Source organism: Rhinoderma darwinii, chromosome 1 (genome assembly GCF_050947455.1).
Source record: "Rhinoderma darwinii isolate aRhiDar2 chromosome 1, aRhiDar2.hap1, whole genome shotgun sequence".
Taxonomy (NCBI): domain Eukaryota; kingdom Metazoa; phylum Chordata; class Amphibia; order Anura; family Rhinodermatidae; genus Rhinoderma; species Rhinoderma darwinii.
The window spans coordinates 100,109,158-100,181,246 of NC_134687.1; positions in this window are offsets into that span (position 1 = coordinate 100,109,158).

The following is a 72,089-nucleotide window of genomic DNA, read 5'->3' on the forward strand; positions in this document are numbered from 1 at the left end:
AACCGAAAAGAGAACTAGGAATTACTATGAAACACTATAAATAATAGGAAATTACAAAACGTATTAAATACTAGAAAAAATACCTGCCACTGCCCGGGTAAAATGTGTCGGTCTGTCTGTTTGTGTGTTCATTGGATTTGTTCAAAGGAGTCTAATCCATGCCCTCATATTTTCTTGGTTTCTGGGGAAATCGCTAGTAGCCCTATATACCCCGGCAATTACACACTGTTTATTTCAATTTTAATTTCCAAAATACCTAACTGCTAAACTGGTAGGAAATGGAGTCATAAGACTGTGACTGAGCCTGTTGATTAACAACATTGGCAGTTTTATTACTCGTTGAAAGATTTCAACAGCTCGGGCAGCTGCCTTGCGCTTTGTCACAGGAGTCTTTAGTCTAAGTGCATGGTTTTGTTTTGGAGGCAAGACTGAAAGGGTTTAAATTTATGAGAATGCTCAAATAGAGTATAGGTACAGTCCGTTTACAGGCGAGTAACACGTAGAGTAAAGAAAAATAGCTTGGTTGTTATGGAAACCTGGTCTAAAACTGTGTGTATGTGAGTGAGGTTAAGAATGAAGAACCTGCGAGCTTCTATTGACTAATACAAGTCATCTGATGCGATATGAAAGTCCGTGATGTGGAAGCCAGTGGTGTCATATATGCTTTTGTGAATATGTTGAGAACGGTAGGTCCTAGAAATCTGAAACCCGTTCAAACCTTCGGAAGTGCGTGATTTACTTATGTGCCAAATTTGGTGCAGATTAGTCCAGTCGTTTGGCCGTGAATAAAAAAACATGCAACATACAACTGAGATCGGACAACAGAAAACAGAAATTCATTTTTATATATATACTAGAAAAAGTACCCGGCGCTGCCCGGGTATAATGTGTCGGTCTGTCTGTTTGTGTGTTCATTGGATTTGTTACAAGGGTGCCCAGGAGTCTAATCCATGCCCTCATATTTTCTTGGTTTCTGTGGAAATCGCTAGTAGCCCTATATACCACAGCAGTTACAAACTGTATATTTCAACTTTAACTTCCTAAATACCTAACAGCTAAACTGGTTGGCAATTGAGTCATAAGACTGTGACAGAGCCTGTTGATTAACGACATTGGCAGTTTTATTACCAGTTGGCCATAGACTATGGTTGGATCATAATTGAAAACTGCACAATTTAACATGATGTGCTCTATCAGCTTGCTGACTGGCCTTGGTTTGGGCAGGAGTCTCTGCGCTTCTGAGAGTCACCTACCTGATCTGTTGCTGAGAAAGCCCGAGTTTGCTGAGGAGTTTCAGTAGCTCAAGTAGCAGTATGACACATTTGATCAGCTTACAGTTGGGCAAGAGGAGTCTGTGCAGCTAGTAATTCAGCTTTCCTCCTGGCCACCAGTAATCAAATTGGTTGCTATGGGTAACCGCTCCCCTGTACCTTCCCAACTAGGATTATCTTGTAAAGTGCATTACCTGCTACTGCCAGATAAAAACATCTTTACTTTAAAAGTGAATGTCTGTATTCGCTTTTATAGTATTGGATCGTGATCATGTAATAATGGCTGATAACAGAGAACAGCAAGGTCCGGACATTTACGAAAACCTTCCTGAGCACCCGATGTACCTATGTGCCAAATTTGGGGTCAAATAGTTCAGGTGTTTGGATGCCTATAGAGGACGACAAACAGACATTTGCTTTAATGGCTGATAACAGAGAACAACGGCAAGGTTGGGACATTTACGAAAACCTTCCTGAACACCCGATGTACCTGTGCCAAATTTGGCGTCAAATGGTTCAGGCATTTGGGTGCCTATAGAGGACAGACAAACAGACATTGACTTTTATAATATAGAATAGCAGAGTTCCCCAGCTTCACACTGGTCCATTTCTTTGTTGTTTGTTTTTAAAAACGTAATTTCCTACTGATATGAAGCCAACATATCCAATAAAGTCCATGTGCAGGGTTTCTTTTTGGAGGCATGACTGGTCTGAAAGGGGTTCAATTTATGAGAATGCTCAAATTAAGTATAGGTACAGTCCGTTTACAGCGAGTAACAGGTCGAGTAAAGAAAAATCGCTGGGCTGTTCTGGAAACCTGGTCTAAAACTGTATGTATGTGAATGAGGCTAAGAATGAAGGACCTTTGAGCTCCTATTGGCTAATACAGGTCATGTGATATGGAGGAAGGTCCTCGATGTGGAAGCAAGTGGTGTCACATTTGCTTTGGTGAATATGTTAAAAACGGTAGGTCCTAGAGAGCTGAAATCAGGTCTAAACCTTCGGAAACGCGTGATTTACTTATGGGCCAAATTTGGTGCAGAGTGGTCCAGTTGTTTGGCCGTGCATAAAGCACATGCAACATACAACAGACAACAGAAATTCATATATATATGTTCCAAATTATTATGCAAATGTTATTTTTCGCTGATTTTCCTAAATAGTCGATGCAAATGACAGTCAGTGTAATCTTCAAGCCATCAACCTTTGGCGTATAATGCAAATTTTATTGAACAAATCTCCTAATGATAACAGATTTTTTTTTAAAGTAAAAAACTCAAAATGCAATGTTTCAAATTATTATGCACAACAGAGATCAAAACATTTTAAAGGTTGTAAAGAGAACTAAAATGGTAATCAGTCATAAACTCTACGTACTTTGCAGAGATCATTTTCACACTGTCAGGGACCCTAAAGGGGCCTACCTGCTCCCATGATTCCAGCCCAAACATGACTCCGCCACCTCCTTGCTGACGTCGCAGCCTTGTTGGGACATCGTGGCCATTCACCAACCATCCACTACTCCATCCATCTGGACCATCCAGGGTTGCACGGCACTCATCAGTAAACAACACGGTTTGAAAATTAGTCTTCATGTATTTCTGAGCCCACTGCAACCGTTTCTGCTTGTGAGCATTGTTTAGGGGTGGCCGAATAATAGCTTTATGCACACTTGCAAACCTCTGGAGGATCCTACACCTTGAGGTTCGTGGGACTCCAGAGGCACCAGCAGCTTTGCAATGGCGTTTTAGCAGCTGCTCTCCTAATCCTATTAATTTGTCTGGCAGAAACCTTCCTCATTATGCCTTTATCTGAACGAACCCGTCTGTGCCCTGAATCAGCCACAAATCTTTTCACAGTACGATGATCACGCTTAAGTTTTCTTGAAGTATCCAATGTTTTCATACCTTGTCCAAGGTATTGCACTATTTCACGCTTTTCGGCAGAAGAGAGATCCTTTTTCTTTCCCATATTGCTTGAAACCTGTGGCCTGCGTAATAATGTTGAACTTCCTTCTTAAGTAGTTTTCCTTTGATTGGGCACACCTGGCAAACTAATTATCACAGGTGTCTGAGATTGATTGCAATGATCCAAAGAGCCCTAAAACACAATACCATCCATGAGTTTAATTGAAAAACGAATAATTAAATGTTTATGACACTTAACCCCTTCCCGACATACGCCGTATATATACGGCGCACGCCGGGTGGGGGAATATGGAGCGGGCTCACGGGCTGAGTCCGCTCCATAGAGACATAGGCGACCCCCTGTAACGTCTCAATGCCCCCCCGCGGCAAGATCGGGGGGAGCCGTTTCGGCAGGGCTTCATAGGAGACTGTCAGAATCACGATATACTGCAATACATTAGTATTGCAGTATATCATGCAAGCGATCTAACGATCGCTGGTTGAAGTCCCCTAGGGGGACTAATAAAAAATGTAAAAACGAGTTAAATAAAGTTTTTTTTTTGTGTAAAAAAAAATGTAAATTAAAAGTTCAAAAAACCCCCCTTTTCCCATTTTCCCCCTAGAGCATAGTAAAAAATTAAATAAATAAATAAACATAATTGGTATCGCCGCTTCTGTAAAAGTCTGAACTATCAAAATATATCATTATTTAACCCGCACGGTGAACGCCGTAAAAAAAAAAACATTGTAAAAGCCAGAATCTCTATTTTTTGTTCACCTGATCTCCCACAAAAAATGAAATAAAAAGTGATTAAACCACTACATTTACACCAAAATGGTATTATTAAAAACTACAGCTTATCCCGCAAAAAAATAAGCCCTCATACCACTTAATCGACGGAAAAATAAAAAAGTTACGGCTCTCGGAATTTGGCGAAACAAAATAAATTTTATTTTTTACACTTAAGTTTTTACTTGTAAAAGTAGTAAAATATAGAAAAAACTATACATATTTGGTATCGGCGTAATCGTATTGACCCATAGAATAAAATTAACAGGTTGTTTTAATTGCACAGTGAATTCCGTAATTATAGCGCGCAAAAAACCATGGAGGAATCGCTGTTTTTTTCATTTTCTACCCCACAAATATTTTTTTTCCTGTTTCCTAGTACATTATATGGCAAAGTAAATGGTGCTACAAAATACTACAACTCGTCCCGCAAAAATCAAGCCCTCATAGTACTATATCGACGGAAAAATAAAGGCGTTATGGCCTTTGGAAGGTGGGGAGGAAAAAACTAAAATGAAAATCTGAAAGAGGGCTGCGGCGGGAAAGGGTTAAATCCAGTGTGCATAATAATTTGGAACACGGTGTATATACAGTATATATATATATATACATATATAAACAAGGGATAAACAAGCAGCACCGTTTGTCAAAATACGTACAGCCAGGGTGCAACAGTCTCGCTTGGACACATGACCACTGTCCCTAATACCAAGTAATTTCTCCAAAACACGAGACAGCACACCTTGATAGTGAAAAATCATGTGCTGAATAAATCCACTTTTTTCACTATATATATATATATATGTGTATGTATATACAAAAAAATATCCTGCAGTGATCAAGATAAGAAAAACTGTGATTTATTAAGCCAACATGGCAAGTGCGACGTTTCCGTCCAACATTAGGACCTTTTTGAAGCACAGTGATACATACATAGACAGTGGCTTATATAGCGTGTAGCCAATACAGATAATCAATCTCATTAAGATAATATGGGAATATATTATCGCATGTTAAAAAAACATTTTTAAGGTATCAAAAAAAAAATATTGATATAAGATGTGAGAAGTGACATATAAAAAAATAGCCGAGACCTAACATTTATGATTCTCAATTACATTCCATTGCCCTATAAAGGTGGTGATAGACACATATTGTTACACAAATGAGAGTTTAAGTGGATTTTTTTTATTGAACTCTTTGAGGCCTGATGGTCTAAATGTTGAATTCAATGTAGCCAGGGCCATTTTCTGACGGTTCTCTCCTCCTGATGTATTTTGACTTCTAGCTATGTTCTCCTTTATTAATGTAGTTTGTGATACATTTAAATTGATACTGTTTCATTATTTATTTTAATTGTTATGAAATTTTCCCGTTTTAGATTACAATGGAACTGCAGGACCACTCCAGACCGAATATATTAACCATGATTTAGATTAAATAAAAGATGAAGCTGAAATTGGATTCACCATGTCCTGTGATCAGTACACAAGATACTATTTTTTTATTATTATTTTTTTGTTTATGACATTTAGTGGGGTTACAGTAAAAATGCATACATCACCTTATGGATGTCTTCTATTGAGCTATTATATTACTTGTCCTTATTGGCCCGTTACGCGATTATTGGTTTTTGACCGGGTATACAAAAGTGTTTTGCGGTTTTTCCACTAACCTGGATGGTGGTTACCATTGACCGCCTAATGTGATCATGGGTCCTCCTCCCTCATGTGGACCTTATGCTCTTATATTTATATGGTTATATAATATTAGAAGAGATTCATATATTCCCTATGCTATAGGATAATGTCACCTACAATGATCACTATGATGTGATTTTTACGTTTCCCTACGCATGTCTTTATATTCCGATATATTTTCCCCTGAAATACTGATCGTGGACATCGTGATTTTGCTGACTCTCAATTAACTTGCTGTTATTTGGGACGACTAGTTTCTATATCTTATAGTTAGTGATTCCGGATAAGCGCTATTGATAGTATGCTATACACACAACGTGATCTCTTCAATATTTGCTCACGATGACTTGTTTACCAAGCGGTTGGTAACCAAGCAACTTGATTGATACGTCACTTCCGGTGTCGGCTTGACTGACGCACGCGCGTTTGACTTCTGCGAACGCCGAAAATGGATGACAGCGACTGAATTAACATCATCGTCTTACATTAATTAAGCGTCCTGCTCCTGATTGGTTAGTGGTCGTGCAGTCTTTAGTCTTAACACAGCTGTTGATTATTGTATTTTTTTGTAATTATGTCAATTTTTCTTTGTTATTTTGTGTAGTGTAATGTGCTATTTTTTTATATGTCACTTCTCACATCTTGTATCAATTTTTATTTTTTTGATACCTTAAAAATGTTTTTTAACATGTGATAATATATTTACACACTTGCCTTATTATCTTAATGAGATTAATTATCTGTATTGGATACACGCTATATAAGCCACTGTCTATGTATGTATCACTACGCTTGAAAAAGGTCCTAATGTTGGACGGAAACGTTGCACTTGCAGTTTCCAATGGGGTTACTTGTTGGGTGTTTCCACTGTTTTGTTTCCTCAGGGGCGAGATGCGACATGTCCTCTGCAAATCATTCCTGCTAAATTTGAGCTTCAAAAGCCGAATGGCGCTATTTCCTTTCTAAGCCCTGCCGTATGTCCAAACAGCCGTTTATGACATCATGTGGGGTATTATTTTACTCGGCAGAAATTGCTTTACAAATGTTGCAGTGCTTTTTCTTCTTTAGTCCTTGTGGAAATTAGCTAAACCTACATTTTTTTAGAAAACAAATGTAGATTTTAATTTTCACGGCCTACTTCCAATAATTTCTGCAATAAACCTGTGGGGTCAAAATGCTCACTATACCCCTAGATAATTTCCTTGAGGGGTGTAGTTTCCCAGATGGGGTCATTTTGAGGGATTTCCACTGTTTTGGCACTGCAAGAGGACTTCAAACCTGACATGTTGCCTAAAATATATTCTAATAAAAAGGAGGCCCGGAATCCACTAGGTGCTTCTTTGCTTCTGAGGCCTGTTCTTTAGTCCATAAGCACACTAGAAAAAAGTATTTAACATCAATGAAAACTTAAACTGCCAGTCAAAATTCGTGATTTATCTCATAAACTGCAAATGTGGAGTTCAGTACGTGGGAAGAACAATCCAACCCTTACACTGTCGATTAAACAAACATAGATCCAATTGCAAAAAGAAATTTTTACTTCACAGTATATCCAGACATTGCACACTAGTACATGATAGTGATTTTAACTGCTTCACTATCACCCCGATCAATCACATCAAAGAAAACCAAAAAGACCGTTATAATATTCTTTGCAGAAGAGAAATCTTCTGGATGTATAAACTCAAGTGAATACCCCCAGTGAATAAATACACACTTCAAAGATACTCCATTTCTAATAGACTTTTGTATATATTTTTGTATATATTTTTTGTATATATATATTGTATATATTTTTACATGTTTCTAAATCACTTCTTCCATGATTATGTTTAGGATGCTTATTCTTAAAAATGTAAAATTATTTCTATCTTTTCGCATAATTTTGAATATTAACGTAAAACGGGTCTGTTCTCTGATAGGGAACAACTCACACACTTCATTACCGCACCTTGCTCATATGACTCACACCTAGGAGCGTCATATCACCATGACGATGACACACACCACTGACAGCTTGGAATGAACGATGTTTTAACTGAAAGTACAAAATAATAATAAAAAACTTCATACTATCACTAACAAATAAAAACACACTGCGGAGACATTCCACTTGAAATATATTTATGGATTTTTGTATTTTTTTATACATATTCTCATTAATGTTTTCTAACCATTGTTTTATCCATTATTATTTTTATATTATTATTCTGTAAAAAATGCTTATCCATATTTTAACCTACGATCCTTATCTTTTATATACCTTTAATATGAATGAAAAACTGTTGTTTTTAAATGAATAATTTTTATACCTCACTGCCGTACCTTGCTCACACAATTGACCTTCTGACCTATGACCTAACCCGGTAGTGATTTCTAGGCCAGCTATAAATGCACAGTCATCATGAATAGACCTAACACTTGTACCTAACCTGACGAAGAGGCCGGTACGGCCTTGAAACACATTGTTGTTGTTGTTGTACAAATAAAAGCAATTTTCAGTACAGCTGCGCCCTCGGATATTCCATTTTTTATCCCCCTATCTCCTGGATAAGCACACTAGGGACACATGTGGGATATTTCCTAAAACTGAAGAATCTGGGCAATAAATATTGAGTTGCGTTTCTCTGGTAAAACTTTCTGGGTTACAAAAAAAGGAATTAAAAATGAATTTCTGCAAAAAAAAATTACATTTGTAAATTTCACCATGACGGGACAAAACAGTGGAAACCCACCACAAGTGACCCCATTATGGAAATTACACCCCTTGAGGTAATTATCTAGGGGTATAGTGAGCATTTTGATCCCACAGTTTTTTGCAGAAATTATTTCATTTTCGCTTTCGATCGCTGCATCTAAGGGGTTAATGGCAGGAATCAGAGCTAGCTAGCTGCAGTGATGGTTGATCTTCTGGAAGTTTCTCCTACTTGCACACAGAATCTTTGGTGCTCTGCCAGAATGACTAATTGGTTCTTGGTCAACATTTTTTTTTCCAAGGCCCTTCTCCCCTGAACACTTAGTTTGGTGGGCAGCCAGCTCTAGGAAGGGTCCTGGTTGTTCCAAAATTCTTCCATTTATGAATTATGGAGGCCACCGAGATGGGAACTTTCAGTACAGCAGAATTTTTGTTCTTTCCTCCTCATGGCTTGCTTTTTGCTCTGATATGCATTGTCAGTTCTGAGACCTTATATACATGGGTGTGTCTTTCCAAATCATGTCCAATCAAATGAACATACATACAGTGACTAGCAGAGGAAAGATGCACTCACTCTGACTACTACTCTGACTACTACTCAGACCTTCAGCCAAATTAAGCACATTATTACTTATGAGGTGTGACTTAAAAAGCAATTGAGAAATGATGACTGCTCCATTGCACAATTATGTGCAGATATACTATTAAAATTATGATATTTGTACAACAATTGGCAGAAATTTATTACACACTAATTATGGAATATTATATGAAACCATATATGCTACATATGAAATGTGTGTAAATTATGTGTCATACTTGATAGAACTACAGTGGTAGTGGGCTGACAATTTTTTTCTCCCAATTTGTAATTCACATTGAATTCCACACCTAAAATATCTACCTTAATGAATATACTGTAGATTACATGAATCTTTCTAAACAGAAATCCTATTATGTAAATTATTTATTTTATGTTAATGAACAGTTACAAATCATGTGATGTATACCATGTCATTTAACTTGATAGGGTATAATATCTCTAGTTTATAGTATTCAACATCTTGTGCTTCATTGTTATTCCGGTCAGATACCAGAACCGTGCTGTTAGAGTAAAGTTCTAGCAGACACAGGGCGGCTTGATAATATTGCACGGGAAATTGATGTGCTAATCTGCCCTGTCTTGTTATACACCTCTGAGGAAACGTCCTATACAAACTAAGGACGCAGAAACGCGTTAGTTGTTTAAATTCGTTCAGTGTGAACGCATAATCTTATTCTGGGTCTACAATCGCTGTCAAGTGTGAATGCACTCTATTGCCATAGGTGCTGCACTGTTATCTATGAGTGTGATTGCACACTACCCTTACGTGCTGGTGCTCATTTCAGTGTGCTATAGGTGTTGCTTTTTCACCATTGAGTGTGAATTCACACTCAGGTGTTCAAATTCGTTCAGTGTGAATTCACACTCAGGTGTTCAAATTCGTTCAGTGTGAATTCACACTCTTGCTTTGGGTGTACAGTCTCTGTTAAGTGTGAACACACATTATTGCTATAGGTGCTGCGCTGTTATCTATGAGTGTGAATGCGCACTAACCCTACGTGCTGCGGCTCATTTCAGTGTGAATGCACACTGTGTCTTAGGTGTTGCTTTTTCGCTATTGAGTGTGAATGCACACTCTGCTAGGTATCAGATCTTTATTCAGTGTGAATGCACACTTTGCTATTTAGTCCAGGTAGGGACCTGTGTTATATTTTTAACTAGATATCTGGGGTAATGCTACAAAAATGTAACCTTAGGTGGATTATTACTCATTATTGGTACCCTTATCTAGTCTTTACCTACCTGGTTAGCCTGGTATCTTTAAGAATATTGGCTAGTCTAGGCCATTTTAAGGAGTTAACATTAAAATGGTCTTTTAATCTTTCTTTTCCAGGCGGATTTATCTACTTTAGTTATTTGAACGCAAAAATTCCAAACTCTATTTCTTTATATATTCATTGTTATTCCTTGTCAGTAGCTGATTTGTAAGGAACAGATTGTTCAATGCTGATGATCTCAAAGACCAATTTAACCATTGCTAACGAAGCAAATGAATGAATCCAGATTATCCACTTGAGAATAGTTCTTACGTTCAACTTGCATTTCACACACTTTTAAAAAAAAAAAAACAGTATCATCAAGATACCTTAAAACATTATGGTCTATACTTTCACTGCAGGGATACTATTTGAAAAAAACACAAAAGAAGAAAATACAAAATAAATAAAAAATAAATAAATAAATAAAAATAAATATATATATATATATAAATATATACTTTACTTTGTTAGGCCCCCGGCTGCTACAGAAACCATCGGCACCCCGCAATCGCATTGGGGGTGTGCCAGTGGGGTGGGAGAGGGAACCCCCTTCCTCTAAATCCACTAAGGGGTTAAAAGGGCAGGATCGATTTCGATCCTGCCCGCTTGTGCTTTTACTGCTCCCGGTGGCGCAGATTTATTTGGATGCAGTGCCGTAAAAATTCATAAGCATCAGAATAAAGCTCGTTAGTGACTGCTGTGAAAAGGTGTATTGGCGGTCACTAACAGGTTAAAACATGAATATGCACTCACCACCTTGCCACATACATACCCAGAGCACCCTGTTTAATATATACAATGTCATTTTACTTTATAGGGTATACTATTTCTAGTTTATAGCATACACCACATTGTGCTTCATTGTCATTCCCTGTGAATAGCTGTTTTGTAAGTAATAGATTTTTCAATGCTAATGAGCTCAATGACCAATTTAGCCATTGCTAATGAAGCAACGTAATTAATCTAGGTTATCCACTTGAGAATAGCTCTTGAATGCCACTTCAATTTCACCACGTTTACTAGAAAAACTCATCAAGATGCCTAAAAACATTATGAGGGGAATTTATTTAAAGGTTTACTCAGCTTTAGGAGAGTTAAAAAGTTGCATATAACGGCACCCGCCTGTTTTGTGCAATAATTTATGACTTTTTACAGTTTACCGCAGACTTTGCCACTTTTAAAAAGGGGGCAGGGCTTTATGAAAGGGGTAGGGCCACAGCCCAACACATTTACTATAATTTACCCCAGAAATTGGCATGAGTTCACTTTTTGGTGCACGGACAGCACAATATGCAACTAATTTATTAAAAGAAGTGCATCTCTTAATAAATTAGTCACATCTTACCCCTGTGGGCTTTAGACTAAAATTTATGGACTGTATACAATGTACTGCAGAGAAATTATTTGAAAGAGATACAAGATGTAAGATAGATAGATATATTTCTTTATATATAAAACTTTTAAACAGCTGTCAAATCATTTTCTGGTTTATGAAAGTCTTGTTTATAATGTGCTGTATATTCTATAAAAAAAATTCAGCTAATCAGATCCTACCCTCTATATGTGTGTCGTAAAAAAAATGCAAAGCAGAGGGATGTGTGTCTGTTCAATGACCGCCAATTCAATCAGCCTCAATGTTCGCAAAAAATAAAATAAGAATTAAAACTACATCAATAGTAATAAATGGGTGGATTTTACCAGACTTATGTGTGGATTCAGCATGTATTTTTCACCATGATTGATGACAGTAGGTTCAGAGGCTTTGTTACTGATAATCCCTGGTAGTATTATGTAAAGGGTCTGTGTAGTGTAGGGACAGGGCCTTATAGGCTAATCTGTAATTTAGGGTCAGTAACAAGACTGAATATCTGCCTAAAAGTAGGGTGAGATAGGGACAGTTTCTACTGTTTCTTCAATTACAGACCTGCTGTGAAAAAGCTTCTGAAGCTTCTGTCATCAATCATGGTGAAAGATACAAGCTGAATGCACGCATGAGTCTGGTAAGATCCACCTTTATCACTATTGATTTTATTTTAATTCTTATTTTATTTTTTGCAAACGACGAGGCTGATTGAATTGGTGGTCATTGAACAGACACACATCCCTCTGCTTTGCATTTTTGTACGACACACATATAGAGGGTAGGATCTGTTATCTTTGGAGAGAGGGTTGCGTGTGTGCGGCTCTCTCCATTCTGTTAAGTGGGAGTTCCGGAAACAGCCCGAGCAAGCCCCGCTAAGTAACTCCCATTGACCAGAATGGAGAGAGCAGCACACACGCATGACCCTCTCTTCGCTAGACCCTGCCTGGAGTCTGCAGCTGCCGCAGCAGGCAAAACGGGGGTTGAGAGACTCCCGTTCTTGATATACAGTGAAGGAAATAAGTATTTGATCCCTTGCTGATTTTGTAAGTTTGCCCACTGTCAAAGACATGAACAGTCCAGAATTTTTAGGGTAGGTTAATTTTACCAGTGAGAGATAGATTATATAAAAAAAAAAAAAGAAAATCACATTGTGAAAATTATATATATTTATTTGCATTGTGCACAGAGAAATAAATATTTGATCCCTTTGGCAAACAAGACTTAATACTTGGTGGCAAAACCCTTGTTGGCAAGTACAGCAGTCAGACGTTTTTTTGTAGTTGATGATGAGGTTTGCACACATGTTAGATGGAATTTTGGCCCACTCCTCTTTGCAGATCATCTGTAAATCATTAATATTTCGAGGCTGTCGCTCGGCAACTCGGATCTTCAGTTCCCTCCATTAGTTTTCGATGGAATTAAGGTCTGGAGACTGGCTAGGCCACTCCATGACCTTAATGTGCTTCTTTTTGAGCCACTCCTTTGTTGCCTTGGCTGTATGTTTTGGGTCATTGTCGTGCTGGAAGACCCAGTCACGAGCCATTTTTAATGTCCTGGTGGAGGGAAGGAGGTTGTCACTCAGGATTTGACGGTACATGGCTCCATCCATTCTCCCATTGATGCGGTGAAGTAGTCCTGTGCCCTTAGCAGACAAACACCCCCAAAACATAATGTTTCCACCTCCATGCTTGACAGTGGGGACGGTGTTCTTTGGGTCATAGGCAGCATTTCTCTTCCTCCAAAAACGGTGAGTTGAGTTAATGCCAAAGAGCTCAATTTTAGTCTCATCTGACCACAGCACCTTCTCCCAATCACTCTCAGAATCATACAGATGTTCATTTGCAAACTTCAGATGGGCCTGTACATGTGCCTTCTTGAGCAGGGGGACCTTGCAGGCACTGCAGGATTTTAATGAATTACGGCTCAATGTGTTACCAATGGTTTTCTTGGTGACTGTGGTCCCAGCTGCCTTGAGATCATTAACAAGTTCCCCCCGTGTAGTTTTGGCTGAGCTCTCTCCTTCTCACCCAGCGTCTTACTTATGGTTTTGTAGCCCATTCTAGCCTTGTGCAGGTCTATGATCTTGTCCCTGACATCCTTAGAAAGCTCTTTGGTCTTGCCCATGTTGTAGAGGTTAGAGTCAGACTGATTAATTGAGTCTGTGGACAGGAGACTTTTATACTGGTGACCATTTAAGACAGCTGTCTTTAATGCAGGCGCCAAGTTGATTTGGAGCGTGTAACTGGTCTGGAGGAGGCTGAACTCTTAATGGTTGGTAGGGGATCAAATACTTATTTCTCTGTGCACAATGCAAATAAATATATATAATTTTGACTATGTGATTTTCTTTTTTTTTTTTTCTATAATCTATCTCTCACTGGTAAAAGTAACCTAGCCTAAAAATTCTAGACTGTTCATGACTTTGACAGTGGGCAAACTTACAAAATCAGCAAGGGATCAAATACTTATTTCCTCCACTGTATATACGGATCCCAGAGCTGAGAACAGCATCTATCAGACATTTATGGCAAATCCTATGGATTAGCCATACATGTTTAAGATGGGAAAACCCCTTTAATAAGCCAATATGCAGTTGATATGAGGTTGTTATTGAGTAAATCAGAAAAAAAAAACATTCAGATTAGTACATCCTTGTGCACTCAGAGAACTAAATAGAGATATATAATAAGAATTATAAGATCTGATGAATACAGCAACTACTGTTTTAATCAGATTGAACTGTTTTTACATATTCTTTAATAGTTCAATCTTGCTGTGTCCACCCTATTTATTCACAGGAAATCGCAACGTCTGAGAATTGGCTCAAGGACCGTATCCAGAGAGTTGTGGTCAATGATTCTTACTCTGAATGGTCCCCAGTTATAAGTAGTGTACCCCAGGGTTCAGTGCTGGGACCACTATTATTCAACTTATTTATTAATGATATAGAGGATGGGATTAATAGCACTATTTCTATTTTTGCAGATGACACCAAGCTATGCAATATAGTTCAGACTATGGAAGATGTTTGTGAATTGCAGGCAGATTTAAACAAACTAAGTGTTTGGGCGTCCACTTGGCAAATGAAGTTTAATGTAGATAAATGTAAAGTTATGCATCTGGGTACGAAAAACCTGCAAGCATCATATGTCCTAGGGGGAGCTACACTGGGGGAGTCAATTGTTGAGAAGGATCTGGGTGTACTTGTAAATCATAAACTAAATTTCAGCATGCAGTGTCAATCAGCTGCTTCAAAGGCCAGCAAAATATTGTCGTGTATAAAAAGAGGCATGGACTCGCGGGACAGGGATGTAATATTACCACTTTACAAAGCATTAGTGAGGCCTCATCTAGAATATGCAGTCCAGTTCTGGGCTCCAGTTCATAGAAAGGATGCCCTGGAGTTGGAAAAAATACAAAGAAGAGCAACGAAGCTAATAAGGGGCATGGAGAATCTAAGTTATGAGGAAAGATTAAAAGAACTAAACCTATTTAGCCTTGAGAAAAGACGACTAAGGGGGGACATGATTAACTTATATAAATATATGAATGGCGCATACAAAAAATATGGTGAAATCCTGTTCCATGTAAAACCCCCTCAAAAAACAGGGGGGCACTCCCTCCGTCTGGAGAAAAAAAGGTTCAACCTGCAGAGGCGACAAGGCTTCTTTACTGTGAGAACTGTGAATCTATGGAATAGCCTACCGCAGGAGCTGGTCGCAGCAGGGACAGTAGATGGCTTTAAAAAAGGCTTAGATAATTTCCTAGAACAAAAAAATATTAACTGCTATGTGTAGAAATTTTTTACTTCCCCTTTCCCATCCCACTTCCCCTTTCCCATCCCTTGGTTGAACTTGATGGACATGTGTCTTTTTTCAACCGTACAAACTATGTAACTATGTAACTATGTAACTATACTGACAACAAACAAGTACGAACAAATAAGCTAATATTATAAAAAAAAGACAATACTCAATGTGGCAAAAATATTAAATGTTAAGGCAACCCAGAGTGCCACAATTGTTGGTTAACTACTTGTGTATAGATCCAATAAGCCTTCCTCTTTTTAATTATTTGTGTCACATCACCAGTTCATCTGAGGCGATTTCTTTGCTCAATCATCTGAAACTACAGTTGAGATGCAGTATGATAGAGTTTATGGAAATATTAGGGGGCTGGTTGACCTCTGTTTAGATCTGTATTCCTTAATATGCTGGGAGGTTTCTGAATAACACTTCATCAAATATACCACAATATATGAATCACATATACAATATCCTTTGAAGAGATTTGACATATTGAGTGGCCAAATCTCAAGCAAGGTTGATAGGTCAGATATGGTGGCAAAGCAGAACTTAAAAATTGCCATTAAAGAGGCTCTGTCACCAGATTTTCAAACACCTATCTCCTATTGCAGCAGATCGGCGCTGCAATGTAGATAACAGTAACGTTTTGTTTTTTTTTAAAAACGAGCATTTTTGACCAAGTTATGACCATTTTTATATTTATGCAAATGAGCATTTCTTAAGTACAACTGGGCGTGTTTAAAGTTATGTCCAAGTGGGCATGTATTGTGTGTGTACATCTGGGCGTTTTTACTTGTTTTACTGGCTGGGCGTTGTGAATGGAAGTGTATGATGCTGACGAATCAGCATCATCCACTTCTCTTCATTACCACCCAGCTTCTGGCAGTGCACAGACACACAGCGTGTCCTCGCGAGATCACGCTGTGACGTCACTCACTTACTCCCACAGGAGGAACGAGCGAGGACACACTGTGTGTCTGTGCACTGCCAGAAGCTGGGTGGTAATGAAGAGAAGTGGATGATGCTGATTTGTCAGCATCATACACTTCCATTCACAACGCCCAGCTAATAAAACAAGTAAAAACGCCCAGATGTACACACACAATACACGCCCACTTGGACATAACTTTAAACACGCCCAGTTGTACTTAAGAAAGGCTCATTTGCATAAATATAAAAATGGTCATAACTTGGTCAAAAATGCTCGTTTTTGAAAAAAAACAAAACGTTACTGTTATCTACATTGCAGCGCCGATCTGCTGCAATAGGAGATAGGGGTTTGAAAATCTGGTGACAGAGCCTCTTTAAAGTTAATTTAAAAAAACTGGGAGGCATACAATGCACCATTATTGCTGATTTCTTTATCGTAACTGAATTAACTGTTAATTTGTTCACTATTTGTGCTTGAATTATGTTATAAATATCTTTACCTTTATAAATAAAACAATATTATGTACCATTTATCACTCTTTTATCAGTGCATGATAAAGTTTACATTTATAGTTTAGAAGCAGCCACTGCTGCAGTGCACACACTATCTGTATAACAAAATAAAGAAATAAATAATAGTGGGTTAATAGAGAAGTATTCATCCAAATTTTTTTTTGTGAAAGACATGTAAAATATAAAGGAAAGTAGAAAATAACTCATTAATGTGATTAATGTGGAACTCCTGGCAAAATAGTGAAAATTAAGCTTTTTGCAATGATGCTTTACATTTCCTTAACCCCTTCAGGACCGAACCTGTTTTGGCCTTGTGGACGCAGCCAATTTTTTCAAATCTGACATGTGTCACTTTATGTGGTAATAGCTTGGGATTGCTTTTACCTATCCAAGTGATTCTGAGATTGTGTTCTCGTGACATACTGTACTTTATGTTAGTGGAAAAAGTTGATCAATTTGTTCAGTATTTGTTTGTGAAAAACACCAAGCTTTAGAGAAATTGTGCAAAAATTATCATTTACATGTATCTGCTTGTAGAACAGATAGCAATACCACACAAAATTGTTACTAATTAACATTTCCCATATGTCTACTGTCACGGTATGTGGACCCACTAGGCCGCACCGCCGTAGCAGGGAGGCAGCTGGCCAAACAACAGGGAACCCCAGAAATACAAAGTCCAGCAAAGGGAACATGGATAGTCCAGACAATGGCCGCAGCTCTGGCACGGATGGAGGTGGGTGCAGCAGGTAACGCCAGACGTGGCGGATGGCAGCAGGTGCCACAAGTTGCGCCAAACGTGGCGAATCCCTCTGAACGTGGCAGATGACAGCAGGTGCCGCAGGTTACGCCAGACGTGGCGAATCCCTCTGGACGAGGCAGATGACCCAGGACGTGGCTAGGCAACAGCAGGTGTAGTAGACATGACTCCAACTAGTAGGCACAAGGAACAAGAACACAGCACTGGATACAGGAACAGGCAACAGGGCACGGGTAACAACTGGAATGGGACACACTAAGGGACCATTTGCAAGACAGACTTGGGAATACTAACAATGCTCAGGCAAGGATCAGAAGGGCTGGGGCCTTCTTATAGACCAGGAAATCATGTGGTTGATAATGATGATTGTTTTACAGGTATGTGCGCTGGCCCTTTAAGAGCGGGCACGAGCGTGCGCGCGCACCCTACGGGATACAGCAGACCGGAGCGGAAGTGAGCGTTGGCGTCTCCAGGAAGGAGATGAGGACCAGCGCTCACGGATACATGGCTGCGTTGGGAGGTGAGTAAGCTAAGTTATGTTGGCATTGTTTTTTGAAGATCCTTTTTTTTTCTAGGACGTTACCAGGCTTAGAACTTTAGCAGCAATTTCTCACATTCTCAAAAAAATTTCCAAAACCTATTTTTATAGGTACCAGTTCAGTACTGAAGTGGCTTTGAGGGCCTTATGTATAAGAAACCCCCATAAGTCACCAAATTTTAAAAACTGCACCCCTCAAAGTATTCAATACAGCATTTAGAAAGTTTCTTAACCCTTTAGGTGTTTCACAGGAATTAAAGCAAACTAGAGGGGAAATTTACAAATTTCTTTTTTTTGTCGGATAATCCATTTTAATCCATTTTGTTCTGTAACACAAAAGGTTTTACCAGAGAAATTCAACTCAATATTTATTGCCCAGATACTGCAGTTTTTAGAAATATCCGACATGTGGCCCTAGTGTGGTAATAGACTGAAACACAGACCTCAGAAGCAAAGGAGCACCTAGAGTATTTTGGGGCCTCCTTTTTATTAGACTATATTTTAGGCATCATGTCAGGTTTGTAGTGCCAAAACAGTGGAAACTCCCCCATAAAGACACTATTTGGCAAACTACACCCCTCAAGGAATTTATCAAGAGGTATAGTGAGCATTTTAACCCCACAGTTTTTTTTGCTGAATTTAGTGGAATTAGTCTGTAAAAATGAAAATCGAAACTTTTTCCAATAAAACGTAGAAATTATTAATTTTTACAAGGAATAAAGAAGAAAAAGCACCCCAAGATTTGTAAAGCAATTTCTCCTGATTATGACAATACCCCATATGTGGTAATAAACGGCTGTTTGGACACACGGCAGGGCACAGAAGGGAAGAAGCATTATTTGGCTTTTGGAGCTCAAGTTTACTCAATTGGTTTTCACGTGTCATGTCTCATTTGCAAAGCCCCTGAGGGACCAAAACAGTGGACACACCCCAGAAGTGACTCCATTTGGGAAACTACAGCCCTAAAAAGAATTTGTCTAGGGGTGTAGTGAGCATTTTGATCCCATAGGTTTTTTGCTGAATTTAGTGTAATTAGGCCATTAAAACTTCGATGGTTTTTTATTCTTTTTTTTTTACGGCGTTCACCGTGCATTATAAATGACATATTTAATTTATCCTGGGGGTCGATGCGATTACGGCGATATTATATGTATATAGGTCTTTTATGTTTTACGGTGTCTGCACGATAAAATCACGGTTTTAAAAAAATTATTTTGTTTTTGTGTCGCCATATTCTAAGAGTCACAATTTTTTTATTTTTTCAATCAGGAAAGCTTTGTGAGGGCTTGTTTTTTGCGGAACAAACTGTAGTTTTTATTGGTACAATTTTTGGGTACATGCGACTTTTTGATCCCTATTTATGCAATTATTTGGGAGCTGAAGTGACTAAAAATAGCAATTCCGGTATTGTTTTTTTTAATTTACTTATGGCAGTCACCGTGCGGCATAAATTACATTATATTTTTATAGTTCAGGCCGTTACGGACGCGGCGATACCAATTATGCATAGTTAATTTTTTTTTTTAATTTTTTCTAATAATAAAGGACTTTATAAGGGAAATAAGGCGATTTTTAAATTTTATTATTTTGACATTTTACTTTTGTCAATTTTTTTGTAACTTTTTTTAACTTTTTTTTTTTTTTTAGTCCCACTAAGAACTTGAAGATCCAATTGTTGGATCGTTGTTATAATACCCTGCAATACTTATGTATAGCAGGGTATTATGCAGTGGCGTAACTACCGCCGTAGCAGCAGTAGCGGCTGCTACGGGGCCCGCGGCATGAGGGGGCCCGTGTCGCCCGCCGGCACGGGCCCCCACCATGGCCGGAGGCTCCGCTAGCAGCCGCTATGGCTGCTACAGCGGGACGCCACTGAACACTACGGCAGAGCAGGGAGGTATCTCCCCGCTCTGCCATTAACTCGTTCCCGACCGCTGGCTGTATTTTTACGGCCAGCGGTCAGGGTCCTTAAAACCCGAGCCATAGACTTTCTACGGCTCGGGTTTTAACTTGCTGCCCGCGCGATCGGGCAGCTGAATGTCGGGTCTCCGGCTGTCAGTGACTGCCGGGGACCCTGAGGAGAGGATAGAAGCAGCTTTCGCTGCTTCTATCTTCTCTGATCACTTGTACACAGCGCTGAATGCGCGCTGTGTACAGGAATAGAGACAGCAGCAGCGCCGCTGTCTCTATTCCTCCCGGTGATCATGTGACTGGTCACATGATTGTGGGTCACATGATCGCCGGGTGCCGTTAGTGGCAGACTGCTGCTGGGTCTTACTAGACCCAGCACAGCCTTATTAGTGACAATGGTCACTATGAGAGGGCTGATTTCCCCTGTAACTGGGGCTGCTGTGCAGCTCCAGTTACAGTGGAAAAACATGGTGTAAAAGAAAGAAAAAATATATGTAAAGTTCCCCAAAGGTCTTTTTTGACCTTTGGGGGACAGAGCATAGTAATAAAAAAATAATAAAGTAAAGTGCAAAAAAAATTAAATAATAAATACACATAAAATACCCACCCCCAAAAAAACAGTTCCCCCCCCCGCCAATCATTGTAACGCTAGCGCTGACCCAATTACCCTAATATAGACATGTAATATATTAACATTTACAGTAGACAATGACGATCACAAATAAAAGGTCTATTTTAGGGTAAAACGATGTTATTACCAAAAAAAAATTGCTGAAACATAAAAAAGCTTATTTTTTTACTATTATTTTCAAACTTTATGAATAAAAATTCTAAAATAGCAAAAAAGGTGTGTATAAAAACGATAAAAAATGAAACCTGCATTGTCTACGGAAAAACCGTCACAAAAATCACGTCGTTAGCACAACAAATAAAAAAGTTAGAGCCATTTAACTAACACGTGCTAAAAATTGCTAAACGGTGTCTGCTCCTGAAAGAGCAAAATAGAGCAAAAGACATGTATCCCCTCTCCACAGGATCTCCACAGGACATGTATCCCCTCTCCACAGGATCTCCACAGGACATGTATCCCCTCTCCACAGGACATGTATCCCCTCTCCACAGGATCTCCACAGGACAGGGGATACATGTGTGATCGCTGGCAGCGATAGGGAGAACGGGGGACTGAAAGTCCCTGAAGTTCTCCATCACAAACCTCGGACTTCCGGGGTCCGTGTCGGCAGCTCCGTAGAAATGAATGGAGCGCCGGTCGTGCTTCTGCGCATGCGTGACCAGCGCTCCTTTCATTTTTATTGAGCTGCGCAGACGCCGGAAGTCAGAGGTTTGTCATGGAGAAGTTCAGGGGACTTTCAGTCCCCCGTTCTCCCTATCGCTGCCAGCGATCACTCATGTATCCCCTATCCTGTGGAGATCCTGTGGAGAGGGGATACATGTATTTTGTAGGACACACTATAGGTCGCATTTGGGGGGGGGCGCTGTATGGCGTTCCCTACAGGGGGGGATGGTTGTATGGCGTTCCCTACAGGGGGGAGCTGTATGGCGTTCCCTACAGGGGGGGGGGCTGTATGGCGTTCTCTACAGGGGGGGCTGTATGGCGTTCCCTACAGGGGGGGTGGTTGTATGGCGTTCCCTACAGGGGGGGAGCTGTATGGCGTTCCCTACAGGGGGGCGCTGTATGGCGTTCCCTATAGGGGGGGAGCTGTATGGCGTTCCCTACAGGGGGGGCTGTATGGCGTTCTCTACAGGGGGGGCTGTATGGCGTTCTCTACAGGGGGGGCTGTATGGCGTTCTCTACAGGGGGGGGCTGTATGGCGTTCTCTGCAGGGGGGCTGTATGGCGTTATCTACAGGGGGGCTGTATGGCGTTCTCTACAGGGGGATGTATGGCGCTATCTACAGAGGGGGGGCTGTATGGCGTTATCTACAGGGGGGGGCTGTAAAAAAGGCACTATCTACAAGGGGGGGGGGTTGTGTGACACCCAGGGGCGGGGGGGCCCCAGTCAAAAGTTTGCTATGGCGCCCAGTCTTTCCTAGTTACGCCCCTGGTATTATGCCTGTCAGTTTCACACTGACAGGAGACATATTAGGTCCTGCCTCTATCAGGACCTAATCGCCTTCCAGTTGCCATAGCAATCGCCCCCCGCAACAATCGCGTAGCAGGGTGCCGATGTTGCTATAACAACTTAAATGCGGCAGTCGATATTGACTGCCGCATTTAAGGGGTTAATCGGTTCGGATCACCGCTGTGATCCAACCCGATGTTTTTCCCCAGTACTATGGCTGCTAGTAGCAGCCTGTACTGGGTGATTCCGGGCTGTGGGGACCGCCTGTGTGCTCTGTTAGGAGCACACTTAGATTAACGGGCTGCAGGCACAAGAACCAGCCCGTTAATCTACGTGAGGTGGTCGGGAAGGGGTTAAAGTTTTATAGAGATTACCTAGTATCCTCTTTTAGTGGTTGGCAGTTGTAGTATTTCCTAAGCTGCCTGCCAGTTCTGCTTGAATGCCAAGTTTTCATGGCCAGAACAGAATTTATCTGTGGTCTAGTAGAAGACAGGGGTATTTCCAGAATGACCACATTCAGGTGAGAAAAACTTTTTGGGAAATGGTGTGATCTAAAGCAAAATTTGCAGTCTGGAGGCCAATGACCCCCAAGCAGCTGATCAGGTCTACTCTGTTGGCTGTTCAGTAGTGGCTAAAAGAGAAGCTAATAGTGGTTTTCCTTACTGTTAGCTTCAGACTTGTTCATATGCTTGGATGCATTCCATTCTCGGTATAAATGGTATAATGGGAGCCCTTGATCAATTGCCCAAACTATATAATGGACATGTCACTAATGTAAAGTAACTTTTTCAAATTTACTTATCTGTATTGAATATTTGATGAACCTAATGAGGTTTACAAAACTGTTTATTATGTCCAAGTAAAATCATATATTTGGAAAACTTTTATATGTGCCTTTGCAATTTTTAAAAACCATATATACATAGATAAAATGAATTATTATAATTTGTGCACCTCAACCATCTTCTTTTTCAAATTGTACAAACAGAGTAAATTAATAGCATATTCATGAATCATTCATAAAAAATTAGTCTGCACAATTATTCTTGCCAGCATTTCTGTAATTTACTGAAAAAAAGTAAGTAAAAAATAGACTTACTCTTTATACAACTCAATCAATTATACCATTGAGTATATATTAAGATTATGATTATTATGACATTTGAGCATTGTGGAACCAGGAAGAACTTCTCAATAAGTAATGAACCCAAGTGTTGAGTGCACAATTCTAATATGTTTGCATAGTTTCATCCCAAATAAAAAAAACATCCAATACCTAATAGCCCTTTTGATAGTTTATAGATTTCCTTACTTGGAAAAGGTGTTAATAATTTACAACTTTGTTAATAGCATTGTAAACACTCTATATAGAATGTGTTTCTTATATTTTATACAGTATATATGATCGATTTTTGTGTTTTCCTCAGATTTGTTCACAGAAATTATTAATAGAAAAAACATAATTAATTTACATTTGCCAAAAACGCAAGGAATGTACGAATGAATTAAATATATTGGAAACCCGTTGCTTAGCAAGCTATGAAAACAAAGGAAAATAAACTGTAAAATAAGCTGTGGCTTAGGGGTTATAATGTTGTGTTCTTGCTATGACTAAGAACAGAGAAAGCACATAAATTCTGTAAAGCCATGGCCCAGCAAAATAAAGAATTTCTCATGATGATGGCAAAGCAAATATCAAGTTATTCTCAGATAATAATAATAATAATAACAACATACTTTAACATCGGGGTGTTGTAGGTTAGTAGTCCTGGAGGCAATTTTCCTTTTTGTCCTTCCATAGTCTGGCACTAAAACAAGTTATAATTATGCCTAGAAATATACCCAAAAAGAACACAAACATATAAAAAAACCACTTTAACAAAATGAATGCACAGTCACACTGTTGGAGAAGGAACCAGATGATTCACACTCATACTGAGCAGATACATACTGTATATTTATCTGAAGTAAACAGAAAAATAAATGTGTAGAGAACTTATTAATGAAAAGATAAAGTAAAAATACTACAAACAAAAATTAACAAAATAGTGAAAAGAAGAATCTTTGATTGTTGGTACGGAGCTGGTTCTTTTTTTTTTTAAATCAGATAGCTTTTATTGAGAAACACAAAACTTGTTTTTCACATGCATACAAAGGCGACATGATACAAAAACATGTACAAAATAAGTATTCCACCCCACCCCACCCCCTTTGCCCGGGTCTTTGTGCAACAGTACATCTCAAAAAAGGATGGTGATGTTACATCTTCACTGACAAAGGAGACTTATAGTAAAGGCCTCAGGATTCTTCTGCATTACCAAGTCAGAGTTACAATTGGTGTGATAAGCTTGATACCACTTCCATCAATTACATCTCCTTGACTACCTCATAATTTCCTAGCTCATCAGCATTCAAGGAAATCTTGTTCTAAGTAGCGCCTGGGATGCTATCCCTGATGGAGCTGGTCCTTAATCATCTCCTTGTTCTTTAATTTTTTTCTGTTGGACTCTTATTTTCTATAATATTTTTGAATTGATAGCTACAGTATTTTCAGATGATTATCTGTAAACCTTTTAAAACCAAAAGAGATGTAGTACATTATTGCTACAGCTTTGTATATTACTCTCTCTACTGCTTTGTATGGAGATTCAAATGTCACCAATGGTGTAAATACTGGGTATTATACCTTCCAATGATGATTTTCCTAAAAATATAAACCAATGCAGCGGACCGAGAATAAGTTCATGAGCCCCTTATCAACTACTATAGCCATGATACATTTGGTTTTTACCGGCAGATGTAGGCATTTTGGGGGACTTGTTGAAGTTTCCGGTGCTATAGAGGGTGGGGATAGGCTGCAGAAACAAGAAGCCAAAGATGTCTGGGCAGAAAACTTGGGATAAGTCATAATGGAGGTCCTTTACTGGATGAAGTATAAATGGTAAGCAAATGACTCCAATTAGAGAAAAGGTCACCTGTGAGCCACTGGATATAATTTTTCTGTCTGTGTCTGCATCTGATTAGTATTGTATTCTCTTGTATAGCCTGCAGCATAATAATACTCTGCAGGCCACCAGTCTAGAACTGGTATCTGGCCACTATATGGTCATTGTATGGTGGTATTATTAGTTATATTGATCTTTTTATAGCAGCAGTCCCTGACTTGTCCCTGACTGAGAGAGCATGAGAAGTTTACTGAATGTATGATTAGGTGTTTTTTTCTAACACTTTTATTTTTTATATATTTAATGATAATTGGTCAGTGTTAACAAAGTTTAAGATCAATGATAAAACTATAGTTTATCATTTGACTAATTAAAGAGGTGTGAGCACTCAACCACTCCGTTTCTGTGTGTCTTTTTCCGGAAATCAATGTATTGGAGTACGGGCTCAATAGAAAGTTTGAGCCTGAACTCCGATACATCGGCTTTCCGGAAAAAGCCGAACAGAAACTAAGCAGCTGAGCACATCTGCCGCTTTGCTTTAGTGATTGGTGGGGGTCTCAGTGCTCCCCCACAAATCAAAACTTCTGACATGTCACTATGGCATGTCAAAAGTTTGTTGAACATTTAGTTACCCTTTAAGAAGAAGAATCAGGGACATTTCGAATGAAAGGGACACACCAGTGACAAAACATTTCTATGAATGTCATAAGGGAGATACTAACTGACTTTAATTTCAAGTGATTGAGTATGTGCATCTGTCAAAAAGAAGGGTCAGTTGGAACAACAACAAAAAAAGGAAGCCCAATGGATTTTCACACTAAGGATATTTAAAGGGAGTCTGTCAGTTATCATGGCCATATTCCCAGCCATCAAGTCCCGCTACCGTCGAGGACCTACCAGTCCTCGGTGTCTGCTCTGCCAGTCCGACGTATCGCCGTTCCTCCTGGCCTTCCAACACATAGACTACTCTGCGGTCACTTTCCTCCTGATTCTCTAAAGCTTCCTAGTGCATGTGCATGCTGATACCTCCTCCCTTAAAGGACCAGCGCGTTTTCCTGGATTTATAAGGTACCATCTGTCTCTGCTCTGGGCATGAGCTATAGGTTCTGTAGCCTAGCTTACTGGTTCTATAACTACTTTTGAATTATCTGTTCTTGACCCTGTATGAATTTGATCTTGTCTTTACTGCCGTCTGGCCTGACTTTTGCCTGGTTACCATGACAATCGTCTGTTACCTGCTCTGACCTCTCACTCTGCTTACCATGAGGGACCATCTGCCAACTGCCCTGATTTTCGCTAGTATGGATCCTGCAGCTAGTCCTCTGTTTTTCATACCTCGTTTTTTTACGTCAGCTGTTGCCAATGGGGACTACTCTTGGGGTGGAGACCTGGAGATTTTAGCAGGCAAGTCCACATCTCCATACAGAGGTTAATGGGTAAAAATCTAGCAATCTCTTTATACTTTGCTCCCCAGTTTAGCCCCATGTCAAATCTATTTGCAACACAAAGCGGCCATACCATCCTCTGTGGACTTAGTGAAAGTTACCTATTTCTGTGAGCCCAGAGACAATAGTGACAGAAACCCTGATTCCATCACTGTATTACTGTATTCACTCGCTGTAATGAGCTAACCCAGCATTGTAACTATAAAAAGGGGGCATGCTCTATATCTAGCGGAAAGAAGATTTCTACACAAACATTGAATGTAATTTTGTACTGTAAGAACAGTGAGACTATGGATCTCTCTTGCAGAGAAAGTTGTTATGGTAAGTTCACTGATGGAGTTCAAAAGGGGCCTGAATGCTTTCGTGAGTGAATTAATATTCGAAGTTATGTTTACTAGATTACTAGAAATGGGTGGTTGATCCAGGGATTTATTCTAGTTTCCATATTTGAGTCAGGCAGAATTTTTTTCCCCTAAGATGAGGAGAATTGGCTTTTGCCTCATGGGAATTTTTGCCTTTCCACTGGATCAAGATTGCAGAATAATAGGCTGAACTGGATGGATTTATGTTGTCTTTTTCAGCCTTACAAACTATAATACGGTTAAATTTGATGTCCCACATTTTTCTGCATTCGCTAAATATCAATCCTAGATCCGACCTGCTTGATTAGGGGTAGTAGATTGCATTTTGAGGAACGTGTATCACTTTCATTCATTTTCTGATCCCTTTGGCACTGCCCTAATGGTCTAATGGTCAGACGGCCCTGAAGACTTGTAAATTACCAGGTGTTGCTGGTACTAATTGTCACATTACTAAGTATGGTTGCTCTATCATTCTACTACACAAGAAAACAGGGACTAAACACATTGTAACCGGAAGTAAGTATAAATGTTTTATACATTAGTAATTTGTAGGGGAAGCAAATGTATTTACTAGGGAAACAAATCCATTTTTAGGTTATTTTCTTTTGGGATAATCAGAACTAAAACCAGTTACAGCCTGGTATCATGAAATCAGAACCAAAGCAAGAAGGTGTTTGCTTATCACTATACAAAATGCTAGCTGCTAGCATTTTTTTACAGACTTCTAATAAACATTTAACAATTCCATATGATTTATTAATTTCCATCAGACAAGTCTTACTTTATCCTATGGGACAACTGGACAATTTGGTATATTGGAAAATGATTCCACGGAGCTGAATGATCATTGAAAACTGCAAAGCAAGTTTATATTTTAGAATGCAGACCAAATCACAATAAACCAGTGGTTAATTTATATATATATATATATATATATATATATATATATATATATATAGCAAAAGAAACTTCGCAGCACTCCAAGTTGAAAAAATGGTGGTTTATTCAATCCAAGTATAACAGTAAAGTTTCAATCCTACAATAGGATCTTTCTCAAGCCTAGTGACACATCTAATACTCCAAACATATATAGGGTAGAGACCACTTAACATAATTAGTCTCATTATAATATAATAAAGTGCTAAGTGTATAAAAACATGATTAATAAATGGTTTAAGGTATCAAAATAAACAATAGAATGATACATAAAGTGTACATGTGCATATAAAGTAACGTGAATCACAATAAATAATACAACCCTCGTTAAAAACAACTGATTAAGACATAATCATTTATGCCACAGTAGTGTTGAAATATATCGTCATACGACCACTCACCAATCAAAACTTCAGGAGTATCATTGGTATATAGAACCATAGAAATACATCGTACTGTTCAGCTGTATGACTCGTGGCAATCCGGATGTAGTACATCAGTGTAATGTCCAGAGACGGAACTATGTCGTTGCTAAGCAGCAGGACGCACAAGGAGCGTAATGATGATGTACTGCGTTCCAATGCGTTCCACTGGTATAGCCATGTGAGCGGCGACATCTTTGGTTGCCAAGCAACCAATACACAGATCATTGATAACAGAGACCGGTGGCTATATCGTATATAACCACCTTCAAATAACAAAGCTATATCCAGTCAAAAAGGTCCAAAGTGCAAAAAAAGCATATAAGTAATATGTAATTAAGTGCTCCTGCTAGTAAGTAATGGAGATATCATAAGACAATAAAGAGTGGCGTTTAAACCATTTTTCATCTTTATGGCAACAGTTTGTTGTTGTTGATCCACACGTGGGTACAAAGATCTCTGTCCACAATTACGTGTTCAGAACGACCTTACTCCCAGGGTTTTCAGAACCCACTGGCATCGTTTTCACGTGCACAGGATATCCCGATAACCACTCACGTGTAACGGACCAATGGTACCACATTAGCGACATTATATCGTAATAACATTAAAAGAAAAATAATTAATACAATAATATCTCGACATCACCTAAATCCAGAAAAGGTGACTAGAAAAAACTAATTTAAGATAATATATATATTTTATTATATCTTAGGACCAAAGGAGACGTGATATAGCCATGAAAAAAATCTGTTTCGCATTATTTTTATTGTTGGAAATAAATATCAGAGATCCTGAAGTTCTGTTGGGAGTGGTATTCTGATCTAAAGAAATACAAAGAAATGTGAGAAACACAATATTCATCAAAAATGTTTAGAAAAAATTAGGAAAATTAAAAAATGAACTTAAATATGTCATTAATAATTACAGAGAAGAGAACATCAGAGAACCCAAAGGATAAAGCGGAGACATGAATGTATCACATTGCAATCCTATCTATACCAAATTCTATATTGAGGCCAAATGGTCTCAGTGTATTCAATAAGAATATCCATCTCAATTCTTTTTTGTGTAGAACCATATGTCGGTCACCACCATATTGTAATGGCGGGATGTGATCCAAGATCATAATTGTTAGATCCCTTTCATTATGGCCATGTTCTGAGAAATGCTTAGCAACAGGCAAATCAAGTTTCTTTTTACGAATCGAGAAGCGATGATTATTTAAACGGGTTTTGAAGGCACAGGTAGTCTCCCCCACATATAAAAGGCCGCAGGGACACCATAGGACATAGATGACCCAGTCAGAGTCACACGTAAAATTGTATCTGATCTTATACTGTTGTCCAGTTAATGGATGTTTGAAAGTATTGCCCCTACACATCAAGGAGCAATTAACGCATCTATGGCACGGAACATTACCAGGTTTTAGAGGCTTAAGAATGGATTGTGACCCTTTTTTTTGTCCTGACACCCTAGTTTTTACCAATCTATCACGAAGATTTTGTGAACGTCTATAGGACATTAAAGGATTGTTATTCAATTCATCAATGTGACCAAAACTATTCCTAATTATTGGCCAATGTCTGTTCATAATCCTAGAAAGGTCTCCACTTACATCATTATAAGTCGAGATAAAAGGGATACGTTTTTGTTTTCTATGTGTCAAGGATTTAGCAGACTGAAACAAACTATCTCTTGCAGTATTATGAATCTTGTTCTTATGTGTCAACAATAGTGATTTAGGGTAACCCCTCTGTAAAAAAATTCCTAGTCATGATGTCTAAGGATATGTCCAAATCTTCCTGTTTGTCAGTGTTCCGCTTAGCCCTGATCATTTGGCTATACAGTAAAGATTTGACCATATTCTTTGGATGACAGCTGACATTTCGTCCAAGGATCGGGACGTTTTTGCTTGGCACCCGACCGATGATTGCTTTGTGAGTGCTGCTGCTTTCTCCTCTCTCTCTCTCTATATCTATATCTATATCTATATCTATATATATATATATATATATATATATATATATATATATATATATATATATTAGTCACCAATCTGGGTGAAAAGCACACAATGAGTGATTTTGAATAGTTGATGTGTTATTGAGCAGGTGATTCTACAGTGAAATGTTAGGTTGGTCAAAAGAGATCTTTTAATGTTCTTCAAGCTAAAGAGTCAAATAATTAATTCACAGACATATTCCCATCACATAATCCTATAGTTAAATTAATAGTACCTACATTTGGGATGAGAAGATAAAATACTATTTTTACGGTCAGATCTGCTTTATGGACTGTCTAGCAATGGTACTCTGACACACTGACCGAATGCTCTATTATTACTATTATTATGCTGCAACACCTTTTTATTATATTTATGGGGGAAAAAATGGGTGGTTAGTAAAAATATGCAGCAAAAATATGATAAAAGCAACAAATAAAACAAAATCAACAGCACTTTTATCAGCTGTAAAAATCCATAGGTAACCTGGACATTTTAAGAATAAAAGTGTGTCTAACACAGAGCTTTAGATGCAGTAGTGTTATCCTGCCAATTGTGAAAATAACAGCCGGTTCTCAGAACCGTGAGAAGCGGTATCCAACACGGTCCCCCTACACTCAATTGTATCCTTAGGACACGTATACAATTGAGCAAAGTATAACACTTGCGAGGCAAGGCAACTATCAATTCCCTGCCCTGCTATTTGGCGCTTTAGCAGTGATGATAGTATAATGACTTCACCTGGATAAGGCCAAATATTCGTCGTTCCTCTGGATTCATCACTAGAGGTTGACGTGGGAACGGAGGCAGGTGAGTATGCACGTTTTGTCAGAGGGCCTTTTGTGTGGCACTATCTAGAGGGTCTGTGTGGCAATATCTAAAGATGGCACTGTGTGTAGCACTTTATACATGGGGCACGGTGTGTGGCACTATCTGCAAATGGCACTGTGTGTGGCACTATCTATAGGGGGCACTGGGTGTGGCACTTTCTAAAGGGGGCACTGGGTGTGGCACTATCTACAGTTGGCAATATGTGGCACTATATATTTGGCACTGTGTGTGGCATTATCTACTGGGGGCACTGTGTGTGGAACTGTCTACAGGGGGCAATGTGTGTGGCACTATCTAAAGTGGCCACATTGAATGGCAGTATATTCAGGGGCACATCATTTGTGTGGTGCTATATTTCACAGTGTGTGACAATTGTATTTAGGGGCACAGAATGTGGCGGTATATTCTGGGGCACAGTCTATAGTGCTATTATATTCAGGGGCACAGTGTGTGTGACCATGAGGATTTTGTCTTACTTTATAGGTGCAGCTGTGTTGGAAAAGTAAGGAGTTACAGAGATCTGAGTGGCAAACTCTTCAGAAATGAGTCATAGTTGTGAGAAATCTCTATGGCGGTCTGGACAGAATGGAGAAGAAAAGATACAAAGAACAACTAGAATCTGTGAAGATGACACCGGTGAGTCGCTAAATATAAATGATTATTCTCCCTCTGACTGATCATTACTGTACTCACTTATGTAATATGCAGCATGTTGATGGGTGGTAGCATTATTTTTTTGCGAAACACCAACTCCCAGCTTATCCTTACTATTATTCATGCCATATTGGAAGCAGTACTATTACTCTGTACAGGCTTATGTGGCAGAACCTAACCCAACATTGCAAATGATGTCTATACTAAGCTGTATTTGTGCTGATATTGTATGTATGTACTAAGCTTAGTTATTGTATTATAGTTATGTACTGAGTTTGATTCTGGTGCTCTATTTATGTACTGAGCTTGGTTTTGGTGCTGTGTTAATCTACTGAGTTTGGTTCTCTTACTGTATGTATGTACTGAGCTCGGTTTTGGTTTTGTAAATATGTACTGAGCTTGGTTCTGGTGCTGTTTTTATGTACTGATCTTGGTTCTGGTGTTGTATATATGAAATGAACTTGGTTCTTGTCCTGTGTTTATATACTGAGCTTGGTTGTGTTGCTGTATATATGTACTGAGCTTGGTTTTTCCACCTTATGTATTAAGCTTGAATCTAATATTGTATTTCTGTACTAAACTTTTGTGTTTGGGGGTTGTGGCAAATAACCGGGAGATTTGCTGTGGAGTTCTGTGCATGCCGCACTGTCCTCCACCCTTCTCACAGAACACAGCCTAACTTAATGGCCTGAGCACACTTAGTGTGCTGAATGTGCACATATAGGTCTATACATAATGGGTGAGTTTAATATAACAAGAGTTGGTAGGTAGGTAGGTAGGTAGGTAGGTAGGTGGGTACAGTATGCTTATGTAATTATATACAATACCGTTCAAAAGTTTGGCGTCACCCAGACAATTTTGTGTTTTCCATGAAAACTCACACTTATATTTATCAAATGAGTTGCAAAATGACTAGAAAATATAGTCAAGACATTGACAAGGTTAGAAATAATGATTTTTATTTGAAATAATAATTTTCTCCTTCAACCTTTGCTTTCGTCAAAGAATGCTCAATTTGCAGCAATTACAGCATTGCAGACCTTTGGCATTCTAGCTGTTAATTTGCTGAGGTAATCTGGAGAAATTTCACCCCATGCTTCCAGAAGCCCCTCCCACAAGTTGGATTGGCTTGATGGGCACTTCTTGTGTACCATACGGTCAAGCTGCTCCCACAGCTGCTGTATGGGGTTGAGATCTGGTGACTGCGCTGGCCACTCCATTACAGATAGAATACCAGCTGCCTGCTTCTTTCCTAAATAGTTCTTGCATAATTTGGAGGTGTGATATGGGTCATTGTCCTGTTGTAGGATGAAATTGGCTCCAATCAAGCGCTGTCCACAGGGTATGGCGTTGCAAAATGGAGTGATGGCCTTCCTTTTTCAAAATCCCTTTTACCTTTTACAAATCTCCCATTTTACCAGCACCAAAGAAAAACCCCAGACCATCACATTACCTCCACCATGCTTGACAGAGGGCGTCAGGCACTCTTCCAGCATCTTTTCAGTTGTTCTGTGTCTCACAAATGTTCTTCTGTGTGATCCAAACACCTCAAACTTCGATTAGTCTGTCCATAACACTTTTTTCTAATCTTCCTCTGTCCAATGTCTGTGTGCTTTTGCCCATATTAATCTTTTCCTTTTATTAGCCAGTCACAGATATGGCTTTTTCTTTGCCACTCTGCCCTGAAGGCCAGCATCCCGGAGTCGCCTCTTCACTGTACACGTTGACACTGGCGTTTTGTGGGTACTACTTAATGAAGCTGCCAGTTGAGGACCTGTGAGGTGTCTATTTCTCAAACTAGAGACTCTAATGTACTTGTCTTGTTGCTCAGTTGTGCAGCGGGGCCTCCCACTTCTCTTTCTACTCTGGTTAGAGCCTGTTTGTGCTGTCCTCTGAAGGGAGTAGTACACACCGTTGTAGGAACTCTTCAGTTTCTTGGCAATTTCTCGCATGGAATAGCCTTAATTTCTAAGAACAAGAATAGACTGTCGAGTTTCCCATGAAAGCTCTCTTTTTCTAGCCATTTTGAGAGTTTAATCGAACCCACAAATGTAATGCTCCAGATTCTCAACTAGCTCAAAGGAAGGTCAGTTTTATAGCTCCTCTAAACAGCAAAACTATTTACAGCTGTGCTAACATATTTGCACAAGAGTTTTCAAGTGTTTTCTAATCATCCATTAGCCTTCTAACACAGTTAGCAAACACAATGTACCATTAGAACACTGGAGTGATGGTTGCTGGAAATGGGCCTCTATACACCTATGTAGATATTGCATTAAAAACCAGACGTTTGCAGCTAGAAAAATCATTTAGCACATTAACAATGTATAGAGTGTATTTCTGATTAATTTAATGTTATCTTCATTGAAAAAAACTGTGCTTTTCTTGCAAAAATAAGGAAATTTTAAAGTGACCCTAAACTTTTGAACAGTAGTGTATATAGTGTGGCAATTTAGTTAAACATTTTGGACAGGGAGCCACACAAGCTTGGAAAGATTCTAGAATATTACTGATATATGCAAAAATTGGAATATTGTAATTGGTTTATTTGATTATTAGAGCGTTAATCATTTTCCATAGCACAATACACCACGAGCCCACCCCCTGCACCCGTATATCTTTATTGACAAATGAGAGAACCTGTTAAAAATATTAATCCCATTCCTGTTTAGATGCACAATACTAACTAAAACATAAGTTCATGATGTGCAGAGTTCATATATGTCAGTTATTTATCTGAACTCAAGTGACCAAAACTGTTGTTTTAACACTATGTATTAGAGTTTTTTTTTTACTTTCAGACAATTATTTTTTTGCAGAAATTGTGCGAAACTGAATTTTTTGGCGATTACAGGCTGTAACAAATTTTTTAAATGTATTAGCAAAAATATATATTACACACCTTAAACAGCTACTATACTACCAAAATCAATCAGAAAGCAAAAAACATGTAACTTATCAAAATGGAACAAATTTTCGCTCTACCTCTTTTATGCAACTTTGCATCAGTGATTTTAAGGAAAAAAATAATTCTGAAAAACTGAACTTTGTGACTAAAATGCTTACTCAGACAGACTGATTTTACAGAAAACTATATATATATATATATATATATATATATATATATATATATACTACAAAAAGACGTGAGGAGTTCATACATACTACGCAAGTCTAAGTTCACTGGAACATTTGGCATGTGTTTACAAATCTACCAAAAATGCAGGTATATAATATATTTTTATATGCGCCTTTAATTAAATCATGGATCATGACATGTTATGTATTAGCAAAAACTTTGTCTTTTTGGAAAGTAGGCACCATGTACATGTAAAAGTATACAACAACAACAATAACAACAACAACAACAACAACAACTGTTTACAGTCAGAAGTTTCTTTGCAAACTTGTGCATTTTTCTGTCCAAAGCTTTACACACATACTGGCAGATTGACTTAGGCTGGTATATGATACCCTGAAGTAAGATGCAACAGATTTATTAAGTGGCGCATGCTGCTTAATAAATCCGTTTTGTCATCTCACTGTAACTGCAGCCACAATGACCATTCGCCGCCCATTCCCACCCTCCATTTGGACAAAAATCATGCTCACCTCACCACTCCTCAGTGCCTCTCCCCTCTGGGAGGGCCTTAAATGTGATGCAGCACTCAAGATTATCAGTGCTGCATTGCATACCATGTTCTGACGCTGCCTAGCGTTAGTACATTATATGAGCCATATTATACTGAGGGGACTCACAGGGGAGAAGAAAGGAGGGACGGTGAGGAGAGCATAATTTTGTAATTTTTTAAAAATATTTTTTTTTTTATATAATTAATTGTCCGACGGTAGTTGGAGGGGTACTCTGATCGGGGGGGGGGGGAGCAAAGTATTGGATCCAACAAGGGTATCCATCTAGCTATGGCTCCCTTTTGTGACTTCACACCCCCTTTTCACAAAAATGGAGAGGGTGGCGTAAAAAGGTCAAAAGTCCCAATTTGCACCTCAAATTTAGACTTTTGGGTGTAGAAAAGTGGCGTAGAAAGGTTTAGAAATTCCCCCATAATTACTATTCATAAAAGTTCAAACGACTACATCTACACATTGTGTTTACAATGTCTATCATTCTAAACCATTCTAAAATCGGAATCTCTTGTTTCCCATCTACCATATGAACTCTCTTAATCCTACTCCAAAAATGTGAATCCCTAATCCTAATCTATAATATTAACCACTAATCAGGTGCATTTTTGGCTTTTGCACACAGTTGTATATGAAATCTAAGTGCTCATACTGTAGTTTTTACCTTTAATGTTACATGGAAGACTCCAGTATCCTGTAATTCATGTTAAGTTATGTAGATAATAAGGCTCCTAATGGAGGTACCAAATGGTAGAGAAATTAGTTCAATCCGTCACAAATGTATTGGCCATTTTTTTACAATTTGTCTCTAGCGATTACTGTTACCACTATAATTAAGGCATGTGATGGGTATTGGTGTAGAAGTGTCATAGCAAGTAATGCTAATTGCTCATCTTCTAACTGTTTGTATGTAAAAGAGTTCTGCCTTAAATCGGCAGACAATACTCAACAAAGAAAATAAGAGGAACACAAGTGAAGTTTTAGTTGGGAAATAGAACTTTTTTCAGTGACTATGTAACTATTAGTAATTAAAATGATTCCAAATATACCCTTCACTCAGTTTCCCTAAAATAAAGAAGTATTTTCATAGATATATAAGAAAAAGGCAATATAAAAGTTTTCACATAAGGATTTAGGCAGGAGAGGATCCAGGATTGAACTCTAGGGGAGTGGCGGAAAGAAGCAACACAGAACGCACACACAGCAAATTGGTCATGCCCCTCACTACTTAAATATGTAAGCTACTCCATCAATGCAAGAAGAAGATAAAAGTGGTACAGAGAAACACCTGATCAACACAGGCAAAGACAGGCTGCTTTAGTCAGGGACAAGTGTTTGTTATCACAGTACAAAGACTAATATAACCAATAATATTAACATACAGGTACCATATAATGGTCAGATATCAGTTCTACACAGGTGGTCTGCAGAGTATCATCGTACTGCAGACTATACAAGAAAATGCAGTATTGATCAGACGCAGGCAAAATAAGCAACAATTAAATCCAGTGACTTACAGGTGACGCCTTCTCTGATTGGAGTTGTTCACTTTCCTTTTCTACTTCACTCGGCCCAGACCACTGTGACCACTGCATAGTTTGCTACCTAGACATCTTTGAAATGTTGCTCCTACAGTCCATCCCACCCTCTTTAGCACAATTCAATGTAGTATCCTGATGGTTTTATCCATCTCTACTAAATAACTTATCACTGACTCTCTTGTGGATAATAATTTCTAAGACTTTGCTTTTATTAGATATACAATAAAATACATATTTTTCGCTAGGCATTATTTCCATTTCCACCTTAAAGACCGGTTTGAGACCAGGGCAATTGTCACTGGTAGAAATTATATTAAATACAAATGTTGGGAAGTAGAATAATGAATAGCCACATAAACATACATGAATATGGTATGGATATTACTGATTGAATTGAATGTCAGCAAAACATCATATCTATTATGATGGAATCTGGGGGTTGTATTGTAACACAATGTGACATTCCAATGGAACACGATAGGGCACAATACTTGTAAGATAGACACATATTTGACATGAGACCTATATTGGCAGGCAATATACTACATTAATTTTCTTTAAATGGGCTAGAGTTGACACTCCCTAGTCTCTCTATATATAACACTCCCTAGTATCTCTCTCTCTCTCTCTATATATATATATATATATATATATATATATATATATATATATATATATATATATATATATATATATATATATATATATATATATATACATAATGTTGGTAGAATGGAATATTTGGTGGTCTAGTGGGATAATGTAAGATTATTTCCCACTAGAGTGATAAATGGATGCTACAAAATGGGAAAAAATATCCGTTAGAATTAGCTACAATAAGGGAAAAACATGCTGCACTGTCAGCAATGGGAGAGTAAATACACTAGCCAATTGTTTGGTAAGTCCAAAGCAGCAGCCGGACCCCATGTAACGCGCGCCATGTCTGTGATCCCATTGGTTCACGTAGAATGATCTGAGGAAGTCCCAGTTTGAGACATCAGGGTGAGGGTGGAGCTTAGCCCTTAAATGCTCGGCGTTTTGGCCGATGCGTGCAATTCTCATTGTGGCCGATAGGGTTTGAATATCATAACTCCGGCGCTCAAATCAGTTTGTGTGACATTACATTAACAGTCTCCTGAGGTGCCTGTAGGTTATACTAGCTATGCAGGATACAAAGCAGCTGTATCTCAAAAAGTATTTAGAAAGTTTCACAAAACACACTAATAGACATTTTTATTTAAAAAAAAACAACTATTTCAAACGTGTACATAGCCTTTAAATATTTTATTAAAATGTATGTTTTTATGTTACTATCAATATGTAAAGTAAATAAATAAATCTTAATCTTATCTCTGATACTGAGCACTCACAATAGCGTGACATTTCCTGGTCTGTAAAGATCACTTTTCAGCATGTAGGGCAGAGTGCCAAATGGGTATCAGAGGTGCCTGGTATGATAGAATTGCATTACGTATTTTAACCTCCTTAGTAAGTGGTTATTTCCCCTGATGAACCAAAGAGAGCGAAAATGTGCTGGGCTGCCAAATTACTAAATTTCTATGGTAAACCAGGTGTAGGTTCCGGAGTGAAGCCTTTCTTTTCAGAGTTATCACCCCTCGTTTATCTTACATCAGGGGGGTTTTAGGGGTTTCTAGGTGAGTTTGGTATTTACTTTACAATGAGGCTACTTTACTATGTTTTTTAGTAAATTCTTGTATTAGCTTTCTATATTGCTTGAATTGGATGGATAAATTAATTGCTATCACCTTCTCATCTATAAACCTTTTTCTTTCACATCTATTTTGCTAGTTATTTTGCGTATTGTTTATGACTCTTATACGATCATATTTTTGAATGATTAAATAAATGCTACATTTTAGTATTCAGTTACTTTTCAGTGACTGAATTGTTATACTGTACTAGAAAATGAGGGTCAGGGTGATGTTTAAAAGGCAGTATTACAAAGAAATATTCAAGAACCCATTGCTAATGAGCAACTAATACCTTTTTTCCAACATGCTATAATATATATATTTTCAAATTTTCTTTTATTTCATTAATTAAAACCGTGTATTCTCTCACCAGGTAATGGTTTAAAGAAATTGGATAATTTTCCTTGCTATTTTGAATACATTGAAATTTATCAGTCAATGGACTTAAATAACACTCCTCAACTACACTCCTCAACATTAAATTTGCAACACCAAGAAGGAAAATTTTGGAATTCTAAAAATAACAGGATTGATAGACATGTTAATGATATGCAAGTGATACAAAAATGGAAGCAAAATATTCCAAACATCTTGATTTATTCAGTATGAAGTATGAACGTCACTCGCAGAAATACACATACTTACACGCCTTGGCATGCTATCAACGAGGTTATTAATGTTTGTCTGAGGAATGTTATGCCACGCTGAATGCACTTGAGCACGTAAATAATTGATTGGCTTCTGGCAGCTCTCTTTGCAATTGCCGACCAATGACATCCCAGATGGGCTCGATGATAGACAAGTCTGGAGATGCTGCAGGCCATGGTAGCATGTTTAGGCCACGCAGGCTGCTCACAGTAGCACAAGCAACATGCGGCCTGGCGTTGTCCTTTTGAAAAATGGCTTTTGGGGTACTTTGGAGAAATGGGCGTACCACTGGTTCCACGACCAAATCAATGTAACGCCGAGCTGTTAGTGTACCTGAAATGAAGACTAGAGGGGGCCGGCTATCATACATTATGCCACCCATACCATAATCCCAGGAGTAGAACGGGTGTGATGGTCCCTTGTGAAGGCCTCTACATGGCGTTGCTCAAGTGGTCTCCAGACCAATCTGTGGCTAACATTGCATCCGAGACAAAAGCGTGACTCATTGCTGAAGAGGAAAGACCTCCATTTCAGCCTCCCTTGCCGTCTTGCTGTGCACCCTGATAGCTGTCACCAAATAAAACGTCCTTCCTCCCACTTTCTTGGTGGCCAGGATCTCCCTTACTTCAAACGTCCCTGACAAACCGCCAGGAGCCACTGCGGAACTTGGAGTCCTGGAGTAGCGGTTCAGGACCATGGGCTTCAGTAGGGAGACATGGAAGGAGTTAGGGATCTTGAGGGTAGGAGGCAGCCGAAGCTTGTTAGACACAGGGTGTATCTGTAGCAGGATCTCGAAGGGTCCGAGGAACCTGGAAGCAAACTTGCAGGACGGCACCCTCAGCCGGATGTTCCTGGAAGACAGCCAGACATTCGTACCTGGAAAAAACTGAGGAGGCTCTCGTCTTCTAGTGTCTGCCTTTCTCTTCATGCAGTCCACCACCAGCAGAACAGAAGATCGGGTCTGTTGTCATATCTGCAGAAAGTCCCTGTAGGTAGAGTCAGCTGCAGGCACCTGGGACATAGTAGAGACAGGAAGAGGTATTCGAGGATGTTGGCCGTAGACAATGAAGAACGGACTGGAGGTGCTGGACTCACTAGTATGGTTATTATAGGAGAACTCAGCCAACGGGAGCAGCTGCACCCAGTCATCATGCCGCCTGGAGACAAAGTGTCGCAGATAGTTCTCCATAATCTGCTTAACCCTCTCGACTTGACCATTGGACTGGGGATGATAGGCCGAGGAGAAGTCCAACTTTACACCGAGGAGACCGCAGAGTGCTCTCCAGAACTTCCAGGTGAACTGGACACCTCGATCCGAGACAATTTGCAGGGGCGAGCCGTGCTGACGGAAGATATGTTGAGCAAAGAGGTCGGCCACTCGAGCAGCAGAAGGCAGGCCAGTCAGGGGAACAAAATGAGCCATTTTAGAAAATCGATCCACCACCACCCAGATCACACTGTATCCCGCAGAGAGAGAAAGATCTGTAACAAAGTCCATAGCAACATGCTGCCAGGGGGCATCAGGCACAGGCAGTGGCTGGAGCAGACCGGCTGGTCTGGAGTGGGCAACTTTGTTTGCTGCGCATATCGTACAGGAGGAGACAAAGTCCATGACGTCTTTGGGCAGCATGGGCCACCAGAACTGACGGACAATTAGGTCTCGGGTCTTACGGGCACCTGCCAGCTTGGAACTGTGACCCCAGCAAAGGATTCTTCCTCTGTCTGCCAGACGTACAAAAGTCCTTCCCGGAGGAATGTCTCTAACTTGCAGAGGGTTAACAGAGAAGATGCAGCAAGGATCAATAATATTCTGTGGGGACTCCACAGTGTCCTCAGTTTCAAATGACCTAGACAAGGCATCGGCCCCCAGATTCTTGTCGGCAGGTCGGTAGTGGAATCGAACCGGAACCGAGCAAAGAACAACGACCACCTGGCTTGACGAGGATTCAGCCGTTGAGCCGTTTGTACACCGTGTTCCAAATTATTATGCATATTGGATCATAAACATTGAATTATTCGTTTTTCAATTAAACTCATGGATGGTATTGTGTCTTAGGGCTCTTTGGATCATTGTAATCAATCTCAGACACCTGTGATAATTCGTTTTCCAGGTGTGCCCAATCAAAGGAAAACTACTTAAGAAGGACGTTCCACATTATTACGCAGGCCACAGGTTTCAAGCAATATGGAAAAGAAAAAGGATCTCTCTGCTGCCGAAAAGCGTGAAATAGTGCAACACCTTGGACAAGGTATGAAAACATTGGATATTTTAAGAAAACGTAGGCGTGATCATCGTACTGTGAAAAGATTTGTGGCTGATTCAGAGTACAGATGGGTTAGTTCAGATAAAGGCATAATGAGGAAGGTTTCTGCCAGATAAATTAATAGGATTAGGAGAGCAGCTGCTAAAATGCCATTGCAAAGCAGCAAACAGGTATTTGAAGCCGCTGGTGCCTCTGGAGTCCCGCGAACCTCAAGATGTAGGATCCTCCAGAGGTTTGCAAGTGTGCCTAAAGCTATTATTCGGCCACCCCTAAACAATACTCACATGCAGAAACGGTTGCAGTGGACTCAGAAATACATGAAGACTAATTTTCAAACCGTGTTGTTTACTAATGAGTGCCGTGCAACCCTGGATGGTCCAGATGGATGGCGTAGTGCATGGTTGGTGAATGGCCACCATGTCCCAACAAGGCTGTGACCTCAGCAAGCAGGTGGCGGAGTAATGTTTTGGGCTGGAATCATGGGGAGAGAGCTGGTAGGCCCCTTTAGGGTCCCTGACGGTGTGAAAATGACCTCTGCAAAGTACGTAGAGTTTATTACTGACCACTTTCTTCTGTGGTACAAAAAGAAGAACCGTGCCTTCCGTAGCAAAATTATCTTCATGCATGACAATGCACCATCTCATGCTGCAAAGAATACCTCTGTGTCATTGGCTGCTATGGGCATAAAAGGAGAGAAACTCAGGGTGTGGCCCCCATGTTCCCCTGACCTCAACCCTATTGAGAACCTTTGGAGCATTCTCAAGCAAAATATCTAGGAGGGTGGGAGGCAGTTCACATCAAAACAAAAACTGTCCAAATACTCACAAATTCAATGGATGCAAGAATTGTGAAGGTGATATCAAAGAAGGGGTCCTATGTTAACATGTAACTTGGCCTGTTACGTTTTTTTGATTGAAAGAGCTTTTGATTTCTGTAAATATGACCTCCTGATGCTGCAAATTCAACAAATTACCATTTTAGTTCTCTTTACAACCTTTAAAATGTTTTGATCTCTGTTGTGCATAATAATTTGAAACAGTGCATTTTGAGTTTTTTACTTCTAAAAAAAAAATCCGTTATTATTAGGAGATTTGTTCAATAAAATTTGCATTATACTCCAACGGTTGATGGCTTGAAGTTTATACTCATTTGCATCGACTATTTAGGAAAATCAGCGAAAAATAACATTTGCATAATAATTTGCGCTCTGCAGGAGAAAACTGCTTAGAAGCAGTCTTGCCTTTTGAACCTCTCTGGAACAAAAGTGAACCGGTACCAACAGAGTAAGCGTCCACCTCTAATGAAAACTGTAGGGTTACATCATGGTGATGAAGAAAAGAGGCTGACGTGAAGGCCTTTTTTAAGGTTTTAAATGCGGCTTCTGCTTCTGGAGTCCACACCTTGGCATTCATGCCCTTTTTAGTGAGGGTAGAGATGGGGGCTGTCAATGAAGAGAAGTTGGGAATGAACTGCTGGTAGAAATTGGTGAATCCCACAAAGCGTTGTATGGCCCTTAATCCTTGGGGGCTTGGCCATTGCAGAACAGCCTTTACCTTCTTAGGGTCCATTTTGAGACCCTGATCGGAGGTGATATAGCCCAGGAAGGGTAGAGACTTCTTTTCAAACACGTACTTCTCCAGCTTGGTATAAAGATGATTCTCCCTTAATCGAAGCAACACATGACTCTGATGAGTTACAAAATCTGGGGAAAAAATCAAAATGTCATCGAGATACACCACAACACAGACATAGAGGAGATCACGAAAAATGTCATTGACAAATTCTTGAAACACTGTGGGGGCGTTACATAGGCCGAAGGGCATGACCAGATATTCGTAGTGTCCATCACATGTATTAAATACAGTCTTCCACTCATCACCCTGACGAATTCGGATTAAATTGTAGGCCCCCGCAGGTCTAGTTTAGTAAAAAAAAATTGCCCCCCGTATGAGATCAAACAACTCTGAAATTAAAGGCAATGGGTACCTGTTCTTCCCCCTGATCTAGTTGAGGCCCCTGTAGTCAATGCAGGGTCGGAGGGATCCATCCTTCTTCTTGACAAAAAAGAACCCGGCTCCGGCCGGGGATGAGGATTTACTTATGAAGCCCCTCTCCAGATTCTCCTTAATGTAGGCAGACATAGACTGGGTCTCATGCAAGTAGAGTATACTCTACCACGAGGAGGGGACGAATCAGGAACCAAGTCGATAGGGCAATCATATGCTCACTGTGGTGGCAATGTCTCTGCTTCCTTCTTGTTGAAGACATCTGAGAACAGAGAGTAACAAGGAGGCAACCTTGCCAGTGACTGATGCGGAGGAGACTGAGGCGGATGGATATGCACCAGACAGCGGTCGAGACACTTGGGACCCCACTGGAGAACCTCTCCAGAGTTCCAATACAGGACTGGGGCATGTAGACTGAGCCAAGGCAAACCCAGCAGCACGGGTTTTACGGCCTTGGGCAGGACAAACAGGGAGATGAGTTTAGAGGGAAGAACTCCCACTTGGAGTCTTAACGGCTTGGTCACAGACAAAACTGGGTCAGGCAAAGGCAGTCCATCTACCGAGGCAACGATCAATGGCTTTTCCAGCAGAACAGTGGGCAACTGAAGAAGATCCACAAGGTCTTGGCAGATGAAATTGGCAGCAGAGCCAGAGTCCAGGTAGGCAGAGCCCAGATTGGGCCTCTAGCCAGCGACGATGGTCACAGGAATGAACAGTTTTCAGGAGAGTTCTCTATTAAATGCAGTATCGCCCAGGGTTGTCTCTCCAACCAATCTTAGGCTTTGGAGTTTTTTGGCTTCTGGGGACACATACGCACGACATGGCCAGCAAGGCCGCAATATAAACAGAATCCAGAGGTGCGTCTGCACTGTTTCTCTTGAACGTACAGTTTGAGCCGATCCACCTGCATCGGAACTTTGGATGGAGCAGTAGAAGAAGGCAAGAGGGGTTGCTGGAAGTTGGGCGCCAGTCTAGGAAGCCGCCTCTCCTGTCGAACTTCTTGAGATCTCTCTCTGAGCCTTATGTCCACTCGAGTAGCAAGTAGAATCAGGTCGTCCAAGGCAGGTGGTAGATCTCGAGCAGCAAGTTCGTCCTTGATCTCAGGCGATAGGCCATGCCAGAAGGATGCTACCAAGGCCTCATTGTTCCAGGACAGTTCTCCTGCCAGGGTCCGGAACTGGATGGTGTATTCGCCCACGGAGGCGTCCTCCTGGTGAAGGTTAAAGATAGTAGTGGCTGCCTTGATTACAGTACGGAATAACCACACAAACCCCTGGAAGTCTCAGATCTTGGGTCCCTGTCGTTCCCAGATTGGGTTCGGCCACGCCAGAGCCTTTCCGGCAATTAGAGACTTAATGAAGGCGATCCTGGCTCCATCCGAAGGAAATGCTCGGGCGTGCAGAGTGAAGTGGATATGGCATTGGTTCAGAAACCCCCTGCACGTACTTGCGTCTCCATGGAACCGAGGTGGCAATGGCAGCAAGAACCGAGGATTCGAACCAGCGCTGAAAGTTGGTGCAGCAGGAGGGTCAATTGGAGGAGCTTGAATAGGAGCAGAGAAGGAAGCAGCTAGCGCCCCTACCTGCTGTGCATGGAGTCTAATGCCACAAGAAGTTGATCCTGTCGTGCTCGCAGATCCTGGAGGTCCGCCTGCATGGCTTGGGAGGGTGACATGCCCTTGAATTGACCAGCGGGGTCCATGGCCTGAGCGTACTGTCACAGGTGTGGACCCACTGGGCCGTTCCGCATAGCGGGATAGTGGCTGGCCAAACAGGTACAGTACAAAGTCTATAGTCCAGAAAGGGTACCTGAGGCAATGCAGACAGTAGCGGTGATTCAGGCTGAAGATAAGGCTCCAGCAGTAGACGGACACCCGGCGGGGTGTGATGCAGTAGATGCAGCGGAAGACAATACTTGACTTTGACTCTAGACTACACTGAGGCACGGTAGCACGGTAGCACAGGGTACAGGCAGCAGGAACGGGTAACACTGGGAACTGGAAAACACTAGGAGACCATTTGCAAGACAAACTTTAGGTACACAACAACGCTCAGGCACTGATCAAGAGGGCAGATCCCTTTTTATAGTCCAGCAGCACTCTGGACTTGATTGCAGATTTCCTGAAATTTGAGCGCGCACTGGCCCTTTAAGGCTGTGCACGCACGCCCTGCAGGAGACAGTCTCAGATCCAGGAAATGAGTGCCGGCGTCTCACAGGAGGAAGACGCTGCAGGAAACTCATGTGTCCATGGCCGCGGCCATCGGAAGGTAAGTCAGAACGATGGGCAACGGCCATAGGCGTTACAATAGCCTTTGAGAGCCGTGGCGTGTGGTCAATGGAACACCTATAGCTGGATGTCTGGCTCGTAGCCCAATGTTGTGCAAACGCCTTCTGATGATTTGTGTTGACAATGGTTGTGGTCCTAGGCTTGGGTTGTGACGTCTAATTTCACTTCCTCCACTAAGTTCACTACGTAGCATTCTTCCAATCATACGATCTGTTCGTGCAGCGGCTCTGCTGTCATTCCTGTTCGGTGTAGTTCTCCCAACCTTCGGGACACAATGTTGAATAGTGCTGATATCTCGGCCTAGGCGCGTAGTGATCCGCTGGAGCGATAAACCATGGTTTCTCAGTTCAAGGATTCTGTCTCTCTCAGTTTGCGACAAGTGGCGATAACTGGCACGGCACGATCAGTAGGCATCCACAATTATTCCACAACACTTGATCCAATTTTTGAGGTTTCATGTGGCTAAAAAACTTTGCTTTCAACCTGGCTTTTATGCCTCTCTCACATGCCACAGATTGGAGCTAGGTGCTTGAAAATGTTATCATTTTCAGATCTTAGCGACACCTGCTACTTCCTCGATTTGTATAACCTTACAACTTGCCCTTCCCGGAATTGCAATTTCAATGTTGAGGAGTGTATAAATTATGTATTTTTTTTTAGCTTGAGTAGATACAGTAACTGCAGTTCACAGCACAAGTAATGGTAACCTTTCCTAGGCTATCCATGTACAATACTAATAATGGTGCGCTAAACTGCATTCATGTCATATACTCAGGCTACAAAAGTGACATAATTAATATTTCAAGTCTATTGAATGACAGTACATCTCTAACAAGTGTGCTATATTGCAAGGAAGGTTATCTAATTTATTAACCATTAATTTTTGGTGAGGGAATACACAGTTTTAATGTTACTTTTCATTGTTCTAGTGAATTAGAAAAAAGTATTAGTTGCTTATAAGCAATTGGTTGCTGGAATGTATATTTACATCACCACCCAATAGAGTCCATCCAGTTGAAAAACTTTAAAACATTACAAAACATAACACCTTCATTATAAAGCTGGAGGCTGATGCCACCATTGACAATAAGTAATGTGGGCATCTCAACTCCTCCTCCCTCCCCTCTCCCTGCACAGTAACCCCTGAACATGTAAGACCATTCTACTATGGAAATCAATAGGTCGTTTGCTACTTAGTTTTCTAATGTCCAGGTTCTTGCTGTGAAGTAAATCTTTGGAATTGATACTGCAGGAGCACAGGCAAGACATCTGTCCTCATAATCATGTAAAGAAAATAGAATGGAAAAATATACAATAAGAAAATAAAAATAGATTAGAAAAACTCTGTTTCAGTATTAATTAGTAAATAGCAAACAATGTAATATTGTACATTCTCTTAAAGTTTTTGTGTTAAAAAAGTACCTGACTATAAATGTTTATACCTTATACATACTGCGGTTAGTCTGAATTCACACTGATCTAAAATCATTGCAGTGAAATCTGTCAAGCCTTTTAATTTACTTCAACTGAGAATAAAATTACAGGTCCTTCTCAATTAATTAGAATAGCATCAACAATTTTATTTTTTTCAGTAATTCAATTCAAAAACTGAAACTCATATAATGTATAGATTCATTACACACAGAGTATCTATTTCCAGATTTTTTATTCTTTTAATGTTGATGATTATGGCTAACAGTTAATGAAAACCCAAAATTTAGTCTCTCAGAAAATTAGTATATTATATAAGCCCAATTTCAAAAAATGTTAAAACCAAAATGTTGGCCTACTCAAAAGTATGTACAGTATATGCACTCAATACTTGGTCGGGGCTCCTTTTGCATGAATTACTGCATCAATGCGGCGTGGCATGGAGGCGATCAGCCTGTGGCACTGCTGAAGTGTTATGGAAGCCCAGGTTGTTTTGATAGCGGCCTTCAGCTCGTCTGCATTGTTGGGTCTGGTGTCTCTCTTCTTCCTCTTGACAATACCCCATAGATTCTCTATGGGGTTTAGGTTAGGCGAGTTTGCGGGCCAATCAAGCACAGTGATACTGTGGTTATTGTAATGGCTGCCACACCGTTCCCTGCTGCTTCCATGGCCTCTGCTCCGGTTCCTGACCCCTACCTTCCCTCATGCTCGTACCGAACTCCATTCACCCGATCCGGACGCTCTGCAGGCTCTGGGCGTCGTCAGATAACTGCATCTCTCACCTCCCTCCACGGCCATCATCCACTATGTGCGGCTGCAGCCACTAGAGGGCACACGCGCTGACTCTTCCCTTCTTAAAGGGCCAGCGTGTGTCAAAATCCTAAAACTTCCTATTTAAGGACCCACCTCCCTCAGATCTTTGCTTGTTCAACCAACTTATCCCAGTGAGCTTCCCTGTACCCAGATTTCCCTGTTATGTTGGTGTATAGTGTAGGTATATCCAGCACTCAAGATAAAAGTTATAAGGTTTACTAGGTCATGTTTAAAACGAGGAGGTTAAAACAAAAAATCTCAGGACTACGCTTAAAACCAAAGGAATATTCAGTATATTGGCAGGAACAAAACATATAGACTAATTAGTTAATGTTCAGGTGTGTTGTGTAGTCGGACTTGATTCAGAAAAGACAGCTGGTGTGCTGCGCGTGTATCTTAATGAAAAAAGATAGTTTATTTCTTTGAAAAATTTATATTAAATAGTCTGTTTTAGAGTGTGTCAAGTATATATTTTAAACTATTCATTTTATCTGATGATTTGTAAAGTTTTTATGTATAAATAGTAAGATTCCCTGATTTGTATTGTGTCCGTGGTGCTGAAGAACAGCTCCACTCTAAATTATAATCCAAAAGTATTGTCTAGTGCTGAATAACTGCTTTTCCTTGAATGAAGCTTACGTTGTTATAATAAGCTACCTAATAGAGAAGTATATTAGTATAAACATTGGTTCAGTGGATGTGTTTTTAGTTATTGTGTTTTTAATTAATAGGATTACTTTTTAAATAATATATTGATGTATTGTTCTCATTGATTTTTTATTTATCTGATTCAAATATTATAATTAAATACATGATGGAGAAATATGCTGGTATTAGACGTTAATTCAATCGATGTACTTCCAGTTGTGATATTTTTATTGATAGGAATTTTTTTTCTTATATAATATATCACATTATATTAAATGTATTAATAGATCATGATCATTGGTTTTTGATTTATCAGATCTGAATGTCGTGTGTCCATACCAGACAGCACAAACGGCTCGCGCTGACGAAAAACTCCCCAACAGACATACAAAAGGTGAAATACATATGGTTGAACTACATATGAGTATAATTTAATATGTAGTTATGGTTAGGTTCTTCATTCTACTTATTGTAATTGTATTCAAAGTGTGAAAAGAGTGTATAATGAGTATATATTGAAATTGATCTAAGACTAAATCCGAGATTGGATTGATAAATGTAGAATAACTCTTTTTATTTTCATCTGTTATATATTATGAAAATTTGTATGTTTAAATCGTTTCTATAGTTCATACCCACTGGAAAGCGGGTATCTAATTTTAAGATCCATAATGCCTCTCTGTTAAATAGGAGTTTTCTCCAGTCTCCTCCTCTTTTCGGACAAAATACTCTCTCTAAACCGCAGACTTTCAATGTACTGGTATTTCCTTGATGCATTTCTTTAAAATGTTTTGCTGCTCCTGAGATATTGGTCTTGTTGAGATTTCTTATGTCTGCTAAGTGTTCCGCTATCCTTTTCTTGAGAGGTCTAATTGTACAACCTACATATTGTATGTTACATTTATCACAGAGTATGACATATACTACGTGAGTAGTGTTGCAATTGATTAAAGACTTTATTGGAAAAGAGGCATTATTGGATGAGGAAACTAGAGTACCGGTGATTGTCATTAGTTTACATGTAGTGCATCTAGTGCCACCACATTTGTATGAACCGGTATATTTTAACCATGTACTTTTATTAATAGATGTTTTCGGAAAAATGCTTGGTGAAATGCGAATTCCTATTATAGTTGAATTTTTTGCTACAAAATTACAACCTGTTTTTAGTATTTTCTTTAAACTATGATCTTTGTCTAGAATGGGTAAGTAACATTTAATGATAGATACTATTTGTCCATACTCATTGCTATAAGGGGTTGAAAAAGTTAAAGTCTTTCTTTGATGGTTTGTCTCGGAATTTTTGATTGATGTTACTGGGTATAAGTAATCTGATCTTGATTTGACATTAACTATATTTTTGGCTTGATTTAATTTTTGTTTAGAGTAACCACGTGGTATGAGCCTGGTATCTATAATATTGCATTCTGAGAGAAAAGTGGAATTTTCTGTACATATTCTTTTAGCACGTGTGTATTCTCCTATTGGGAGGTTATTAATAACATGCTTTGGGTGTGCACTTTTTCACTTCCTTCCAACTTTCCATTAATATGCTTGGATACAAGCACTTTGTGAAAAACAGCCAGCTTCTTTAGCAATGTCCTTTTGTGGCTTACTCTCCTTGTGGAGGGTGTCAATGACTGTCTTATGGACAACTGTCAAGTCAGCAGTCTTCCCCATGATTGTGTAGCCTAATGAACCAGACTGTTGGACCTTTTAAAGGCTTAGGAAACCTTTGCAGGTGTTTTGTGTTGATTAGCTGATTAGAGTGTCACACCATGATTCTACAATCCTCAACTTTTACCCAATATTCTAATTTTCTAAGAGACTAAATTTGGGGTTATCATGAACTGTAATAATCTTCAACATTCAAAGAAAAACATACTGGAAATAGATCACTCTGTGTGTAATGAATCTATATAATATATTAGTTTCAGTTTTTTAATTGAATTACTGAAATAAATAAACTTTTTGATGATATTCTAATTCGATGAGAGGGACCTGTATATGAGGTCTGCACTTCATGTTTCGACCGAAGCATCAGATAAGGAGTCAAACTTAAAACTTGTAGCCTTCTTTTCCCTTATATAATTTATGGTGGTTTTGTCTTCTTTTATATTGGGTTTTAATAAATACACATACATACACTTATACAGTACAAAGAACTACATCTGTGAATGAACTGAATGTCAGGAAAATATTTTATAGTTTGTGATTATGTTGATCCTAGGAAAAGAAAATGTTGCTTTTCCTTGTGATTTGCAGGGTGCCAGGAAAGCTGCTGTGGCCAAGGTTAAATTGTACAGAAGTGCCATGTTGATTTATAGTGAAGCAGAGAATGATAAGACTATGGAATATGTTTTAAATAGCAAATTCATTTAGAAGTGGTTTTCCTCAATGCAAAATGATATATACAGAAAACCTCTTACTTCGTAAAACAGTTAATATACAAATAGGTCAGCTATATGGATTGAATTGAGTAGAAATGCTTTGTATGGAATATATGGGTTCGGATTGGCTTGTCAGGTTATGTGAAGGAGAATGAGAAATGTCATAGGGAATAGAGTAAGTCATTATTGATCCATTAGACTATATTGCTCTAAATGTCATGGCAGATGGCTCGTTTCTATGTAAAATAAAAGTGATATACTGAATGCTGACATGAAGAAATCGACAAGGATACATATATGGTTTCAATTTTCTTTCAAGTTACCTACTTGAAGAAAGATCAATGTGTTGTGTCATGCATCATTTTTATGATTATGTGCTATCTCTTTCATTTCTGCTCACTGCAGTTTGTAAAATAGCTCTTAAAACCCAGATAATAAAATAACTTGCTTCATCCATTGGTTCTGCAATAGCAAGTTGCAAATACATTAGCAAACTAGATGAAACCGATAAAACCAATGTATGAATTCACAGGGGCAGATTTACTAACACTAACGTTTCATACCCCAGTCTTAGCTTTCTACTTTGTTGTTGTACAATGCGACAGATTACTTAAGAGGTGCACGCCTCTTACCAATTCTGCTGCATCTTTCCACTGGTGGTGCACCACAATAGTGGCGTAATGACCGCGAGTGTGCTTCATTTCTCCCCATTGTACATATAATTTAAAAAAATTATTCTCGTTTTACAGCTCCTCTTCACTTTTCCCCCTCTGTTTCCCTTCAAACTCCCTTAGCATGCTGCAGCTTATACTAGGTCCTGACGTTTAGCAGTGTCAGGGTCTTATATGCAATGAAGCACATAAAAGTGTTGTGTCACATACAACGTCCTGACGCTGCCCGGTGTCAGTACATTGTATGAGCCGCAGCATCTTGTGGGAGCATGAGGGAAAACGGAGAAGCGAAGAGGAGTGGTAAGGTGGGCAAATTATAATAAATATGTCGACCATGGTGGCCCTGCCCCCTTTTGGTAAGCCACACCTCTTTTCCCCAAAGTGGCGACGGCAGTGTAAAATTTTCTTCCCTGGAGAACTGGCGGAAAAATGTTCCCCCGAAAATAGTTTAATTTATACTTCTTGTATCTTACGCCTTTAATCTTCATAGATATGCTGTATATTATTTAAGTGTGTAGTTTATGCATCATGATAACTCTTTAACTTATGACAATATATTAAACTTCAAATCTTTTAACAGAATTTGTGTAACCTGTGCTGTGCACAGCTGAGGTGAGTATTATGAGGAACAATGTAACCCTTAGGGCATGTTCACATATGACAGAATTTTTCCGCTGCAAATGTTGGTGCAGATTTGGGACAATTATGAAACAAATCTGCACCAACATTTGCATATTTGACAGGTAATTCAGAAGTAGCAGAAAACACAGCGGACTTGCCACAGATTTCAGTTTTTGCAATGCAATGGCTGAAATCAGCAGTGAAATTCCGCTGCTTCTCCGCAACAGACAGTGCATGCTGCGGACTGGAAATTACGCACCGCAGCCTATGGTCCGCAGCGGAGTTTTCCGCAATGTCTGAACTAACTTCCATTAAAATGTATTGAAACAAATGTAAAAAACGGCCGCTGGAGAATTCCACTGCGGACTGTCCACAGCGGAATTCCACATCAATTCCACCACGTCTGGCCGTGCCCTTACTATAGCTATAATAATAATATTAAAAGTCAGCTAAGAGTTTCTTGACCTGTATAAAAGAAGTTTGACTGTAGCTTCAAGCTTTTATCCCAGGATTCCTTGAATCATTTACAGAAGGGGCACATTACTTCTTATAATGCATCCCCCTTACCAAATATTTTTCCATAAAATTATTTGCCTAATGAAGCACGCCAGTAACTTTTTTTGTTTTTGCCTTCCGGTCCCTACAGTAGATTCTGTAAGATACAGGGAGCCAGAATGAAGATCATGTGGCCCCACAGCGGCCTATGAAATATAGAACCAGATAAGTCACTACACGACCCTGCATTACACTGAAATTACATATACAAACGGGTGAGAGTGGCAGAAAAAACAGAAACCCGGAGTACTTCTTTAATGTTAAAAATGCTGTTTGTTTTCCGGATAACTAAAATTACTGCAGATTTTCAAACATTTTGTAAAGTTCTCTCTGCAAATGTTGACCATGCTTAGGAGGAATATAGTATGTAATTGACATATATAAAAAATCTTTCATGTAAAAATGTTACAGCTGAACTGGTAATTCATCAATTGTCATTAGAGAGAATTCCATTAGTTGTTCTGACAAGGTCCATGACCCACAGCAGAGGACTGTGAAAGCAGAGTTGTGGAAGGATTCTTGAAATGACTGTTGTGTGTGATAAAGTGACGGCAAAGTAGAGAGGTTTTCTTCTTCACTGAGCCATAATTTAATAACATGACTATTATAAGATTGAGCTCACACTTCAATATTTGTATAAACATATTGTGTTTGCCTTGCATCTTTACTTTTAAATTCTTTAGTCGTGTGATTTTCATTTTAACGAGCAAAATTTCTTTATACACACTGGGATAATAATGGATTTAGCATGTAATTTTGAAGTAATATACTTTCTTATTTGTCCACTCAACCAATGTTAAAATTGGGAACAAGAATGCGCTTTAAATAGAGTAAATGTCCATCATGGGAAAAATCCCTTTAAGGACCAAGCTATTTTTGCCTTTCCATTGTTGCAATCCAAAAAAACATAACTTTTTTTTATTTTTCTGTCGATATAGCTATATGAGTGTTTGTTATTGTGTCCTTCATTTTTGAACAGTTTTGAGTACATATAATTATTGATTAGCTTTTATACATTTTTGAGGGGAATACACAAAACAGCAAATCAGCCATTGTTTTTTGAGGGTTGTTTTTTTACTGTGCGGCAAAAAAAAATGATTTTGTGTAATTTAAGTGTACCAAACAATGGAGTCTCCCTTTAAGATGCATTATTGGCCTGTCAGGCAATAAATCTATATTGTAGATCCAGTAAATGTCATTGCCTCTGAGCTTTACTGTATGTTTTGTTTATTTCTTATGCTGTATACTGAGAGAACTCTGTTTGCACTTGTAATCTGCTGCTGGGCTGCATTCTGTCCACGTACAAGAAGGTAGATTGGGAAGGGGCCAATCTTTCTAAATTTCTGGATGATATATCACCAGTTCGTCTCCGTTCATTGCCTTATGGGATTCAAGCAATTTTATGGCTGGGATGCAGTGCACATGTGCTAATTATTATTCATGACATGCCATTTTACAATACCACAGTCATTGTAGAAATAGAATGTCAAAATGATTTTACTGAATGGCATCCCTGGAAAAAAATTATATCTATGAAATATTTTTTCTTGATATAACATCCATATAGCACTTATCATTCCTCAGTATATTCGTTTTTATTCTTTCAGAAATGAAGTGAGTGTTATCACATCCGCTCAATACAAAATCTGTGACTCCCTGATTGAATATGTTCAGCATGTGTGCACTGCGGCTGCATGTCCAACACGGTTCAAGGTTACAAAAAAAGCACATGCACTTTGTTTTTAAATATTTAGGATTTTTTCTTTTTGCAAAAATATGCAATATTCAATTTATTTCAAGTTATTTCATGCTTACGTGTATTAGAAAGGCATTAGAGCACTTGCTGGAAAATTTAGCCTTCCAGCTTTTTTTTACGTCCATAGACCTAGTCAGGCCGCAATGTTTCAGGGGTCCTTCCCTTCCTTAAGGGTATTAGCCCATAGGAGGTGCTGCATTCAATTCTATCCTGGCTTTACGTCAGTGACACATCTCTCGTCTAATTACAACCTATTTGCACATGTTCAATACAGTTTCAGACAATTCCTCCTTAAAATATCAACTAATTTTAAAGTTTAATATTCCATTTCATCATTCAGTTGTTTCCTAGCAGTTGTTTTTAACAAAATTCCAAGTAGATGAAGAAAAAAAAAAAAAAATTAAGCCGACATTGTTCGTTTAAACGTCTTGGACTCAACACATTTGATTGACGGATCCAGTAAACCTCCCTTTGTATTAATTTATTTTTTTAGCATGATAGGTTTTAAATTGTCACTTTGAGTTTTCCCCCAGTACCAACCATTTAAGGCCAGTTACTCTGTGTTGATTTTTTGAAGAAGTGGATTTCTAATGTAATTTTATATGGGACGGTTATATTTTCCTCTACAGATTTATTACTTTCTTTATCCTTTGCTTTTTACCATAATCATGTATAAGTGATCTATGTTCCTTAAGCCTTATTTTTTTACCGGTAATAATTACGTGATATTTGCCCTACATATGCGTTTCCGGAATGCATTTCAACATATATATTAAGCTTTTTGTATTTCACGTGCAGAAAACTCTCAATGGAATTTTTGCTCCTTTAGTAGGGTGAATGGCATTGCAGTTCTGACAGTCTAAACAAGGATAGGTTTTAAATTGACAGACAGATGAGGACGACGGTCCAGGCTCCTGCACCTGCTTGCAGTGGCTGGCGTGGACCCATGTCGGTTTCTCCTCGAGCTTTACTGAAGTGGCCACAGTAGGGCCCGTCAAACCTTGGCTTGAGGCTTTTCCTCACGTGTCTTTTGAGGGTCACCCAGTCTCCGGGTTGTATTGTGTGTGTATTGTCTGTGGAGTTAGTGTCTGGAAAAAAAGAAAATACACCTTTATGCACTTGTTGTAAATGCTTCTGCATGGCCCTGACATTTTGGGTAAGGTCCCATACATTGCCTATAACTGATGAGGGAAGTACAAGCCTGTCTTGGGGACACATCCAAAGAAAATTTTATAGGGGCTAAGGCTCAACTTCTGGTTAGGCGTTACCCGGACTGAGTACAAAGCAAGGGGTAGACACTCAGTTTAGGGCTCCCCTGTCTCTTTCATTGCTTTTTGTATTCTCAAATTCAGGGTACCATTTATTATTTCTATCCTACTACAGCTCTGGGGTTGGTAGGGAGTGTGGCAAGCCTGTTCTATCACCACTGATCCCATGACCTCCTTCATAATTTTCTCCATAAAATGGGTTTCCCTGTCACTTTCTATGATTTCAGGGCCCCATATCTACACACAACTTCACTAAGCCTTCTCTTGGCCGTATTCTTTGCAGTGGGGGAAAATACTGGCCAGGTTCAGAACACCCTGAGAACAGGTCTATGCATACGAGCACATATTTATACACATCTACCTTCAGCAAATGTATGTAGGCGATCTGCAGTTGCTGGAATGCGTAATCTTGCCATGGTGTGCTTTTCATAGGTACCTTTGCTGTTTTTCCTATGTTATGCGCATATTATGCAGGCTGCTACAAACCTAGTGGTGTCATAATTGTGTCTAGGGGTAAGCCAATTTGCTAATATCTTACTGCACATACTCTCCTTGGAAAGGTGCATACACCCGTGCGCCAGGTGTGTCATCATTAGGTATAGAGACCTGGGAAGAGATAACTTAGTTCCTACAGTCCAGAGGCCACCCCCTTTAGGGCAGTCCCTTTCTCTTGCAATTGATGCTTCTCCACCTTGTCTACTAGTGCCTGGAGGCCCTTCAACACCTGTAGGTCCACTCCTGTCACTATCAGGTGGGTGAATGTGCTAACCCCCTCCTTCACCGTCCAGGGGCAGCATTGCAGCCGCTTTTGTAGCCTCATCAGCCCTTCTATTGCTTACTGCCTCGGGCGTGGTCTCCTTTGTTAGGGCTTGCACCTTTATTACAGCTACTTAGCTGGGTTCTAACAGGGACTGTAACACTTTAGCTACTGCTCTTGCATTCTTAATTGGCTTACCCGATGATCCAAAAAAGTTCCTACTACGCCAGATGGGTTTATAATAATGGACAATGCCAAAAGCGTACCTGGAGTCAGTGTAAATGTTGGCCGTTTTACCTTTTGCCAGGTTACAAGCCTCAGCATGTGCCTCCAGCTCCGCTTCTTGGGCAGAACAAAAAGGTGGGAGTGGTCTCTGGATGATTACCTCGTGCATCGTGGCTACCGCGTATCTTGTCTTGTAGGTGCCTTCATGGTGGAATATGGAACCATCTACAAAAAGCTCAAAATCTGGGTTACTTATGGGGTCTCATACATATTGTGTAGACCTCCTAGCTCTGAGTTTAAGATATTTCATTAGTTTAGATGTATGTAAAGATAATGAGATTATAAGCACATTCACAGTTTAAAAAGTCAGTTCAAAAAAAATCTGTGACTTCCTGATTGAATATATTCATCATGTGTGAACTGTGGCTTCACCTTCACCTCTTAATACATAAACCAAAAGGTACGATCTATAGGTAATATATTCAGTAGAGCTAATATTAAAACAATAGAAAATTATAGTACTTTGTTTTAAACCCAAAAAAAGAACATGTCCTTGTTTAGGCTGTCTGAACTGCAATGGGGAAAGTGGTGTATCACCCAACTAAAGGACCAAAGATTCCACTAAAAGGTCTACACATGCAATACAAAAAAAATTGATATGTATATTGGAATCCCAATGTAGAAACACATATGTAGGGCAGACATTAAGACTGGTAAAAATAAGGCTTAGACTATATTTAAACAACAGTCAAAAACAGCTGTGTGACAGCCATTATTTAACAGCCATCACATGGCCGTTTTCAAACAATAAAGTTCTATTGGTGTATCCACATGGCCGTTTTTTCAAAGGTCTGTGAACACTGGCCATCAACAAATAGAACATGCTCTATTTTCGGCCGTTTTAACGGCCCGACAGCCCCGTAAAAGGCTGATCAATGGATCGGTTTTCAGAAAGCCATCCGTGTGTGGCCATTACAAAACTGATTGGTCGCCCAGAGAGGACCTCCAAGGAGACTCAATTGCATCCGCGTCCTTAGTATGGAGATACAATTTACAGTGCTGGCAAAGCAAGGGAACCATCGATTCCCTTCGCTGCTATTCACTTTTTTTCTGATGCAGGCAGCGCAATGATCTCATCATGCCCCATCATTATTCCGCTGGAGAAGTACTGGTCAGAAGAGACCAGGCCTGCATCGCTGAAAGAGAGGATGGCGCAGGAACAGGTGAGTTTGGCACTACGAAAAGTGGACAGGGTGGCACTATTTACAGGAGGGAGTGTGGGGGGTGTGATTCTATCTAAAGGGGGGCATGGAATTATCTACAGGGAGGTGTGATGCTACTATATCTACAGGTGGGTGTGGCACTGTCTACAGGGGGTGTGTGAAATAATCTACAGGGAGGTGTTTAGTACTATTTACAGGGGTTGTGTGGTGCTATCTAACAGGGGTAGTATGGCATTATTACAGGGAACAATGTGGCACTATCTACAGGGGATGCTTTGGCAATATCTACATAGGCACTGTGTGTGGCACTATCTATATTAGTACTGTGGCGCTATGTACAGGGGCAGTTTGGCACTCTCTGCATGGGTGCTGTGGCACTATGGGGGCGCTATCTTCAGGGGACACTGTGGTGCTATCTACATGGACACACTGGCGCTATCTACGTAGGTACTGTGTGTGGCACTATCTACAGGGGCACTATCTATGTGGGCACTGTGGCACTATGTGGGCACTATCTACAGTGGGCCCTGGGGCACTACATATGTGGGCATTATCTACAGTGGGCACAGTGGCACTACATATGTGGCCATTATCTACAGTGGGCACTGTGGCACTTTCTACATCGGTACTGTGTGGCAATATTGATATTAGTACTGTGGCATTATCTACAGTGTGCACAGTCACACTTGATATGTGGGCATTATCTGCTGTGGGCACTGTAGCACTGTCTACATGGGCACTGTGGCAGTATCTAGAGAGGGCACTGTGGCAGTATCTAGAGAGGGCACTGTGGCAGTATCTAGAGAGGGCACTGTGGCAGTATCTAGAGAGGGCACTGTGCCAGTATCTAGAGAGGGCACTGTGGCATTATCTACAGAGGGCACTGTGGCAGTGTCTACAGAGGGCACTGTGGCAGTATCTACAGAGGGCACTGTGGCAGCATCTACAGAGGGCACTGTGGCAGCATCTACAGAGGGAACTGTGGTATTATCTACAGAGCGCACTGTGGCATTATCTACAGAGGGCACTGTGGCATTATCTACAGAGGGCACTGTGACATTATCTACAGAGGAAACTGTGGCAGTATCTACAGAGGGCACTGTGGCAGTATCTACAGAGGGCACTGTGGCAGTATCTACAGAGGACACTGTGGCATTATCTACAGAGGGCACTGTGGCAGCATCTACAGAGGGCACTGTGGCGGTATCTACAGAACACACTGTGGCAGTATCTATAGAGGGCTCTGTGACACGATCTAAAAAGGGGCTGCCTAATTTTGACATTTGTGTGTCTGCCAAACGCTGCCAACTGAACTGCCGGACTGCCTTTAGCGACACTTAAACTATAAAAGTGGATTGTTGAAATAAGCACATGGAGAAATATGTCAAATTTCCGGTAAGTTTAAACTTAGCGGTATTATTATAGTAATGTAATATTATAGTAATGTAGTATTGTTAGAGTAGTTCAAATAACTAATTAATTAACAATAATTTTGTAATGTATCAAATTTGAAAGTAATGCGGCCCGTCAACTTCACATTTTTTCTATATGTGGCCCACTTACCCGGCCGAGTTTGAGACCCCTGTATCAGAGGTAGCTGATGATAGAAGTTTTTGTCCCCCCCTGTGCAAAACTAGCGTGCATCAGAAATTTCTGGGCCCCATACAGTGAGATTGGTCAGGGCCCCTGGGGGTTTACCTTTTGAGCCTTTAGTGGGAGGGAAGTGAGCAGAATGGTCAGTGGAAAGCATAGTAAGCATAGTAAGCAGCGACCACTGGGGCTGTCAAAGGGGTTTTCTGAGATATTAAAATTAGTTGAATAGGACTTTAGGTTGAAAATAGATCAAATTGTATCTTGAATCTTAGTAATTCTGTGCTATTCCCGAACCTGCTGGTCCCCAGTCATCTCTGTTTACCTTTTTACACAATGACGTGTTACACATTGCTTACACAATGATGTGTTCATGTCACAAGATTGTGGCAGCCAGTCACCGCCGTACTAAGTAAGGGTACTGGAGGTGTGGGAACAGCACAATATTTACAGCAAACACAAATACAATTCTGTTTATTTTTAAAGTTCTAGCCCTATTGAACCTAATTTAAATGGAATCTGCTCCGGGACTCTGTGGAATTCCCTGACATCGCTGTTCATATATGGACAGTGTGTCAGGGTCTTTCCCAGAGCGGAGTCCTGGGCAGAGCGCTAGCATAGGCTCTGCTCCAGGACTCTGTGGAATCCCCTGACATCGCTGTCCATGAATGGACAAGCGATGTCTGGGGCTTCCCCAGAGCCTGAGTCCCAGGCAGAACGCTAGTATAGGTTCTGCTCTGGGACTGTGGAATTCCCTGACATCGCTGTCCATATATGGACAGTTTTGTCAGGGTCTTCCCCAGAGCGGAGTCTCGGGCAGAGCGCTAGCATAGGCGCTGCTCCGGGACTCTGGAATCCCCTGACATTGCTGTCCACATATGGGCAGCAATGTCTAGAGCTTCCCCAGAACTGGACAGTGATGTCAGGAGCACAGCTGGAGTCCCAGTAAGAGTGCTAGTAGCGCTCTGACTGGGACTCCAGCTCTGGTGTTGCCCCTGACGTCTCTGTCCATATATGAACAGTGATGTCAGGAGCAGAGCTGGAATCCCAGGCAGGGTGCTAGCTAGAAGCGGCTCTGCTCCGGGACTCCAGCTCTGGGCAAGCCACTGACAGCACAATATTTACAGCAAACACAAATACAATTCAGTTTATTTTTATAGTTCTAGCCCTATTGAACCTAATTTAAATCCTAGGGCAGCATAAAGTACCCTGATTTCATTGATGTGTCACTTGTCAATATGGTGTCGTTTTCATAAAATCACAGTTTATCAGGTTCTGTGCAAGCCGAGCCAGGTGTCCCCCTAATGATGTGCACGCGCTTATTCTGGAGTCCTCCATATTCATTATATGCAAGATAATCCCTCCCACCGCCGCTGATTGACAGCTTTCTTCTCTATGCACAGTAATAGGGAGAACGCTGTCAATCAGCAGCAGGGGGTGCCCGCTACGCTACGCTCAGCTTGTGCTGCAACTGGTAAACAGTAATTTTATGAAAACTACACCATTTTGACAAGTGACAGAACCCTAAAATCAGGTTCTCTGTCAATACTTTATGCTACCCTGAGATAGGGCAGCATAAATCTGGTGACAGATTCCCTTTAATCATAAAGAATAACATCAACCACCTCTCACCTACCCCTTCTCATATACAGTGTGTGAATATATACATAGTTACATAGTTAATACGGTTGAAAAAAGACACAAGTCTATCAAGTTCAACTAAGGGATGGAAAAAAGGGACGGGACAAATGTAGACACATAGGAGCCAATATTTTTTTGTTTTAGGAAATTATCTAAGCCTTTTTTAATGCCATCTACTGTCCCTGGTGTGACCAGCTCCTGCGGTAGACTATTCCATAGATTCACAGTTGCCACAGTAAAGAAGACTTGTCGCCTCTGCAGGTTGAACCTTTTTTTCTCCAGACGGAGGGTGTGCCCCCTTGTTTTATGAGGGGGTTTTACATGGAACAGGATTTCAACATATTTTTTGTGCCATTAATATATTTATATAAGTTAATCATCTCCCCCTTAGTCATCGTTTTTCAAGGCGAAATAGGTTTAACTCTTTTAATCTTTCCTCATAACTTAGATTCTCCATGTCCTTTATTAGCTTTGTTGCTCTTCTTTGTATTTTTTTCTAACTCCAGGGCATCCTTTCTATGAACTGGAGCCCAGAACTGAACTGCATATTTTAGTTGAGGCTTCACTAATGCTTTGTAAAGTGGAAATATTATATCCCTATCCCACGAGTTCATGCCTCTTTTAATACACGACAATATCTTGCTGGGCTTTGAAGCGGCCGATTTACATTGCATGCTGTTATTTGGTCTATGACCTACAAGTACACCCAGATCCTTTACACCAAGTGAATCCCCCAGCGTAGCTCCGCCTAGGACATATGATGCATGCAGGTTGTTGTTACCCGGATGCATAACTTTACATTTATCTACATTAAACTTCATTTGCCAAGTGGATGCCCAAACACTTAGTTTGTTTAAATCCACTTGCAATTTACAAACATCTTCCATTGACTGAACATTACTACATAGCTAGGTGTCATCTGCAAAAATAGAAATAGTGCTATTAATCCCATCCTCTATATCATTAATAAATAAGTTAAATAATAGTGGTCCCAGCACTGAACCCTGTGGTACACCACTTATAACCGGGGACCATTCAGAGTAGGAATCATTGACCACAACTCTCTGGATACGGTCCTTGAGCCAATTCTCAATCCAATTACAAACTATACTTTCAAAACCTATAGTCCTTAATTTACCCATTAGACGTCTATGAGGGACAGTGTCAAATGCCTTTGCAAAGTCCAAATACACTATATCCACAGCTGGTATATTAGTGCTGGTTATCACTTACCACTCGACCAGTCCACAATATCTTGCTATTGAGAGCAGAATGAATTGGCTCCTCTTGCTGGCTTTCTCTTCTTCCATACTAGCGCAGCGCACAACAAACATATTTTAAAAGTGCACTGAAGACACCCACCTAGCTTTTTAATAAACTTGTATTACATAGTGACGCAAAGTTAGCATCACATTACATCGCAAGGCCACCATGGACATGGATAAAGAGAGAAAAAACACGGCGCCACCTTGTGCAGATCAGTCGGTAAAGTTGAGACAATGATGCCGTGTTACAGGTATTATGCTCACCTAGGTAGGGAGTTAAAAGGCATGTAATTGATACCACAGTGCTGCTGCCAGATCCGAATCGGCCTCCAATAGGACCGCTTGGGAGGAGAGTTTATGCAGGAAAAAAGAGGATCATTCCAGGGGCGCTGCTGTGTGGTGATATTGATAGAATCGAAGTACGGAGATAATAATAAATAAATTTATTCGAATGAGTGGCTACGCGTTTCGACGATGAACAATCGTCTTCATCAGGCCATATGCATAATACATTGGACACGTCTTATATACCATCATGGTTCACAATTAACACGGTTTTTTCACTCGTGTTAATTGTGAACCATGATGGTATATAAGACGTGTCCAATGTATTATGCATATGGCCTGATGAAGACGATTGTTCATCGTCGAAACGCGTAGCCACTCATTCGAATAAATTTATTTATTATTATCTCCGTACTTCGATTCTATCAATATCACCACACAGCAGCGCCCCTGGAATGACCATGGACATGGAGGCAGCGGCTGAAGCCTGGGTGGGCCTGGGTCTGAAAGGGGCATAGCCAATGGCTCATGGGCCTCGGTGCAAAAGTTCTTCCTGTGCAACCCCACGCTCTTCTCGTGGCCTATTTCCCACAGCATTCAGCTGCATCGCTGGGTGTACTAAGTGACCCAACAATGCAGCACTAGCAGCCAGGGGAGTCGCTAAGGTGTTAAAACTTCAGGAGAGACAGCATATATATATATATCTCACTATGACCCTATAGCTATGGACAGGATTAGATACACCGGATCAGCAGACTTTATCACATATGATAGGCTTAGATATAGGGCCCAGCTTGCTGACATTGCGGCTCAAGCGCTGGACCCAGGAAAGGTAAGTATAATAATTGCTTTGCTTTTGTATGTGTTACGAATTTTTTTTGTGTGTTTGAGTTTTTTTTACAGGTTTGGGTGATGGACTACGTTGGATTCGAGGACTACTTCGATGGCGGCTTTTTTTATTTTCAATAAAATGCTTAACAATGGTAGTGTGTTTTTTTTTAATTTCAATTAAAGATTTTTTCTATGTCTCTATTTTTTTAAACTTTATTACTACCGCGTTAGTAATGGCTGCTGGCTGATTCACAGCGTCCATTACTAAGGCGGGGCTTAATGTTAGCTGGAGAAAAGGCTAGCACTAACCCCCAATTATTACCTTGGTACCCAACACCACCAGGGGTACTTTGAAAACGAATGCGATCCAGTACCCGACCATCTGTAGTGATGGACGGGCACTGGGGCGGCCATAGCCTGGTTGTACTAGGCTGGGAAAGCCCAAAAACAGTGGTCCTTCCCACCCTGCTGCTGCTATATTGTATATGGCTGTTTATAAAAAATGGGGGTGACCCCTCATTGTTTCTTCCAATTTATATATATTTTCTAAATAATGTGGGGTCCCCCCATTTTTTATAACCAGTCAGATACAACATAACAGCAGCAGGCTAGCATTACCAGGGTGGGAAGGCCCACTATTTTTGGGCTTTCCCAGCCTAAAAATAAGATTCTGCGGCTGCCCCAGTACGTTACCATCACTACAGATAGTTGGCTACTGGGTCGCACACAGCTCTTCCTGGTACCTCTGTTAGCGGTGGGTACTGGGCTAATAATGGGGTTTAGTGTTAGCCTGTGCACTGACTAACACTAAGCCCCGCCTTAGTATTGGACTGTCAATAAGCCAGTATTGTTCTAGAGACTGATTAGTCCTCTCAGTTTGGCCATTAGTTTCAGGATGGAAGGACGAGGAAAAGGACAGATCAAAAGCTCTCCAAAACAATGAAACAAATTGTACCCCTCTGTCAGAAACAATATTGACCGGAACCCCATGGAGACGCAGGATGTGTTTGAGAAACAAGGTAGCTAACGTCTTGGCATTGGGTAGTTTCTTGAGGGGTACAAAGTGGCACATCTTACTGAAGAAGTCTACTACAACCCACACCACCGACTTGCCTTGGGATGGAGGCAGATCGGTGATAAAATCCATGGAGATATGGGTCCAAGGTCTCTGGGGAATGGGCAAAGAACATAGTAAGCCCGCAGGTCGGGACCTAGGAGTCTTGGACCTAGCACAAATTTTACAAGCGCCGACGTAGGCCTTAACGTCTTTAAGCAACCCAGGCCACCAATAGGTTCTGGAAATGAGGTGCTTGGTAGATAGTGCGGAGTCATGATTCTCCCTGAGCAACCTTAGCCGGAATTGCAGGGGAACAAACAGCTTGTTCTCAGGAAGGTTCTCGGGAGCAGAACCTTGATCAGCCGCAATTTCGGAGGCTAAGTCTGAATCCACAGAGGATATGATTATACCTGGGGGCCAAATACAAGCGGGATCTTCCTCCGAAGGAGGGCTGGCCATGAAGCTATGCAACAGAGCATCAGCTTTGATATTTTTTGACCCAGCCCTAAAGGTAACCACAAAGTTGAATCTCGTAAAAAACAACGCCCATCGAGCTTGTCTCGGGTTTAGCCTCCGCGCAGATTCTAGGAACACCAGATTCTTGTGGTCAGTAAGAACCGTTACCTGGTGCCTAGCCCCCTCCAGGAAGTGGCGCCACTCTTCAAATGCCCATTTAATGGCTAAGAGTTCGCTGTTGCCAACGTCATAGTTTCTCTCAGTGGAGGAGAACTTCCTGGCGAAGTAGCAACAGGGACGGAGATGGGTGAGAGACCTAGTACCCTGGGACAAGACAGCCCCCACTCCCACCTCGGAGGCGTCAATCTCCACGATGAATGGCTCCATTTGGTTAGGCTGAATCAGCACTAGACCGCCTCCGGAGGCCAGTGGAGGAATTCAGCCCCTTTACGAGTGAGGTCCGTAAGAGGCTTAGCGATGACCGAGAAGTTAGCAATAAATCTCCTGTAATAATTAGCAAACCCCAGGAAACACTGTAAGGCCTTCAGGGAGGCAGGGCGGACCCATTCTGCCACAGCCTGAACCTTGGCAGGGTCCATGCGGAATTCGTTAGGAGTGAGGATTTGACCCAAAAATGGTATCTCCTGCACCCCAAACACACATTTTTCGGTTTTAGCAAAGAGTTTGTTTCTCCGAAGGGCCTGGAGCACCTTCCTGACATGCTCAATGTGGGAGGACCAGTCCTTGGAAAACACAAGTATATCATCAAGGTACACTACAAGAAATACCCCCAGATAGTCTCTTAAAATCTCGTTTATGAAATTCTGGAAGACCGCGGGAGCATTACACAACCCAAAGGGCATGACGAGATATTCAAAATGACCTTCGGGTGTATTAAATGCAGTCTTCCACTCATCCCCCTCTCTGATCCGGATAAGGTTAAAAGCCCCCCGAAGATCGAACTTAGAGAACCATTGGGCCCCCTGAACCTGATTGAAGAGATCAGGAATGAAAGGAAGGGGATATTGGTTCCTTACAGTGATCTTATTTAAACTTCGGTAATCGATGCACGGCCTAAGACCACCATCCTTCTTCCCCACGAAGAAGAAGCCAGCACCTACTGGAGAAGTAGAGGGGCGAATGTAACCCTTGGCCAGGCTTCCCTGGATATATTCTCTCATGGCTTCACGTTCATGACAAGAGTGATTAAATATCCTTCCTTTAGGGAACGTAGCTCCTGGTACCAAGTCGTACTCTCTATTAGGAGGTAACTCTTCGGAGGCCTTTTTAGAAAAGACATCCGCGAAGTCCTGAATAAACTCAGGTAGAGTGATCACCTCCTCAGCGAGAGAAACCAAATTAATAGAAAAACATGACATCATGCATTTATTACCCCATTTAGTAAGATCACCAGTATTCCAGTTAAAAGTGGGATTATGCGTCTGCAACAAAGGGAGGCCTAAAATCAAATCGGACGATAACCCCTGCATAACTAACACATAACACTGCTCCAAATGAATGGAGCCAAGAATGAGTTCAAAAACAGGGGTATGCTGCATAAAGTAACCATTAGCAAGCGGAGTGGAGCCAATACCCACTACCGGGACAGGTTTAGGCAAATCAATTAGTGGCATAGCTAGAGACATGGCAAATTCTACAGACATAATATTAGCAGCAGACCCTGAATCCACGAAGGCACTGCCGGTGCAGGCACAGGGCCTGTGATTATGTAATGAATCGGGATGGGGAGACGACAGGTGAGCCCTAATCTACCCGCAACTCAGTCCCTGCCTACTTGCACGGCCCGTCCTAAGTGACGGCGTACAACTGGGCGACGGTCCCTACGCTCAGTAAGTGCAAGACAGACAACACAAGACAAGGGCACACAGAAGCAAAGGGGAAGTAGGGGCAGTTGCCCATGGAAAACCGTGAGCAACAGGCAGTGGTGAACGAGCCGATTCAAACCAGGAGAATACGTAGTAGCAAAACGGAGCAGGAGAATAGTCAGGCAAGCCAGGGTCAAAAAGGTTACAGCGGTCAATCAGGTAAATAGCAGGAATAGCAGAGCCAGGAAACCAGAGAATCACAGGCAAGGAACATGCTGCAAGTGAGGGTATAAATAGACCAAGGGCGGGAGCTAGAACCGTCAGGCCAGGCTGTGATAGGTTCTCCCTCTCCTTAGCCTGCAAGCCTGAGTGGTAACAGATTGCGTCACTCCAGCAGACCTTGGAGCTGATGAAGGCTGATTAACCCCGGGCGTCGACACAGAACCTGTGTCAGGCAAACCCTTTACAAATATTTTATTGAAATTAAAATCCCCACACAACCCTCACTAACAATTTTATTGAAAATAAAAAAGGCGTCATCGAAGTAGTCCTTGAATCCGACGTAGTCCAACAACCGAACCTGTAAAAAAAGCCCAAACACAAAAAATAACATTAGTCACACAGGTGGTAGGTGTTATGTTGGGTGCCTGGACCCACTGTGCCGTACCGCCTTAACAATATGGCAGCTGGCCAACAGGACACAGGTCAAAGTCTATAGTTCAATAGGTGTACCTGTGGCAACTTCGGACAGCAGAAAGACAAGCTGGGTTGAGACTTTGGCAGCAAGCAGACACCAGGCGTGGTGCAACAGGACAGGCGTAGTACTTATCGCAGCACAACTCCAACTCTATACGGCACTTGGTTCTGAATAGCACGGGACACAGGTTTCAGGAACGGGAACACTAGGAACTAGGAAACACTAAGGGACCATTTGCAGAGACAAACATAGGTAACGACAACAGCGCTCAGGCGATGCAGGAAGGGTCTGAGCCCTTCTTATAGTCCAGGGTGCTCATGGACTAATTTGGTACTTTACTCAGGTGTGCGCGCTGGACCTTTAAGAGCGGGAATGAGCATGTGTGCGCACACTACGGGACCCAGCCGAGTGAAGTGGAAGTGAGCGCTGGCGTCTCCTAAGGAGAAGATGCAGGCCAGCGCTCATTGATCCATGGCTGCGGCCGTCAGGAAATGGGTGAACCTAATGGCCCGCGGCCATGGGCATAACAGTAGGCTTAGATAAAAGGCCCATGTGTGATACTGTCTGTTGTACCCTGTATCTAAGCCTACAACAAAGTAGGCTTAGATACAGGGCCCAACAGACAGGATCACACATGGGCCCTGTATCTAAGCCTATCATGTGGTAGGCTTAGATATAGGGCCCAGCAGACAGTAATCTTATGCAGTATAAAATTACTGTCTTCTGGGGCCCTGTATCTAAGCCTACCTACATGTGGTAGGCTTAGATACAAGGCCCATCAGACAGAATCACACATGGTCATGTATCTAAGCCTACCATGAGTTAGGGGGCCTCCATCTTAATGCCCATGGTTTTAGAATGGGATGTCCATCAAGCTCATATGTGTGTGATGGTCAGGTGTGCAAATACATTTGGACAGACTATGTATATGGTAGTATTTATTAAATGTAAATTGTTTGTAATGACGGAATAAATAGAAGAGCAATTTCATAATTGTATTTTTGTTACAGCGTTAATCATAAAAATTAAGAGCATCGTTTAGATGAGTGTGGGGGATACGTAATATGTATACATTTTAACTGGTTTTGTGACTTTTATTAAATAAATCTGATTTATTAAAGAAAAAAAATTATTATATCCAAATACTTTTTGCCATGTAGTGTAGCTTGAAATGAAAACCAGCAAAGATAACTGCATGTACAATAAGGCATTTTAACAGATGTGGCCCAGAGCCAGGGAAGCTTGGCTTGGCCTAATGGCATGGGTGCTTTTGGGCCTCTGGGTTGCTCCCTCTGCAGGAGCGGTGCTGCAGTGGCGGTGACTGCCACACGGTGCTGCAACCGATAGAGTAGGGACCCACTTTAAAGAGGTCGCCGTGAAGTGGCAAGTGGGCTTGCATACAATTTGATCAAAATGTTAACAAAGGACCTCATGTTCTTGTTTATATATTTTGCCTAGCCACAATTGATCATAGTATATAGTGGATGTGCGGTCCATGTCTAGTCTCCCTTATTGATGTTGCAATTACCTTATGTCTATGGCAAGCCTGATTTGGCATTTTATAAGGGGAGGGGGCTCCCAGCAAATTTTTGCCCAACACGGATTCGTTCCTGATCCAGCACTTTGTGTTGGTGATGTGAAGTACTAATTGGTAGGGCACACAATGCCTGACAAGGAGGCAGCACGCTGATGTAAGCATCGCCGCCAAACTTACACAGACATTTGTCTGCCAAGTCCTAAAATGTTGATGATTTATGTTAATACAACTTACGCGCATCTATGGCCCTGACAATGTCAGGTTCCAGTCAGTCTCTTTGATCGTCCTGGAACAAATTGTGAATTCCATTCTAAAAAAAAAACAAAACAAAACCACAATTTAGACCCAACTTTCTGTTGAAACACCAGAGTGGTAAAATCATGAATCTGCATCTGCTCCTGCTCCAGATTTGCTGTCTTATTCTCTTATAAAGTTTATGTCAAGAGTGATTTTTCTCAGTCTTCGATCATGCCCTTTTGTTGCCCGAGCACTTTATAGCACTCCAACAAATGATTTGTTGTTTTTTTCATTAATGGCTTTTGTATGTAAAAAATACACAAAAATATGCAAGTGTACTGAAGACCAATTTAAACTTTTTAGAAAATGTTGAGCATTTGGGTTGGTAAAAGCCCATCCACAAAAAACAAAGAGCTTCTTAATTGTTAGAGTCTATTTTAATTAATCTCTTGACATTTCGCTTTATTAAGGCTATTTACGAGCCGATTTAATTCCCTGAACAATGACTTTCATTTTCTGCCTCTGATTTATGTTCAGAGATCATTAAAAATAGTGTTTTCTGGTAAATACTTATTAATTTGGAGTAGAACGGGGTATAAATATGACATTTTTCAACCTTGACAGCCATTAACAGCACAGGAATTTCCCAGATGGTTCATACAATTGCACATTCTTAATAATAATTGTTGCACCAATGACCCAAATACTCAGTTGCTACTCTTGCTTTGTTTAAAATGTATTCAATTAATCAATATGAAACAAAAGCAATTTTAATGGTATTTAGTTACATAAAATAAATATTTCCCATAAAAATTTAACCACTCAAGACGGATAGTTGATAAAGTCGATCCAAACACTACTTGACCTAAAAAGCTCAAGTATAACTTTTAGAAAAAATAGACTTGAACATTATATCAAATAATTTCAATATTCTATCATTTTGTTTGTCCAACCTATGTCATACAGATGTAGCCATCTTTATCTTGACTCTTAACGCATTAAATACACAGTGGCAAGAAACTTTAATTTTACTTTTTCAATGGCTTTTGTTGTGTAATATCACGCTTCAGCAAGTTATCAGAGTCAAGATAAACTTGGCTACATCTGTATACCAAAATCGTTGCATGTGCCAAGTTACAAAAGGTAGCCATGGATAAGGGAAAAATAACTGAAATACCTTAAAAAAATATTTTTTTTTATCATACACAGCAAAATACTAATTATTAAAGGTATGTAGGTTGCTAGGACTCATGCATAGGAGGAATATGTTTGGGATCCATATCACACAAATCCTGACTATGGTAGTGGTAATACAATTCAATGGGACCATGCATACCACAATGTAAAAATGTATCTGTACAAAGAGTGTTTTTTTCATGCCGAACCAACATAAATTAAATTACAGTATGTTCCATCAGACACCATATTTCAGACTAAGTTTCACCATGGAAGCACTGTCCATGATTAAAAGCCCTACATGGACAAAAGTATTGGGACACCTACACAATACAGCTACATGTGCTTTTATGACATCCCATTCTAAATCTATAGGTATTAATATGAAATTGGTAACCCCTTTACATCTAAAACAGATTGCACTCTGATGGGGAAGGCTTCTACAAGATTTTGGAGTGTCTGTGGGAATTTTTTCCCATTCTTCCAGAAAAACATTTGTGAGATCAGACACTCATGTTGGATGAGAGGGCCTTTCCAGCAATCTCCGTTCTAGTTCATCCTAAATGTGTTCAATGGGGTTGAGGTCAGAGCTGTATGCTGGCCAGTCAAGTTCTTCCACACGAAACTCACCCAACCATGTCTTTATAAACCTTGCTTTGTGCACGGAGGCACAGTCATGCTGGAACAGAAAAGGGCTTTCCCCAAACTGTTTCCACAAAGTTGGAAGCATACAATTGACCAAAATGTCTTCATATGCTGAAGCACCGGAATTCAGGGGTCTAGGCCCAACCCCTGAAAAAACAAACCCATAGCATTATCCATCCTTTACCAAACTTTACAGTTGGCACAATGCCAACAGGCAGGTAATGTTCTCCCAGATAGAGAGGCGTAATTTGCCATTCCACAGACCACACTTTTTCCCTGCTTCAGAGTCCAGTGGCGGCATGCTTTACACCACTCCATCCAACTCTTGGCATTGTGCTTGGTGATATAGGGCTTGCATGCTTATGATCGGCCATGGAAACCCATGCTATGAAGCTCCCGGCACACAGATTTTGTGCAGATGTTAATACCAGAGGAGGTTTGGAACACTGCTGTTATTGAGTCAGCAGAGCGTTGGCGACTTTTATATACTATGCATCTTAGCACTCGGCGACCCCGCTCTGTAACTCTACGTGTTCTGCCACATTGTGGCTAAGTTGGTGTGGTTCCTAAACTGTTCCACTTTTCGCAATAATATAACTCACAGTTGATCGTAAGTAATCGCTGTAATCAAATCGACCTGCAGAAAAAAGGTAATATTTTG